The sequence below is a fragment of the Haemaphysalis longicornis genome, unplaced genomic scaffold (genome assembly GCF_048455015.1).
Source record: "Haemaphysalis longicornis isolate Haplotype H1 unplaced genomic scaffold, Haemaphysalis longicornis Haplotype H1 scaffold_1, whole genome shotgun sequence".
Classification (NCBI taxonomy): Eukaryota; Metazoa; Arthropoda; class Arachnida; order Ixodida; family Ixodidae; genus Haemaphysalis; species Haemaphysalis longicornis.
The window spans coordinates 114,583,836-114,655,924 of NW_027526203.1; the positions used below are offsets into that span (position 1 = coordinate 114,583,836).

At 47.5% G+C, this 72,089-nt stretch overlaps 1 protein-coding gene across 1 annotated transcript; it reads left to right on the top strand.

Annotated features, from left to right (window-relative positions):
• Window positions 1–4,978: 4,978 nt before the first annotated feature.
• Window positions 4,979–57,673, top strand: Larp7 (La related protein 7). The gene is made up of 10 exons (XM_077707675.1): window positions 4,979–5,204; window positions 5,303–5,381; window positions 6,685–6,785; window positions 16,417–16,662; window positions 22,791–22,929; window positions 28,701–28,956; window positions 31,791–32,073; window positions 43,558–43,708; window positions 50,843–50,937; window positions 57,191–57,673. Exons 1-10 carry the CDS (start codon window positions 5,082–5,084, stop codon window positions 57,254–57,256), a joined length of 1,539 nt encoding a protein of 512 aa, XP_077563801.1. The 5' UTR covers window positions 4,979–5,081; the 3' UTR covers window positions 57,257–57,673.
• The last annotated feature ends 14,416 nt before the right edge of the window (window positions 57,674–72,089 follow it).

Consider the following 72,089-nt stretch of genomic DNA (forward strand, 5'->3'; position numbering starts at 1 on the left):
GCAGGGTAGTGCTAGTCTCCAAAAACATTTGCCAGGACGACTGGAAACTAGTGCGGCCCACAGGCTCCATAGGTGGAAACCAGTAGCCCACCCACAGTGCCATAAAACAGCTAATGAATGGAGTGAGTCCCTGCTAAATATTAAGCAGGTTCAAAGGGTAGGTTCGCATTGATAGATTTTGTGCCATCGTTCACTGTGCGTAGATTAACTATTTAACGGGCACAATAGTCATTTTTGTTATTTCGGACAGTTGAAGGGTTGCCTAAATGTTCTTTAACAAAACAAAAAGTGAAAGCTCTCAGGGATTTTAAAAACATTGTTTAGTCTCTCCAGCAATTGTCCCAGCCTGAAGGAACTCAGCTGATAGTTTGTGCCGACTGTCGTCCTCGCTTGCTAGCTCCCTGACCAAGCACATGAATGCAGTGACTAAGAAAGATGGTGACCAAAGTGAGAAGAGAAGGTGGATCCCGTACAACAACCCTTGATCATCTAAACACCAGAAAAAAGCGCCGATGACTCACAGGCCACGACTAGGGTGTTAAAATACCTTTTGACATACATTTACAGGGCATTTACAACCTTTTATCAAAAAAATCTTGATTACACACAGTCCCTCCATGGAAGGGGTTTGTTTCTGACAAGGTCGTTGAAATTTGTTATTAGTGACAACATAAACTCATCATTGGTCCCTTTCATTCAGCACACTTACGGGCTTCGTTTTAAAAACCCTGCTGTTTCTATTTCACGTATAAATGAACTGCTTATGCAATATTCTCTTATTTACCTATGTTCAAAGTAAACTGTGTTATACCGTAAAATGTGATGTGCCGAGTGCATGCAGGTGTAACATTCTTCAATGGGACATGCAGAACATGAAGCTCAGTGCTGATACTTAAATCAGGGAAAATAAAGCTTCCCATGTTGCTTCTTTATTTTTGTAACTATTCTCTCTACCAAATACCTTGGTGGTAAACTCAACTAAGCTCACCTTTTCCCTAGGCCTTTATAATTGTTTTGCTCTGCAATTATACATTCTCAGCTGGAGCATGCCTGCTGAATTCAGGCCCCAACCACGCTTTACTATTTCTCAATTGCAGCTGTATGAAATGTTGCTCTTTAGGTTTTGCCAATGATTTCCAACAGGCCATTTAATTGGTGTCAGAACCATTTTATACCTTTAATTGCTATTTATAGCAAACAGTATTATATCATTTTTCATAACACATTTTGTTGTAACCTCATTCAATGATTTTGTTACCCCGCCAGCCTGGTTCATAAATCTTTGCGTGAACATGCCCGTCTTGCAGCTAATCTGCATTAACAGACACCACACATTTTGGCTTTCCAGCGTAGCTTTGGTGTCCACAAAAAGGATTATTTTTCTTGGCTCCTCTGCAGCGCTTTGTAGAAAAAGATCACTTGCTGGTTTCGCTTTCCCGCAGGGCTCTGGTGTAGTGCAAGAAAGTATCGCGTGCTTATTCCTTTTTTGTTGAGGTTTTAATGCTGTGCATCTTCCAGAAGAACCCTGGCATTTTGTTTAGAAATTGAACTTCACAGCACAAACAGTGCAGAGAAAGTAGAGCTACTCACTTTTTGCATAGACACGGAAGTTTGGCAGATCACTTGTCATTGACAAGCAAGTGTTTGATTTCTGGCTTAAGGTGCAACGCTGGGATAGTTTACTAGCTGGGGGGAAAAAACACAGCACTGATAAACGGTACTGAAGTACTAGGAAAGGTGCTGTGATCAACATGGTTTCCATGTGTTGGCAGCTTTTTGGTCCACTGTTTTTCATGAATATTTGCCAGGGGGCCTTAACATGGCCTACTTTTGTGTAACAAAAATGTCAACAGTGAAGCACTTATCAATGCTCACATGCTGCTCATTGATACCAGAGCAAAAGTACGTTCAGCAGTCATTTTATTGTTAAAGCCACCCATGATCCATACACCTTCCAGCTGTACTGCAACTTTCACAAACACCGACAGACATTCACATCTACGCACGTGGCCTTGGCTCCAGTTCTTGCACAAGGAATTAAGAAGTACTCTTGGGAGTGGGCAATGTCCCGCTCGACACCAACCATTACCCCGAAGTTGTACTTGATGAACTATTTTTAACGCCTGTTGGCTTAAAGGATTGTTTAAGTGCCCGTTTTGTGGAAGAAAAAGAAACAGCTAATGGGCACACAACACACAACCTGTGAATGTGTTTTCTAGCAGCTGGCTTCTGACGAGACTTGCATCATTGTTGGGACATTTTATAAAGCCCCTTACCACTAAGTAAATTCACTTGAGCAATTTTCCAAAACAGTTTACACAGTGCGGAGTTAAAAAGCAATAGAATGTGAAACGTCCCCTCACAATTGGAAACTCTTCCTGTTCACTACCCCAAAGGCTTTGACAGTAGACGCTTAAGCACGCTTCACCAGTTGCGAATACAAGCATTAGTGTCAAGTTGAACTCCGCAGAGTGCTTGGGATGGGCATATAGATGTCACAGCCACTTGGAATTTGTGCAAAGACTGCAAGCCTCCGAGATAAGCTCTCATCATCATTAGCCCATCCTGCTGAGAGTGAATGGAAGTATTGTGCCTGGTTATGTTCAATTCCAACCAAGCCAAACACAAGAGTAAAGAAGGAACGAGCCTATCAAAATACATACTCAAAGCAGATGCAGGAGGAAGTTCTGTTGCCTAACCAGGTTAGAGGAGGCGAAAGGTACTGGAGCGAAGGAAAGGGAAATAAGAGCCAAGCAGTAATTTTAAGCCTTGCCTATCATTCCATTAAGACTTCTAAGTTGAAAGCACAATGGTACTAAGCAACAAATCTGAGCATAGATGAACAATAACTGAATTTTCACTTGTTAACCTTATGCACACGACTTTTAAAGGACTATTAGCAGAAGTTCCAAACTTGGCTCACACGGCGATCTTATCGGCTGCACTTCTCCCGTGCTTGCACAGTTCGAGCTTGAGCCTCCTTGCACAAGAAGCCAGCCAGTCAGCGAATGGTTTCAGTGGTATCTTGAATAGATATATCTTTGGACGGGCAGTTGGGCTCCACCCACGGAAGTGCAACTGCGCTCCCTGCACGGATTCTGCAGCGCTACGTGCACAGATCGTTTCTGTGGAATAGTCAGGATACATTTCTCGGCGACAGTACTACTGCCCCGGGGGAAAAATTGCAGAAGCTACATGCGAGATCGGATTGCGTTCGATGATGCCGTGCGCTACCTGACGACACTCGATTCGTGCACACGCTGACACTACGTCGCTCGCTACGGCGCGACGCGATGGAAAATACTGATCCCTACGTTTTATAATTGAGCCACCACTCCAGAATCAGAACACAAGGCTTGGCATGGAAGAAGCGAGGCACAAGTAGACAACAAATGCAGGCGCGTAAAGCAAATAGCACGCGAACTGCAAAACAACGTGAAGCTTACGCGATGGAAAATACTGATCCCTACGTTTTATAATTGAGCCACCACTCCAGAATCAGAACACAAGGCTTGGCATGGAAGAAGCGAGGCACAAGTAGACAACAAATGCAGGCGCGTAAAGCAAATAGCACGCGAACTGCAAAACAACGTGAAGCTTACAAAATATTAAACGACAACAGTACAGTTCTAGGAGCATGTAAAAAGCGGGGCGAAGCAGCGTGCAGAAAACAATGCGTTAGGCTTACCAAGACGTGCAACAGCAAGTTCACAAAAAATACCCAATCTAAATAATTACAAGCACACCTCCCAACAAGAAAAAAGCGCCGCGAGGCAGCCGCTGTACAGGGAGATAAGGAAGTAACGATGCGTCAGGCCTGCCATTCGAACCACGGGCGGAGAACATCGGGACACAAGACGCGAACACCCGGCTGCCGTCGTCAACACAAAAAAAGTATCATGATCAAATGACGTAAATATGACGTTTGTTTTGTGACGTCACAGGAAGTCACGTGATTACTTTAGCTTGACGTCACTTCTGCGTGGCAGCAGCTGTTGCCAGGGGGGCGCAGCTCGTGCCACGCGCGTGGCAGGAGACTTAACCTAAGTTTAAATTTTCCAGCTATGGCGACAACGAGCTTTTTGACGCCGTTTTCTGCCAGCTTCGGTGCGCGTGTTTTTGCAAAAGGGGCCGCGGCTGCTGCACTTGACAAAAAAGCATGCCACTCGTGGTTATGCTACATCAAGTCAAACACGAAATTATGTTGTCAGCTTTGTAACCCGGTAGCGTTGAGAGGTGATAATTACCTGGAAATGACACCAGCTATTCACAAGTGATCTTTGGTTCGGAGAAAGCTAGGTAGCTTTATTCTGCCAAAGCTTACTTCTGAAGGTCCCACACGTGTTATAGTGCCTGGAATATACTGCCAGTATATTCCAGGCACTATACACGTGTCTAACAAATGGACCTGGCATTTTCAACCAATTTCGTGGAGTTTCGGTTTCGTTCTTGCGTTGCAAAATTCATATTTGGCGCTACTACGCAGTTACCAAACGTCGAGCCGATTTGCCATGGTGCCTCCGTTTCCCGCTACTGTTCCTCAAAAAAAAGCCCACCGCTCGTGATTCAACTTCACCCGCGCCTTACGTCTGCCATAACAGCTCCGTATTTTGGGCATCCTCGATTTACAAATTACCAGTCCTGGACGATCCGCGGGCAGTCCGAGGACTGCGTTCGGACCGGAAGCCTATAAACGTTGGGAAGCCCCATCTATGCAAAATCGAACGCCGGCTCGCGTCTCGGGCGGCACGCGGACGAGCCGGGATTAATAATCGAAGAGGCCCTTTATTTGGCCGTTCAACGTCTTTGGAAGGAGCAATTTCGGGCTGCTCGGAGCTGCTCAGAGCTGCTCGGAGCTGCTCAGAGCTGCTCTGAGCAGGCTTAAAAAAAGAAACCCAAGGACACTCCGTGGATAGTTCGAGAGTAATAATCGAAGCGGCCCACTGCCGGCTCTCATCAAGGCGAGCGGCGCGGCGGCGCGGACCAGAAAAACGTTTTCGCGGTGGTTCTGTGCGGTGGTCGCACGTAGTCAAGCGTTCCCGTCTCGTGGTTCCCCAGTTTCTTTTTTTTTTTTGCCAAACATGGGTGAGCCGACACAAGAAAACGTAGTTACTTCGACGCAAAGTCCAGTTGTGTCAGCGAAGAGTGAGAAAAGAAAAGTACGAAGGCGGAAGAAGAAACTGTTCAAGAGCATTCGCTGTCAGGTGCGGTGTGGCTAAATTTTTAGTGCATTGCCTCATTTCCTTGCACTCGGAATGAAATAGAATGCAGTGACTTGTGTGCCGTTGCTCCGCTTTTGTAGATGGAGTTCTACTTCAGCGATGCCAACCTTCGCAAGGACCGGTACATGAGCGAGCTGGTTCACAAAGACGAGGAGGGCTGTAAGTGGCCGCTTCTCTTTGCCCGAACAACTCGCGGCTAACTTGTAATTTTTCGTGCTTTGTGGCCGCCTGTCCTGTCATTACGCGGGTGCACTTCACGGCTACGGGCAACGAATTTCTGAGCGCATTTTTCAGCAACGGAAAAGCCCCACCATTGAAAGGACCCCGTCGTTGCAACTAGTACACTGCAGCAATTTTAGGGCGTCAGTGTGACGCTTGAAAAGCAGGGGTAACCTCAGCGGCAAATAAGTGTAGCTGCAGTATTGCAACAGAGCGCTCACTTAAGGATGCGTGTGACTGTTGTTATACAAGTATAAAAGACAGTAAATGTGCGTGCATATTAAAAAAATCGAACGCGTCAATGTGTTGCAGGACAAAATAGAAAATGGCAGAGCTTTTCACTCCCAGTGTACGAGCTTCTGATATGAGCACGGCCTGCTTGTTCAGAGAACCTCATTAACTAACTCGAGATTGTCCAAAGTAGAGCTGTGCGTTTTATTTATTTTTTTTTAACTATTCGAAAACTTCCAGTGTAACTGCCATACAATCAAATGTGTGCCTTCCATCATTGTACGAAACAAGTATCTGTGTTTTTATCAGCTGTGCCAGCATTGCATCCCGCAAGAGGTACTGATTCTTCACTGTTTCATACTGTGTGATATAATTGTTTGCCTTCGCGTCATTAGAACTAAATACCTTGGCACTAAAGATGTTTTTCCCGGCCATTTCTTTCTGCCTCCTATTGTGAGTGGAGCCACCTTTTTGCTGATATACTGTTAACACAGCAGTCGACTGATGTGGCTGCACATGCACGGATGATGCCCACACTGGTCGTGGGCTTGCGCATGTGCAATAACCGTGTGCTGGTACCTGTTCTGCGCTCTCCTATCCCTCTCCATTGACCATTGATTTCACCTAATACTAGGGCCTGCCACGTATTGGGAGCTTCTTTGAAATCATAACTTTGCTTACTGCTTTTGTGTTGTTCATCCACTGCACCGCCCCTGCTACACACTTGACCCTGTGACTAAATGGAATTAATAAATGTATTCAGAGGCAGCAAAACAGCGCAGAGAACAGGCCAGGGAAGAACAGCAGGTGTTGCTCCTTGTCCCGTCCTTTGCGCTGTTTTGCTGCCTTTGAATAGGTACCAACCAGCCTAAAATTTTTACCTTGTTGGAATAAATGTAGTGGCTGTTCAGCATATGTTAACCCAAAATGCTAAATGCACTCCTGTTTGTGTTTTCCTTAGCCCCGTGCCCAGACGACTCTCGCTTACTGTTTGTTTACGCGGTTCCCTCAGATGTCGACCTCGAGGTTTTTCTGACATTCCACAAGATCCAAGCTCTCACTACTGATGTCAAGGACATTGCAGCTGCCATATCTTCGTCTGAACTGCTCCAGGTGAGAGTGACAGTTGTTGCACTGTCTTAAGAATGTGCCCCTTCCACATTTTTCAGAAAATACTGGCTGTTGAGGGTGCCTGAGCGGGTACGCCCAGGGACCACAAATGCAGAGCCCGTATCCTTGAGAGATGGCGCGCTCACCGCAGTCGTCCACCGGGAAAAAGAAAAACCCCACAGCTCCACTCAGGAGCTTGCTTTATTAGCCCCTTCATTGCTGTGATGATGATGGTTAGACAGAACACGCTACACTGGGAACTCCTGATTACATGGCCCTGATTTGTTTGATCATTTTTCAAGCACAAACCCTTTTTGCAGACAAAACCCAAGTTTGGTTCATTCTAAAGATTGCCTCATTAGAATCCTAGTGAAACCACTTTTAGTGTAAACTTTGCTCAAATAAGCTGTATAATTAGAAAAAAAAGGGAATGGCCGTGCGACTCACTATCTCATTTCCTGCAACAGAACCTATGACATCATATGCACAGCAGTGCGATTGGCTGAGGCTGACAAAAGCAAAGGCAAGTTAGGCAGGGCTTATAAGCTTGCAGAATGAGCTATTTTCGCATAAGTGTAATGCATATTCATTTTATAACAGTCAGTGACAATAGAATTTACGAAACTACACGTAAGCGTAAACTGCACGAAAATAGAGAAGTACCAGTGTGTATTGCTGTTGGTACTGCGTGCACTATGCTTATTATTGCTTCCCAACAGTGCGGTGCTTTCAGGTTGTCTCGGACTACACTGGCCGATTAGCGTAAGTGATATTGTAAGCGAATATTGTAAACAAATACTTGGAAGCGAATAGCGGTGCGGAGCAGTACGGTGGCGCCATCTACGAGGACTGATGGGAAACAAGGCTCCACAGTCTGCTGCAGACTGAATAGCGCACTTGAAGACCCGTGCACATGACGTCATGGCAGACGTCACGAAACACACGATTTGGTGGGAGGATCAAAACTTTTAACTTAAATTAATTAATTTCTCAGTGAATAGGGCATCACTTGCTACTGGGAAGTGCTGGGGGCACTATGAAACACTGAGTCTTTTGAATAAAACAAACTTGTATTTTGTCTGCATGGCCCCTTTAAAAGCTCTTGCAAATACCTGGAGCAGGAATATAAGGTCTTAGAATGGAACCTAAGCGAAAGGCTGACAGCCTTAGTAAAAGGCATGGCCAGTGCACTTTGCCATATGCTATGTTCCACCTGCTCACCTGTTGAAAGAAACAAAGAGTACTAACTACAGGAGGACGTTGTAGACACACACGGCAGGCGCCAACTTCCAAGTAATGTTTGTTCTTCAGACTGAAGTATGCACCTACTAGTCTGACCTGAAGTTCTTCTGAATCCGTTTAAAGTATTGTCGTTTAAAAGTGTGCCCTTGGTTGTCTTTCACGCGCTTATTGATAGTGAAAAACGGAAAGTTTCATTTGCCTCGAAACAACAACTTTGGAAGGAACAACTTTCATTTGCCTTGTATCGGTGGCAGAACTGTATCTGAATACGGAGTAAAGCCGGCATCTCTCTCTCCATCTCTTTTTTGTCAATGTGCCTTAAAATGTGCGATCCAAATATTTTAATGAGCTTGAACAGAACATTTTATTGACTGTGAACAGAACATTTTATTGACTGGGGCTGTTTGGCTGAGCGATGTACCATATTTACTCGCGTGATGATCGCACTTTTTTTTCCAAAAAATTCGATGCGAATTTAGGGCTGCGTTCATTACACGGGGTAAATTTTTCGCGATGCATGTTTGAGCACAGAAAACGCAAGCAAGTTGTGGTTCAAAATTTTTACGATAAGTCTCATGAACATAAAAAAATGATAAACAAAAACATAATAAAAACTCCGCACACTGCCGCCAGTCGCTTTGCAAAGTGACACAAAATGCAGTGTTGTCGTGAATACGGGACGTGCCGGAACGAGTTTGCTGCGAGGTGAGAACAGGTCGACCAATAAGTGGCTGCCACTGCCACATTGCGCAGGACATCAAAACAGACATGTCTGCCAACGCAGCAACGTGAGTGCGTTTGTTTCTGTGTCTTGTGAGTAGATTAAGTGCATTTAGTGAGTTTCTTCCTCATCAATATTGAACCGCGTGCTTGCCAGTATAGCTAATATCGGCGAGACGGCTGCAATAACATAGCCATGTCCTGTTTGAAAGGGAAGGAGAGAGAGGTACGCATGACCATGATCAGCTAGGCTTGGCACAAATACGACATACCTATTGCTGCGGCTAGTTCAGGGTGCGTTCATTGCATGGGAAATAAAAAAATCGAACTTTGACGGCAAACTGCAGGGGTGCGATCATTATATGAGTGAGTATGGTATGTACAGCAAGGCTGAGTGTTCAACTTAGACATTGCCATACAAAGTAACCCTAAATTGTCGAAGTACTGGTAATATCAAGGTTAGGAATTTACAGCATTCAGGAATAGAATAGCATCATGTCCCTTGTTTACTGTACACAATGGGACCAGAACAATGGAATTTAAGCCTTGAATACAAGGTTCAATGCAAGGGTTAAACACAAGGTTGAAGAGTTAAATACAAGGTTGAAATTTCAGGATGAAATTTCAACCTTCAATCCTCTCGCACAAGTTTAACCAGTGTACAATTCTCATTTGGCTCTTCCTTCTACGTTGTGGGCAATTTACGTAGTCAAAGAGAGACGGAATGGGCTAATGAACCGAGGACTGGTTGAAACTAGTGTTGCGCAGTTATTGGCTCGCCTGGCCATCTGTCGGTGCCTTTGCTCCTTGTTTTTACGGGTGAAGCGCGTATTTATGAACAGAGAGCCTCCGAAGATGTGCTCGTTCGCCCGTCTCTAGTTCGTACAACGTCCCCCCGACCTGCTGTCACCGATCGCTGGGGCTGCCTAGGAGCAGAGATGGCCGTGTTAAGGGGGCACACTGGTCTTAAACCACAAAACTTTATTTTTACAGTTATGAAAACTGGGGGGGGGGGGGGCACATGTATGTTTCTCATTTTTAATTGTAGATATAAAATTTGTTTTTATGTAAAACGACTGTATTCAAATTTATTTGGATTTATATAGTTGATTTTTTGACAGCCTTTGTAAAAAAAACTGCTGGAGGGATGCAGCTGAACAAGGTACCAGTGAACTGTGCACAAATCAAGGAGCGCAGTAAGACTAACATTATCATTCTGTCTGGTCTGTAGCAGAAGTTGCGACCGTTTGAAGTTTGGGCTTGAAAGGTAGAAACCAAAATAAAAGAGGTGGTTTTGCCTTCCAGGCCCAAACTTCAGACGGTCGTAACTTCTGCTACAGACCAGGTAGAATGATGTTAGTCTTACTGCACTCCTTGATTTGTGCACAAGTTCACTGGTACCTTGTTCAGCTGCATCCCTCCAGCAGTTTTTTTACAAAGGCTGTGTTTAAAGGTACGTCGGACGTACAGCGCCCAGAGTGGCTCGAAACCAACGTGGTTATCTCCAACCATTGATCGCTAAATGGCCGTGCGTTTACTGCAGGGGTATTATCTTTTTGTTTTCATGTTGGACCAAAAGTGCCAAAAAGTTATTTGAAGGGAAGTGGGTATATTGCCGCCAGCCACCACCGGTTTGCTTTAACTGAGGTCTGTGATCGAATGTGATAATCCCACACTATAATCCACTGTGGCGTACGCCGCCCGTGTCATCGCTGGCTTTACGGGCTTAGGAACGCCGAATGCCAGGAACATTGACTGAGTAATGTCGGGCAGGCACGTATAACCAACACCGGGGAGTGTGTTTGACGAATTACTGGCAGTGCTCTAGGAAAGGTCTGGCGGTCGGTCCGGCGTAGTACCTCCACAGACTTCCTGCACGCCAGCTCTGCGGCGACAGTGGGGCTCTTCGATCATCAGTCACGGACTCGCCGCCGATAGTTTGCTGGTAGTCCCAAAGCTGTCCTCGTCACCGAAATAAGCTTTGCAATAAAGAGAACAAACTTCGAATTGCTTCTTGGAGATACCGCGGTGAGTCCAAAAAGCCCAAGTGCTGCTAGTTTGCTGCAGCAGACACAGCAGGTATTTTTGGCGTGCAATGATTTGCTTTAAAATCTGAATCGTTTAGTCCTCGCGCGAGTATCTAGAACACTGGAATAATGTGGTTTCTTATGATCGAACCACAAAATGAGCGCACAAGACAGTACCCCAAGCAGACACACAGTGAATAGAGTTACACATGAACGGTCTGTCGCGGCATGTATTAATGCTAGAACACCTGTCGCACTTTGGTCACTTTTTTTTTTTTTTTTTTTTTTTTTTGAAGTGTGCAGCGTTCAGTCTAGACGGATCGATAAGGAATGCTAAAGTTCTGTCCAGATGGAACTCAAAGTGAGGTGTCAAGTTCCGTCCAGCTGCAATCAAAACCAGCTGATCAGATGCCATTTGCTGTTGTTTTAGAGGTTACACCTCTGCTTACAAATGTTGTGGTCGCGAATTCAAATCTCACTTTTTTTTTTTTTTTTCGTTGCTAGAGAATTAATAGCTTGTGATGAGGGGAAACTCCCTCGCAGGTTCTCTTCAGGTATTCTGTGGCGAAACACCGAAGAAAAGTCTCTACCAAATGTTCGGGGCAGTGAGGTGTTGTCCGCAGGGTGTCGTGGGTGCTGGTAACGATGCGGGGTGTGGCGGTGCGGGGCTATGACGCCATCATCGCGCTTGCCGGAACGTCGACGAGGAAGACGCACCGTTGTCCACGTATACAATGGTCTGCTTGGCACCCGCTCACAATCGGGCGCCCTGAGGCAGCGGGCAGGAGGCAACTGTGCACCGCCGGTCCAAGGGCGGAGCACGCCAGCGTTGCACGCATCCACGAGTCAAAAGTCGCGCCTCGACCACAGGATGCCAAGGCGCCAGGTAGACCCCTCTCGAGCTCGGGTCCCGAAAACCCGACGAGCCTAGAGTCTTCCACCTGGACGTCGCGCTCCTGCCGGCGTTCTCCACTGTTCCAGCCCCCAGCTCGTCGCTTGTGGCCACTTCCCATTGGGCCACGTCAGCCCCTCGTGTGGCTTGCCACGTCTTCTTCTTCACGCAACCGCACTAAGGGCAATCCCCGCACGAGTACTGCGTGGGTATGTTCCCACAAGGTTGTCGTCGTCACAACGGGAACCTCACCTCACAGAGCTATACTTCACGCTAATTTTACAATACACGCAGTGAGAGCAGTCAGTCTTGATTTTTACTCAAGCGGCTGAACCGCTACCGCTCACTAAAGCTGCAGGCCAACGTAGCCGTCACTAAAATTATGTATGACCATCTGTAATTGTTAATAATGATTAATAACTGACAGTGACCCTCGCCAGTCAGTGGACGGAAGCGGCTTGGCAGGTTGGGTGAAAATAAAGAGACTGCTGTCACCACAAGCCAGTGGCATTTCCTCCGGACGGAACTTTAGTGACAGCTGACATTAAAGCGCCTGGATAAGCTCGCTAGGGTGGCTCGACACATAATTGCAGACGTCCAAGGGCAACCGAATCGTCCTGTGTTCCCTTTGTTCGTGTCACGCCCATGTACTTTTAAAAAATTTTCAAATGTGTCCGTCGTAGCTTTAAGAAATGTTTTGTGTACATCCGACGTAATTTTAAAGAAATTTTACGTGTACGTCCGACGTATCTTTCAGAAATTTTGCGAGTACGTCCGACATGCCTTTAGGCACAGTTTTTTTACACTACTACTACTACTACTACTACTACTACTAGGTGGTTCGGGTGAAAAGGAAAAGGAAGTGCACTGGGGATATTATTGAGCCCAACTGGGGGCTCACCTGCATACAACCCAGTGTAGGGGGGATGAAAGATTAGAGAGGAGAAAGGGGGTGATAAAAGAGATAGGTAGGCTAGAAAAAGAAAAGCGTGGAGCCTGTATGCTACGTAAAGCTAAGCAAAGCAGCAGCAATGGCACGGACAGCGGAATGCCGTCTACAGGCGCTGGGTGAGTGCGGTGGCCTCCAGGTAGAGCAGGAGGTGGCGGAAGTCGTCACGGCGGGCGCCGTCAGAGCCCGTCGCAAAGGCTGTCGAAAAATCAAATATAAAAATCCAAATAAATTTGAATGTAGTCGTTTTACACAAAAACATTTTATATCTCCAATCAGAATGAGAAACTACACGTGCTCCCAGTAACTAAAAATAAAGTTTTTGATCAGAGATCCATGTGCCCCCTTAAAGGGAAGGTGAAGCGGTTTTAGAATTAAAAGAAAAGTTGACTAGCAGCAAGTACACATTGAATAGTACATGTGCACGAAATATTTTCGCAATACATGCAATAGAAGCGGCGCAATGAGCAAACAAAAGTGGTCCGATGCCCCGCCCCCATCTCGCCGCGCAATGCCGGAAGACCGAAGAGCGCGGGCGAAAACCGGCTGAAAAACGTCATACCTGGGCCCGTTTGCCCGAACGCGATAAGTGTGGGAATAAGTTCTCAACTATGACTTTAGCGCTGTCTAGGTAATAAGTCGTTTGCCCGAAACTGATAAAAACGCTCGGTTAAGGTAGCATTTCCGTCGGGTTTTCTGGCAACCGACTTATTTGCCGTGGCTGACTTCAACTTATTGGCGTCTTATTCGTAAGCGGGAACTTAATCGGGAACTTATGCGTACGGGCAAACAGGCCCTGGACTTCCGGTCGGATCGGCCGCCTCGGCCGCCTCGGCCATGCTCTTTTCGCCGTGTTTCCTTGTGAATGATACGGTTGATAGCACTCATTTGTACAATTTTCGTGTTCAAAAAGTATGCACGAACGCCAAACCAGGCATACGTTATCATGCCGTATTCCTAAGCAGACTAATGCCACGCCGGGATGCTTGATAACATACGGAAGCGACAGCCGAGGTGGCTGTGCTTGATGACAGAGAATATACTACACTACGTTAAATACTTTGTAAACCGCTCCAATGCGTTTTTTTTTATTTTATTTTGTTTTTTGTTTTTTTTATGATGCGACGGACGCGAATGTTCACATTAGATGCTAGATTTAGGAAGGATGGGGAATACTGCTGTACTTTGGCCGGGGATGTTTCGTTCCATTCCAGAAACCAAGTCACATTTGTTCAGGAAATACTTGTTTCGTTAAATGCGTGGGTTTTCTTTCCCTATGGGCTCAGGACAGTGTTCAAAAAAACAATTTTTTGGCGAAACTAAAACAAGGGGCCAATCCTGATAGAAGTTCTCTCCCGGCTAAGAGGTAAACAGTATTCCTACAAAGTAAAAGAACCAAGACAACCAGATTACTTATTTTGCAAGTATACATGTCATGATAAGGTGATGTTTGTCTGGAATTAAAAAAAAAAACACCACTCCGAACCACCACCGTGCCATAATTTGTGTTGACTGCGGGGGCCTAATTTTTTGCCCAAGATTCCGTGTGGCTGCATATTATAACCTGGCAAGCACTTGTTGTCACTGAACCTCAAGTGTGCTCCAGTGATAATCGGTGATATATATAATGATGATACTTAAAAATAAAAAATTAGGAGCGAAGAGTAAATATACGGCCTCTGTCCGACTAGCACGGTAAATGCTTAAATCTAGAAATGCTGAAACAGGCCAACGATTCATTATCACAAACGTTTGGTGATTGTTACCTAAAGTAACGTAACTACAACGTAACTGCCTTGTCCGACTGGTCTGTTAATTATAACGAGGTGGCCGTAATATTGTAGCAGAATGCGCAACGCACAAGCGAAAATCAAGCCCTACTACAGCCAATAATGCTGAGCAGGCACTAGTATGCTGCAGTGTTTTCAGAATAAATGCATGTGAAGCAGTAAGACGCCACTCGTCGAAGTGCAGCTAGCAATCGCGGAGGCGCCGTAGCGCCGCTGCCGAAATGGCGCGCGCGTGTGTGGGTCTGTGTACGGGGATGAGTAACGGGGCTGGGGTGGGCGACAACGAACAAAGGAAATGCGGAAGCAGAGTCTGCTTGTTGGTTTATGCGTGTACCGGCAAGATGTGTCTCGCATATACGTTTACAGCGCATGAACGCTATTTTTTTGCGCAGTGCACGTACGTGCTTTTCGCTGGTAGATTGTTTATAAAACGCCCATTAATCTTCGGCATAAATGGTTTTGTGTATAAGAAACAGTTAAGGCAGTACCTAATATTAACATAAGGTATAAAATCCCCCTATGCTGGTTGCCTAATTCAAAAATATTTTGATCAAACCCACTAGTCGACGTCACAGTCACTGCTTTGGGGTTCTCTGTCGTGTAAAGCAAATTTAAGCTCCAAGATAATTGAACCAACAGCACGGGAAATTATAAAACAAACTTCCAGTCATGTATTTAAATTAAACTGCAAGCTAAATTGCCGCAAAGGCAACCGTGCGATCGTTCGCAATGCTTCCGACAACCCGCGCGGCCGAAGGGTGTCCTCCTTTGACGTCATGACGGGCGCAAAAAAGACGAAAAGCGCGCGTCTTTCAAACGGGGCCGCGCTTTTCGCAAGATAAATGCCACTTGGACTCATGTACGATAAATTCCAATGTGATATTCGGAATCAGCGCGCAATAAACTATATAACTGTTAATCTAACTCAACTTTTTTGGAAAGCGCTTCAGCTTCCCTTTAACCCCTTAAGTGCTTTGGACGAGCAGAGCTCGTCCTGCCCAAACTGTCACCAAACTGCTTTGGACGAGCAGAGCTCGTCTTAGCGGAATAGGTACTGCCCTATACTGTTCAGGACGAGAAGCGCTCGTCTGCGGCTTAGATTGCGTGCCATCCACTAGATGGCAGCATTTACTCGACGAATTAGTTTTCTCCTGCGGCAAGGCGCGCTTTTTGTATGAAAATATGGCGTGCGGTGGCGCCGACCCATGCATAGCTGGCCCGTCAACTAGAAAAAGAAGCTGTTCATTTTCGTCATCTTCTTCAAGTGATGCTGATTCGGATACAGATGTTTATCTTGTCTCTGGAAGTGAAGACAGCGATGACGGTGAATTGAGCATCTCCTCCGGTGATGACAAAGACAGCAGGGAAGCGAACATCGCGACTGCTCGCGAGTGGATCCTGCTTTATGTGGACAATCCTCCTGTGAAGGCTCATCGCTTTCCATTCTTGGCCATTCCAGGCAAGACTTTCATATTGTCATCGCCGGGTGACATTACGGAATATATTCAGCAGGTTCTAGACGATGAACTTATATAATAGGTGGTAGACAAAACCAATCGCAAAGCGGCTGAAAAGTTGAAATGCTTTCCTCCCAGTGATCACTCCCGCCTCAAAAAATGGGTACCAGTGACAAAGGAAGAGATGTGGGTATTCCTTGCACTCCTGCTATTGCAAAGGTGCTTAGCCTACACAAGTGAAGAAAGATGTGGCATCTGCAAATGTTCTTTTTATAAAGTTTTTAATTTTGTTAGCAGCAGGTACCTGGTTTCCTATGTATTCTTCAGAAATAAACTTTATTGTGTTGATTTGACTAACTGTGGGGTACAAATATTTTTTCAACATCGACTAGCTACTTTTTAGTACAATCAGATTCGAAATCAGCAATAAAAAAAATAGGCACTTTTGGTCGGGAAATTCTAAAAAAAATAAAGCACTTAAGGGGTTAACTCGTGCCTGCTGCAGTGAACACTGCGGCTGGAGTCCATCACGGAGTGTCCGTTTCCCGCCTGCGCAGATGGACGGGGGGCTTAAGCGGGTGCGGCGGCGCACCGCGCTGGCGACCAAGCCGGACGTGGACGAGTGCACGCTGTACGTAGAGCGGCTGCCCCTGCACGCCGACCATGCCTGGCTGCAGGGCGTGTTCAGCCGACACGGCCAGGTGCTCTACGTGAGCCTGCCGCGGTACCGCCACAACGGCCGCATCAAGGGCTTCGCCTTCGTCGAGTTCGCCTCGTCCGACGACATGCACAGGGCCTGCCAGGTGAGCGGGGCCGGGGAAGCGTTCTCCCGCCTGTGTGATCCCGGAACGGAGGCAGGGCGAGCCTCTGGTGGAGAGTGAGGAGCGGGGTCGTGTAAAACCGCGTAAGCGGCTTTTTTACTTATGGGCCGAATTTAACCAAATTAGGGGCATTTATGTAACTTACCATTCTAACAACAAAGCATAAACAGCTTAAGGATACCTTCTGTACTTTTTAAGTTACAAGAATAATTACCTGAAAGTTGGTTTCATCATAATTAACTAATTAGGCAAAAAGTCGAGAAGATTTTTATGTCAGTGGGATCAGTAATGTTTATTCTGTGCAAGAAAACTATTAAATTCTTGCATTATAATAAAAAAGAACAATAAAAGTTTCACCTTCCTTTTGAAATCAGAAATAGTTTCATGTCAAAAAAAAAGTGAAACTTCTCTTTCTTTATGGATGCCTAAAGGAAATAAAGCAATAATCTAATACCTTCCTTGCACAAAATAGACATTCCTTATCATAGTGGCATAAAAACCTTGTTGAGTTCTTGCCTTTTGTTAATTAATCCTGTGGTAACTTTGATAAGGTAATTAGTCTCGTGACTCACAAGGCATAGGAAATATTTATAAACTGTTGCTGTCGCTGTTGCTTTTAGGATACTTAACTACATAAATGATCCTAATTTGATTAGATTTGGTCTGTAAATAAGAAAAATAGTTTTACTTGCCACGTACCCCCTTTAGTGGGATTCGCACGGCAGAGAAATCCCGTCTTTCTGGCCTGCGGAGCCCGGTCACGTGACCAGTTTTAGGCTCCGGCCCTCAGCTGGGAACGCCCGCGGATGCTCCGGGAAAGAAAATGCCTGCTCATGTTCTCTCTCGACAACGGCGGACCTGAGCGGGGAATGGAACCTGTTTTTAGCACTTCAGTTGCACGGTTCTAGGTTGTGCCAGGTGCGGGAGCGACTTTTCCGACATGCCGTGGTCAACACATGTAGAAGCGACGGTGCGTGCGCCGGAGAAGTGCGCCTTGGCATTTGGGGGCGCTGTGGGTGATTGAGAGCTTGGGTGTCCTGGTGTGTGCCTCTTGAGAGCCGCCTCGATTCCTCCGTGCTGTCATCTGCTAGTCGCTCCGCGCGTGTGGAAGCGCCGCCAAGCCGGCGCTTCCGGTGGTGTTGTGTTGACGTCACATATTCGACCGCCTCCGCGGGCCTCCGCGGCCGTCATGTGAATCCCGCTTTACAGGAACACGACAGACTTGCAGGAATCTGGCTCTGAACTTTTATGTTCAGTACACCAGTGCGGGCAGCTGTGTGTAAATTGTGGGAGTATGCTACAATCGATGTCCTAATTGCTAAGCATCTGTTGTGTATCTCAGTTTTACAGGCGAAATGCCATTTCCTGCTGCAGTCTATTCAGTCGCTCCGCTTATTAAAAGTGAGAGAATGCAGTCGCTAGATAAAATCTTTTGCAGACTTATTATGTGTTGTGATGTTTGTTTTGCCAGTAGATTGCGGGCTGACGGCTTGATTGAGTTCATGTGCTGAGTATCGCGGTGTATCATCTGCTAGTTGAACCTCCTGTTACCCAGTGATAGTCCAGTTCATTGTTCCAAAAACCAGAGAGGGACCGCTTTTTAATACATGGGTTCATGGGGAGGGGGTTTGCAGCTTGTGTGCTATTTGTCGCAAGATCGACATATAGGTGGTGGCAGCGTCGCGCAGCTGGTGTGGACGTTGTGGGAGCGCGTTGTCTATTTTGCGCATGAAGCGCGTATTAAAGAGTGGCATGCTGTAGTTTCAATTCCTCAATGTTCATGGTATTGCACGGAAGCGGCGATGAGCTTGCATTGATGCACTTAAAAAGTGGCAACCCGCCGGGAATCACTTAACGGCCGATGTAATGCCACGGGACGTAATATCACGGGATGTAATGCCATGGGCTGTGCTTGCTGTAGCATGGCGTAGAAAGTGCTGTATCATGCAAGCACTTTTCCGAGGATGCATTCGCCTGGCCAAATAAATAGCACGATGCATAATTGAATTTATGGGATGCTCTGAAAAGCTCACAACACTCCAATGCTCCAACATTTATTACAGGAGCCTGTGATATTTGGTCGCATTCGGAAGCAAACGCAAAATTTCTAAATTTTTACGAGTGTACAGATACAAAGTTTGAAACAGACGCCTCTTACGTGCACCCATATGTCAAATTTTAGCGACATTGAATGCAGGTTTGATGGATAACGCTGCCATGTCAGTTATTTTAGGCTCTCATCGTAATTGAAGTTGCCAAGGAAAGTGTTAATGCTCCTAGTGTAGTCAACATCTGACGTCTAGCTAGATTAGGGCAACATGACTATAGTACGAATACAGTGTTGTAAACCAATCTTCTTGGATACCTTTCAGTGAGAGGAAATTTTCTGTACTGGCTACGCTGTTGATTAGTTTTGTTCATGTTCAAATGCTTGGAACAGCATGATTTGTTTGAAATCCTACAAAATGTCGCTTAGAAGGCCTGCTAAGCAACACTCGGTAACAGAACCATGAAGATAGGAATTGAACTTGCCCATCATCAGAGTGGTAGGTCGTTCCTTCTCGGTTTTACCTTTAGAGAGAACGCAACGGGTTCCCGAATAACTGCGCTGTGTTGTCGCTTGAACCTTGATCGTGTTTCTGACATTCGATCATTGAGGTTGGCTAGAAAAGGCACGTATACATGTAATGCATGTTTTTCTTTTGTTTAAACTCTGTCCGACGTTGATTGTCGATTGTTTTTCCAGGTTCCATGAAGTCGATCAGCAGTATTGCCTTACGATCTTAAAACACACTGTCCATGACTTTGCCAGAAGGAGAGTTTGTTTGAACTTCTTTGGTTCTGGTAACCCTGAGTGATCCCATTGTTTGGACTTCTGTTTCATTTCGGGAGTGAAATGAAACACCCACATTTCGTTTCCCGTAGCAATGGAGTCCAACAATCCTTCCCAATCATCTTGGCACTGAGCACAGGCGAGGCTGTCAACTGACACGGTACCCATCGAGCACAACACTTGTGATACCCCAATTTTTCAGTCCACGCTCTATCCACTGTACCGTAAGGACTCCCAGGAATCCGATCAACAAGTTCACAGACAGTGATGCTCCTGTTTTGAAGAAGCACTTCGCGTTGGACCATCTCGATAATCATCTCTCCGTTCTTCATCGGGGACGTCCTTCTGACTGGCACTAAACTCCCGGCACCACTTTCGGATGTGTTGAACGGACATGCGATTGCCGCCATACACCTCTGTCAGCTGATGATGAATATCCACGGGTGAAGCCCCTTTGGCCGGCAAAAAACGAATTACGGAACGAATCTCACACTTGGTGGGAGCAACAGTCGTCACCTCCATCTCGGCTGGCTGCTGAACCAAGACTGAGAGGTGCAGCAAAGCGCCGCTGGGCGGAATCGAGAGTGCCGGATTTCGCCTCGCACCTTCCTGTGCAGTTGGGGCTCTTTGGGAGCCTTATTTCTTGTTGGCCCTCGTGTTAACACATTTCATGCGCTAAGGGATGGCCACGGGGACAGTGTTTCACGGAACTAAAGGAGCATGTCCGCAATCCCGCAACAGCCACTGATTATCACGTTCCTTGACCAAATTACAGGAAAGTGGCATCTGCACTAGGAGCAGTTCCTCACTCCGCCACCAGGGGCCGACTCTGATCTCGGGGCGAATACCAGTGGTCCTCAAATTGGAGTTCCCGGACCTCAGGGGTTCCTCGAGGGCATTTCAGGGGTCCGTGAAGCCCTCTCCGAATTTGACTCCCCTCTCTCTACGCAGAAAGGTGGCTTCGCTGCATGACTTGTACGTTTAATATTGCCGCGTGGCATTGTTGGCTTTTGGCACAAAACGCCAGCTTAGAGGAAAAGCCAGACACAAAAGGCAGCATGTGCGCGTTTCGGTAACTTTTAGCTGCAGGAGTAAATTGTTTGGCAATATGACGTGCCTCGGCATAAAGGTCAGACGCAAAAAAGTCGAGCATTAAACATGTGGGCGACTTTAGCTGCAAGTGCAAATTGTTTGACGTTATGACATGGATCAGTTTTTTGTGACCCCTGTACCAAAAAACTGGAATAAAGTATGATTGATTGACTAGTTCATTGTGGGGGCCCCCTCGCATTTTCAAGCCCAAAAGGGGACACTCGCGGTTGAGAAGCAGTGGCTAAGCAAGAACTTATGCGGGCCCTCCGCACTGGGGCAAGGGTTGTGTTCGTGCTACCCACAAGGGCCTTTGGGTGCCACCCACGCCTCTTGCCAAGCCGCCGCACTGGCATGCACCGTCGTCTGTTGTGGTCAGGTTGTTGGTTGCTTTGAACCTTGGTTGTTGCTGCTGGTGCTGTCTCTTCTCTAATTTCAAAGTTGCTGGCACGCTACACCATGATGCTCTGTTTATATAACGCTTTCATGGGCGCAGTTTGTTGGGGCAGTAGTGCAGAGCTGTGCAGAGAGGCATTATGGGGGCAATGTTCTGCCTGTAGTTGTTAAAATTGTTCAGCAGGTGAAGTTGATGGCTTGTGAGGCTTAACATTGAGAATTAAAATGGCCGTGAGGCAGCATGTGCACCGGGGAGATGGAGATGAGAATGAGGCTTTGTATGCCTCGTTTCCACACTTTAGTACAGTGGAACCCCAATGCGACGACTTTCAACGGACCGAGCGAAAGTGTCGCATGATCGGGGTACGGGTAAATGCCGCCCTAGTAGACAGTCTCTCACGACAAGCGGGGCTAAGAACCCATTTGGATTACTTTATTTTGCGCTTTCGTGCATAAGTTGCAAATTCCTAACTTAATGCCCAAGTTTGTAAAAAAAACGCCTGATTTGTTGCCCCCCTCCCCCCCTCTCCCTGTGGTGTCTCCACTAGCCCACGAGCCACTCGGCACGCGACCCCCATGCCGTCCGGCGCTAGCCCGGCCAATGTTTATAAACAAGCCCGCCAGCCCTGAGCCTCGCTTCCTCATCTATCTCGCGCGCGAGATAAGACGAGTAGGCCGACGCGGCTCAGTAAATTGAGAGGAAAAAAAGGCGAGGCTGTTAAATTTCCAAGGCCGCAACTTGTGGCGATAGAAGGGGACGTGAAAGGAACAATAGTACAGTGCGCAACACCCTTGCCTATAACACCGAGTTTAACTTCAACTGGGTACCTCTCAAAACTGCAGACTCAAACTTGCCACAAAAAATGTTGAGGTCAAAATATATGGTCAGTACTTCAGAATGACACAATAGTTTTCTTCAAATCTTTTTTGGCCGAGGCAAGATAAGGTTTATGAGTACGACACCTGTGTTATAGACAAGGGTGTTGCCCTCTGTACAAGGCAGCGACAGAAGAAAAGGTGAGAAAAAAAGGAACGAAGATTGCCGTGGGGTATCGTGCATGTGTCTACGTTCGTGTTTGACTTCTCGCGGTTGGTGGGTTGGCGCTCGGCTGCTGCATGGGGCTGTTGAAGGTAAAGCTCCTGCCGGCCACTGCCTGCTGCGGGCATGTATAATCGGGGATTTTAATGCCTTGTTTTTATTGCGAGTTTGCCGAGACCGCGGTGATACGTCATAAGAAGCGGGTCGTTGTGATACCGGGGGTTGTGTAATCGGGGTTCCACTGTATCTGACATGAAGTGTAGACAGGCCTTGATCTAATCAAAGGAATCTTTAGCCCACCGTGCTTTGTTCCATTTATGAGCTGAAGGGGGGCAAGAGTTTCGTGTGCATAGAAAAGGAGCCAAGGTTGTGAAGGCTGGGCAAAAACCCATGCCTAATGCTTTCCTGCCTTTGAAAAGCTTGGCAGTTTTGCCTGCACAGTGCCGACAGATGTAAGATGATGAAAAATGATCCCCATGATCCCCATTTTCCAACTGTTCTTTTTTTGAACAGTTGGAAAATGGGGATGGGGTACGGATCGGAATATACTCTGGGTAACAATCTGTAGTTGTAGTTGTATCTGTTATGAAAGTGGTTGTAGTTTTGGCGTCGTTAAATGTTTCGCTGAACTGAAGACATACATTCGCTGTAAACAAATGGTACCCAGGGGAGGTGGGCAGAACTGGCACGAGTGGTGAAATTAAGTTGCCGAACTCTGTGCATGCCCTCATCTTTTCTCCCCCTCATTCTCAGCACTTCGGATATCAGGATGTAAATAGCAAGAAACCCGAGGGGACTTCAGAACCCGCAGCAGAGTCTACTGCGGAGTCCATTGCAAGTGCTGATGAGGCGCCTGCAGGGAGAACCTCGGAGGTGAAAGTGGAGGATGAAGGTAGGGAGGAAAACTTCTGCGATGTCATTTGTTCTAGCCCAAGTCACCCAGCCTTCATTGCAAACATTGCAAATTCGCTTTCATTATTTAATAATGCCTTTATTTTCATCCATTTGATGAGGGGGGGGGGGGGATAGGGAAAGAAAAAAGCTGGAAAAACCACCTTGACAGGCTCCCTCCACCACGGCAAATACACGGGTGCAGAAAACCAAGGCAGACAGAACGGCCTAGAAGAAACCGGTTTTTGGCACGAAAACTATGAAATTCAAATATGTACTCTTAACACATTTACACATACACAAGCACACATAAAAATATACGCAGTAAACCATAATGAATAGTTGAAAAAAGAGGAAAAAAAACCATCAACATTCAGACAGTACAGTGAAAACAGTGCCAAATTTGTGTGGAGAACTAACCACAATAAAGTTTTCCAACCATATAAACAGTTTTGAAAAGAAGCTCGTTTATTTTTACTCAAGAAAGGGTACTACAGGCCCCTAGGGCTTATCGCAATAAGTTGCCGCATCTTGCAGCTACTTAAAGAGGGAAAAAAAAGAAAAATGCAAGAAAAAGACACTGAGTGTCTTTCGACCGACAGTGATGGTGGAGTGGTAAAACACTCGTCTCATAAGCTATGTGCACTTTAATTTAACATTTTCGTGACCTGGGAAAAATCGGTTGTTTTTGGGTAGTCCAGGAAATATTTTTTTTCTGCCACAGAAAATGATTGATGCTAAAGTGTAAGGCATGAAATGATAGAGGAAGGATAGGTCTTTCTTACAGCGTTAATTTGAAACTACAGATTGATCATGAATATTATCGAAAAAGATCAAAACAAAAAAAGCAGCAAAAAGAAAAAAATTGATGGAAACATCAATGCTACTTTTCACGGGTTAAACAAAAAAAAATTGAAATATACACTTCGAATACAAGGCCCTTATAGAAAAATACTGCAAATATGAGCTCTGTAAGTACAGAAGTTATTTACACAGATTAAAAAATATAAGCACTAGTGCCTATCATGCCACCGCGAAAAGCAGTTGCTTGACGCGGTGAAACAAAGGGTGACTCCACTGTGCAGCCGGTGCCAAGTGGTCCCACCCAAACAAAGTCGACACCCTGCAGATTCTTAGAACAGGCCGGATATGTTTGCATCACCGCACGGCAGCGATAGAGCGGTCCAAGGAGAAAGCGAAACTTACCGGCGGATATCTGGTGACGTTCCGGGGTGGTTTGATGCGCTTTCACCGTCCGTACTGAAGTCTGACGAATCAAAGTCGTCTTCCGTGTCTGCGCTGCTACCGTCATCCAGAGATTACAGCTCAGATTCATCAGAATCCGTCGGAATTCACCGTTCCCGTGGAGCATAGGGGAGCGGCATCGACGCCATAACCGAAAACACGTGTGCTCAGCGGCGAAGGAGCTTTAACCCTTTGAGGGTCACGGCCGTACATGCACGGCATCGGCAAACACTTTCAAAATGGTCAATGACGTTCATGTACGGCATTGCTTGTATCTTTAAAAAGTGCGCCTTCTTCGCCAACTTCTCTTGCTTGGCATGTGCTGCCCAAGGAGGTTGTATAAAACTTCTGGAGTGGAGGCCGCCCATAGCGGGCAACGCGGGGAGGTGAAGCCGGGCGAACCGGTCGGCGGCCACATTGCCGTGGGTAGAAAAGGCGCTGCGCCGGCAGGGACGCTGAAGTGCGGTCGCGTTTTTTTGGCTTTACAAGGGAGAAAACGATGGTAAGCTAGTTTACCGATTACGATATTTGAGGGCAGACTGAATTTTGCCTTACGCGTAAGGTTTTGACGTAAGATATGGTTCAAGCAGCGAGTTCGCTTGTGTATATCTTACGGTGGTCAACAGAGCTGTCGATGCGGGAAAACGAGCAGCGCTATGCTAAAGGCACCACCTCTGGTTTTATTTCAATAAACGTTTATTCGGTATAGCTAAGGCTATAGACCGGCCCCTTAATTACCTCATGTTGCGCGCCATGGCAAGAGATTCCGTGTTATAAGGTTACTATTAGCCGTGATTTCACGCTGGAAGTGCGGGACACGCGAAAGCGCGATTATTTGACGCTTGTTTCTTTTAGCGGCGTTGCTAGGATTAATGAATGCTTATTCATTAATGATTAATAAATAATAACGCAGTAGCGGTTCGAATGGTTTTTAAGCAGTACTGCAAGAATCATATCCATCAGGATATTGCAATCTTTATATGTAGTGCAAATGCACGTTTTCTGGTTTAAACAACATGCCCAGTTTTGCCCTTGCCGAAGAAGACCAAATTAAGCACGAGCTTTTGATTGATTGATTGGTTGATTGATTGATTAATTGTGGGGTTTAACGCGCTGACGCAACGCGAGGCGATGAGGCGCGCCGTAGTGGAGGGCTCCGGATTAATTTTGACCACCTGGGGAATCTTTAACCTGCACCGAAATCTCGTTCACGCAGTAGTTTTCGCTTTTCGCCTTCACCAGAAAAGCGGCTGCCGCGGCAGGGAATCGAACCCGCGTTCTAGGGATAAGCAGCACAGTGCATTAGCCACTGAGCCAACGCGGCGGGTCTATTTCCAGCTTTTCAATCGTATTTTGCGAAATGGATTTGGCACACACTGAAGCACATTAAAGCAGGTTTTTTTTATTCCGCGTGCACTTTACAGAAGGCATGGGACTCACATTGACTTTATTTTTCAAATCCAGATGGTTACTTAATTGGATGCACGACTACATTAACCGCGCACGTTGGCACGATAGTAACGTGCTATTGATAAGAAAACTACTCGCAGGAGGTTACTCAATCACATTCACAACCTCGTTGACCGCGCAAGTTCGGACGCGAGCAGCGTGCTATTGATAAGAAAATCATGTGGACGAAGAACGCGGAAGAGCATTGCGGTGCATTAAAAACTTCTACGAAACAGCGCTAACGAGAAACGTCAGTGTATTCACGTATGGCTGGATGTAAAGGAAATATATTAAACAAGAGTGTCTTGATTTTTGACGGTAACTGCCTTAGCAATACTCTGCATTTAAATTAGTGCGGAAAAACAATTTGCGCCCCACATATTTACAAACATGTGATTTCGCGCAGCCAAGCGACTACAGGACCACCACAACTACGAGCGAAAACATTCGCATATCTGCGTAAACAAGCGCGTACGGTATGCTCAGTAAGCGGACGGCAGGTGCTACGCCAAATTTTCCCTTTACATCACGCACAAACGACGGGCAAATGTGCACTCATAACGTTAACACTAGTAATGCCCTCGAAACCCAAAACAAACAGATACCCTCAGTACTTACAGATGAAAGGTGATCCCCGGCGCCTTCTTCGCGCGATTAGCGCAGCCGAACGCGACGCACGAGCAGACCATTTCTGCTTTCTACACCTTTGGAGCATCCATCCGCGAATGAGGATCGAACGAACACGAGTTCTGCTCTTTGGCAAGAGAGAACTCGGAAGAACGACACATGGGGCAGAAAAAAATGTCATTGTGTCTACTGTTTATTTTAGTTGTTAGCGCCCAAGAATGTAAATAATTACCAGATGTGTGCGCCCCCGGCGCACGCACGGGCGACTTGCGAAGAGCTTAACTAGAAACACGGAGAGGGGAGCATAACCGAAACCAAATGCTGCGAAATGAACGCGCGCAAGAAAAGCTCGGTGCGCTTGAAGGTAGCCGCATGAGAGAATCAACTTGCAAAACAAAACAAAAGAAAACAAAAAAAGAACGGAAGCAAAAATATAACGTAACCCGCCGCAAAAACAAGTACATTATGCGACGAATGCAATGCGTCTGCTACCGCGGAACGAGTTTTCTACCCACGGCAAGATGGCGGCCGTCGGCGTCAGTTTTCGAGCACCATCTCCACTCCAGAAGTTCTATACAACCTCCTTGGTGCTGCCACACTTTGGAAATACGTCAAATTTTTTTCTTGCGCCGATGGCTCTTCTTTTTACTTTTTTATGATTTACTTCAGCGGCGCGCCGGCAATCGCTTGCGCACCGCTAACGAGGGGACACGCTGGGTATCGCCCTCCTGGCGCCCGAGCGCCTCTCGCCTCCTGTGCCTGCCACAGACCAAAGTCACCTGCGAAACTGATGAGGCTCTTTTCTCGTTTTGTTTGTATTTTATGGGCGGTGTGCCGTCTATCGCTCCCACATCCGCCCGCACACGCAGCAGCTGGTTTTGGTGTCGTCCTCCGGGAGCTTCCCGCTTCTTGCGCTCGTGAAACTGATGTCTATCTGATTTTGATTCACTGAAAAGGTTCCGGCTTGTTACTCTGTCATTTTTATTTGGAATTTTTCTTGTGTTACTCATGAATAAAGCACATGTATGTAACAACACAAACGATTTTTTTGTCACTTTATGGTCACCCTAAAAAAATTACGATATTTTTTTCTCGAGATAGATTCATCCGAACAATTTAAATCAGCAGTAAAAAAAATCGACCCTGGGGGGTCGCATTGGAAGAAAAAATTCGACCCTCAAAGGGTTAAAAATCGCCCCCGCTCCCCCGCGGCGGAGAAAAGAAACTCAAAATCGAAACTGATGAAATACTTCCTCTTTTACCCTTTGGATGGCGTTGGCTGTCCAGAAATGCTTGGAGAGCGCCAAAATTTGAATTCGTATTCATTGATAACATACTACCAATGGGAATAGGTGCAGTCACAAAAGTGTTAATGCATATTCTATTTATAGCAGTATGAATGCTGTGGTAAACAATGGAAGTTGCAAACACACAAACATAGGAGCACTAGTGCGTACTGGACACACTATGCCAGTTACAGCAGCACAGCCGTATGGCGCGTTCAGCTTACACTGGCCAACTTGCATAAGCATCATTTTCTGTGACTCTGTTTGTCAAGCATACCCAATGTTTCACGAAATGAGTACTATAAACCGTAACAAAAATTAGCCAGGTACAAGTCTGGTCAAAACCAAAGCGAGTTCGGGCAGCGGTCCTGAGCAGTATTGTGGAGCCGTCTGGCAGGACGAATGATAAACGAGGCAACAAAACATGCTTGGCCGTTCGCTGTAGCCCTAGTCACCGTACTAACAATAGTTTCAAGTACTTGCCCTGGATACGTCAATGCTGACATCATGAAAGTTCTCTGTGAAAAAAGCATCGTTTGCTGCATGACGAGCGCTGGGTGCACTACAAAACACCAAATCTTTCGAGTAAAACAAACTTGTATTTTGTCTTCATGGCCCTTTTAAAGCCTGGAGCACTACGGCTGTGTTTTGAATTGTTGTAAGCAATTTGCAACTGTTTTTAAATGAAGGAGTATACATATATTGGAAATTAGTTTTCTTTGCCATATCCTGCTTACAGACTTGGCGATGTTGGCTATGTCGCTGTTATCTCTAAACTCTGCAAGACAGGGTTATATGGATTTTCGGCGCGTTTAACCTGCATTAATTGGCACAATTTAACAAAATGTCAATATCAACTGTTAAACGGGAGAGAAGCAAAATTGTGAACATTGAGGCAGCGCAGCATCAGGCTGCATTGCAATCCAGTGTTGGGGGATCGCGTGTGGTTGTTGGTGAGATGTCCGCCGCAGGTATTTTCTCTGTCTTGGCATTTCACAAATGAGCCATGGCTCGAGGATCTTCTAAGCAGTGAAATAGGTGATTGTCTGAGCTGTAACTTCCTAAATGCAGTCATGGATTCCAAGTTGACAAATTCAGTGCGGACTGGGGCAGTGTCTTCCTCGGCGGAGGAAATGCGGTGGCATCATGGAATATGTGCTTGCAGGCAGCCCACCGGCGAAACGGTGCAGACGGGGAAGCACCGGGACGGGTGGGGAGGCGGCGCCTGGCGAAGAGGCAGCGGCCGGCAGCAGTGGCGAGTCCGACAGCTCGGATGCTGGGGAAGCCCCAGAGGATGGGGCGGCTGACATGCAGGTGTCCTCGGGGGCGGCCAAGAAGAAGAAGAAGGCGCGCAAGCGCAAGAAGAAGCCCCAGCAGCACTCCGAGGCTAAGGAGCCCCACTCGCTCGTGGTCATGCCCAAGTGAGTGCGTGCGCCCCATAGGGGGAGGTTTAGAAAGAAGGTCAATGCAGAGGGGCCTCAAAAGGCGGTCGGATGGTGGAGCTTCGCTGATTGAAATGAGTGACCACTTCCGGAAAAGCCAGTCTGCAGTGAAAGGTCTAAGGAGTCGCACACGGCTCACAAAGGGACCAATACGGCAGCATATGACTTGTACGTTGAAGGGGGACTCGCCTGTTAATTAACATTCCTAGGGGACGTACTGCTTCATCACCTGTAGGCTTAAAGACCATTGTGCACCAGTACGAAAAGTTTTTCAGATCCATGAAAATGCTCCGTACGGCCTAGTTTGCTTCTTTAAAAAATACTACAGTTGAACCCCTTTATAAGAGACACGTACCGGGGAGCCGTTTCTGTCTCTTATACGAGATGTCTCTCGTATTCATTCTAATTTATCTTTGGCCCCCAGAATTTATAAAACAGTTCTGAATCTTTGTTTGCTTCATGACTGTATTTACACTGTTTTTTACAACCGATTCTACGAGCTTTTTTTCCTTTCACTGTTTGTGGAAGATGAATCGTAGGTGTTGAGTTCACAGGCCTGATAAATAGCCGGAGCGCACAGCTTCTTCCGCTGTGTGCTCAGGCTATTCATTACGCTTGCAGGACTTAACATCTGCGATGCTTCTTGATTGGGAGCTACGCGAGTGGGAGAGCCCGCATGTGCAATCACGCTCCATCCAATGGATGGCAGTAAGCTACAACCACTTCTGTAAGTTGCATTTCCATTGGCAGGGCTTCTCGTCGTCATTTCAATAAATAGCGACTGCAGGTGTCTGTTGTCCACCTGTGTTTCCACAACCGAAGCAACTGCAATTAGTGACTGGTGGCACTGCATCTGAAGTTAAAATGTCTGTTACAAGCGAGATCGTTGATTATATTTCAAGGATGACTTGTCCCTTATAACCAACTGTCTTCTACATCCGATGTCTGTTAAAGAAGAGGTCAATTAATGGGAAAGATAGGCCAGCCAACCATGTGGGTGAATAGTGTCTCTTATACCCATTTGTCTCTTACATCCATGTCTCTTATAACGAGGTTCAACTGTATGTCGCTTCTGTACTGAAACAAAAAAAAATTAAACTCTTGCATGGAAGACCGCTAGCACCATCTAATGGAGACTACATAAGCTAAAATGCATTTCTTGTTGATTTTTTTTATTTCACTGAAGATGTGTAACATTTCTAGGAGAAGAAAACTAGGCCCTTAGGAGAATTTGGATGGATTTGTAAAACTTTTTCTATTGGTGCACGGCGCTTCCAAGCCCGTGGGTCATGAATTCGTAACCCCCCATAGGAATGTGTTGATGTGAGTCCCCCTTAACTTCTCTGCGTAGCACATGCTGTAACGTTGGCTTTTTGCTCAACACACCGGCTGTGCAGAAAAGCCAGACACACGAATATACGTTTGGGTGAATTCTTATGCTGTATTCGGGTGGTCGTTTTAGAGCGCTCTAGAGCACTCCGAAAAGCGACTCCGTGTTCGGGTGGTCGAAATCGAGCGCTCGACGTATGTTCGGTTGGTCGTCTCAGAGCGTCGTACTCCACTCCGAGCACCTCCGACTGCTCTGACTCCGAAGTTGGAGTGCCGCTGAAATCCGGAGGCGATTGGGTCACGTGACCCCAGCCGCCGCGGCTCGCCTCTGGCTCGCCCCGCTCGCCTGCCCAGTCGGTGGCGTTCGCTGAATCCTCCCTTTCTGTGCTGAGGCCTCGACAGCGGTTAGTTGTGGGAGTGTTTCGACGATTTTGCTTCTCGTGCTATTCCCCGCATCATGTCGAAACGGAGAAGCCTGTTGAGTGTAGGGGAGCCGTCTCCGCTACTTCTGCAGCTCGAAATCGACGCCGAGGAGGACAGCAGACGACGACGACTCGCACGTTTACGCTGCGAAGTTCGCCGAACTGTTCGCCGAACCACTTCCAGTGTTCAAAGTGCAGGAATACGTTCGCAAGGTTGTGCACACCTATTCTTACCTTCAATCATTGCGAATAACAGGCGCTCGGCTGATGTCGGAGAACTTTGGCTTGGAGCTAACGCGTCCGATACGGAGGCCGCCATTTGTTGAGACACCTTGGCCGGCCTGGCTGTTTGCAGTTGCCGTTTTGGCCGCGCCGCGTCGCCACGGTCGCGTGCTACTCCAAGGTTGGGTACGCGTTCGGTTGGGGAGCGGGGACTCTTGCTCGGATTGCGGGAAGCGGCGCATCGGCGTACTCCGAGTCGGAGTATCAGAGCGACCACCCGAATACAGCATTAGATGTAAGAACAAATTGTCTAGCAATGTGACATGCATTAGCATAAAATCTCAACAGAAAAGGCAGGCATTGAATAAGTTTGTGGGTGACTCTAGCTGCAAGTGCAAATTGTTTTACATTATAACAAGGATTAGCCCAAAAGAGGTCTCTAGCACTCATGATCGAGAACCGACAGACTATTTGGGAATAGCTAGCAGGGTCACAGTCACGCCATGTTTTAGTTGTGATGCTTCTTTTTTAGTCCTTCGGCATTTATGGACAGAGGCAATGTTGGCTGTGGCATCCCCTTTTAATCGCTAGTATTTTTAGCATTCCCTTGCAAGATCTGACCATATGTCAGAAAAATGTTGAGCAGCAATGCATGCGCGAGCACCTTGAATGGGAATAAGGCTTGGGACTTGAACTCGTGCATACACGCCATTCCTCACTGTCTATACCAATAGGCAATTCACGGATAAACACCAGTGTACATGGAGCTCATAGTGCGGGAGTTGGAAAGCGGGCGAGCTGTCTGAGTTCACCCGCCCCCTGTGGTGGCCACTGGTGCAGGTGCGAGTGGAAGCGGCTGCGCAACAAGTACCTGGCCCTGCAGAAGGCCACCATGGCGCAAATAAAGCGCTCGCTGTTGCTGCCGCCGTCCGGGGGCACGCCCATGCCCTCGCCCAGCCACCCGTCGCTCCTCGCAGCGGAAGACATGGCCGAGGATGTGGGCGGCGGCTGCAGTGCAGAGCCGGATGACCAGGGTGCACCGGTCCCGACGCTGGACTTCCAGCCGGGTGTCATCATCAAGCTGCTCACCGACAAGCCCGTCTCCAACACCACCGAGTTCAAGGTCACCTCTTGTTTCTGTCATCATCTGCCTATCTACACCCACTGCAGGGCGAAGGCCTCTCCCATGGATCTTCATTTATCCCGGTCCAGTGCTAACTGCGACCAATTCTCATCAGCCCATCTAGCTTTCTGCCGTCCCCTGCCACGCTTGCCTTCTCTAGGGATCCACTCTGTTACCTTTAATGACCAACGGTTATCTTGCCTTCACATTACATGCCCTGCCCACACCCATTTCTTCTTCTTAACCCTTTGAGGGTCCAATTTTTTCGCCAAATGTGACCCCCCAGGGTCGATTTTTTTTATTGCTGATTTAAATTCTTTGGATGAATCAATTTCGAGAAAAAATTATAGTAATTTTTTAAGGGTGACCATAAAGTGACAAAAAAATTGTTTCTGTTGTTACATATATGTGGTTTATTCAAGAGTAACACAGGAAAAATTCTAAATAAAAATGAAAGAGTAACAAGCCGGCACCTTTTGAGTGAATCAAGATCAGATAGACGTCAGTTTCGCGGACGCAAAAAGCGGGAAGCGCCCGGAGGACGACACCAAAACCAGCCGCTGCACGTGCAGGCGGATGCGGGAGCGATAGGCGGCGCACCGCTCATAAAATACAAAAAAAGGAGAAAAGAGCCTCATCAGTTTCGCAGGCGACCTTGGTCTGTGGCAGGCACAGGAAGCGAGAGGCGCCCGGGTGCACGGTGGGCGACACCCAGCGCGCCCCCTCGTTAGCGGATGTGCAAACGATAGCCGGCACGCCGCTGTAGTAAATCATAAAAAAAATAAAAAGAAGAGCCATCGGCGCAAGAAAAAAATTTGACGTATTTCCGAAGTGTGGCAGCACATGCCAAGCAAGAGAAGTTGGTGAAAAAGGCGCACTTTTTGAAGATACAAGCAATGCTGTACATGTACGTCATTGACCATTTTGAAAGTGTTTGCCGATGCCGTACATGTATGGCCGTGACCCTCAAAGGGTTAATTTCTACTAGTATGTCCTTAACACGCGTTTGTTCCCTGATAAACTCCGCTTTATTCTTGTCCTTTAATGTTACACCTATCATCTTCTGTTCCATTGCTCGCTGAGTCGTCCTCAATTTAAGTTGAACCCTCTTAGTGAGTCCCGAAGTTTCTGCCCCGTAGGTGAGTACCGGTAAGATGCAGCTGTCACACACTTTCCTCTTCAGGGACAATGGTGGGCTGACATTCATTATCCGAGAATGCCTGCCGAATGCACTCCACCCCATTCTTGTCCTTCCAATCTTTTCTGTGCTGCACAAATTTGGAGTGGTTGAACGGCATAGTTCGGCAGGCGGAACTGGGTCAGTGTCATTATGGTGGAGCTATTGAGGAGAGGATGGAGAGCTTGTGGGCGGTATTTATGAGCGGACAAGTTGAGTGAAAGTGTGACCGTTGAAGGCCGCAAACGCTTCTCTTGAAAACCCTATTTTCCTATAGTCTGCTTGAAAAGAAGGCAACACGCAAAATACAACAGCTGAAATACGCGCGTGGACGCCACAAGCGGCCAGCAAAAAACAGCGATTTTAAAACCGAAATTGAGGAGAGCACGGCCATTGTAGTGACGTTGCAGCCGTCCAGCGAGCGGCCGGACGGTCACCAGCTCGGGGGAATGTCTGCGCGCAAGCTTACGCGCGCACGGGCTGCACATGGGTGAAGCGCGCGCAGCAGAGCTCGACCGGTTCTCCAGCTGCGTGGCTGGCCAGAGGAAGAAGCCCCCGTCGGCTGTAACGTCACAGGCGCGTCATGGCTGTTTACGCGATCCGCCGGTAGGTGCAGCGTGGTCTGCGGCGGAGCTTTTTTAAACGCTTCTGACTGATTAACGAGGCGTGTTACGGGGCTACCACTTGTGTCCCAGCTGATTTGAGGGTACTTACTACGCATTAAAAATAAATTTGGTCCACGTGAAATTTGAGTGCAGTTGGCCTTTAAGGGTGGGCACACTAGTCTTGGAGCTTTTTTTTTTCTTTACGAACCAGTTTTAATGAAACTGCATATCATTAAGGGGTTTTCTATGCTGATTTCAAATCTGCAATTAGATTCTTTGCAAGCTTATCATATCTTGTGGTAATTAATGATTAATTGCCGTTATTTTGGGGTATAATTACAAAATAACCACTCCATGCAGAATGGCGATTACCCCGTGGCTGGGCAGACAAATGACTAAAGAATACAGCGTTGGAAGAACATTTTTCATTAAGCTATTTTTGGTCATTTTACAACACACTGAACTTCACTGCTCCTGCACCCTGCCAGAAATGGCTCACAGGTGGTGTCAGTTGAACAGAATAATAATTTTTCAAAGCCTCCATTTGAAAAATTTGTTTCCAACAGTGTATTCTCCACACATTTAGGTGTCAAAAAAAAAAAAAAAAACAAATTACTGTTGTACCTGCTCTGGGTGCCGAAATATCCGAGGGCGAAATGCTAGCTTAGCGTCGCAAGAAAAGTGCCGTTTTACCATCAAATTGTGCGCAAACCGAGCTGTAGAGTGCACTTTGAAATGCTGTTTGCAATAAAATATGGTGCCTTATGGCGAGCAAATTTGCAGACTGATAGAAAAATGGCCGCGCATGCAGCAAATGCCATTTTCCAAAAAGCGATTTTTTCACCGTTTTTCGGCCCCAAAGACCCATCTGCCCCCTGAAGCAGACAGTACAGAGACGGTCTGAGAGTGCACTTTTTCCAGTTCTTAAAACCCTGAACCGCCCAAGGTGTGTAGTTGTGGTGGTGCTCGAAACAGGACTCCACTGCTATGGACTACAACATTGTGCATAACAGGATGCATTCGTTCCTCTTTTTGCTCCTCATTTCTTTCCACAGGCAAGTGTCCAAACGCAATGCCACGCAGACGATTTGGCAGGAGTCAGCTAGGGTCATAGGATACGCCTGCAGCTTTGCTTTTGTAGCTGGCATGGTTGTAGTTGCATTAGGCTATGACAAACTGTTTCTGCCCGTTGTAACCTAGCATAACTTTTAGGTTATGCTCAGTTACAGTGAGCAGTTATGTTGCAATCAGCAATTACATTAGGCTGTGATTCTCTTTTCCTGGTCATCGTAAACGTAACATTCTCTAAATTATGTTACAGTCGAACCCCGCAATAATGAAACAGCCGGGGAAAGCCAAAAAATTCGCTTTTGCAGGAATTTCATTTCTGGGAGAATGAAACATAAACTACAGGAAAATCGCCTGCAAACCAATTATTTATTTACGAAAGTCGGTTACATTACTTTGCGAACCTTACCTTGCTGCCACTTCACAGCGGAGCTCTTGCACGACAAGAAGTGGTTTATTGCTAGTCGTCATGCCGAATCGTGTTAAATGCATCCAAAACGTCCTGCCGGATCGCCTTCTCTGCACGTTTCTCTTCTTGGTCCTCGGCACCGAGCATGTCCAAGCATGCAAGCAAAGTCGGGCAGTGGCACCGTGTTGTTCCAGTGCTGTTCACAAAACTAAGTGAGCACCACCTTGTTAACGGGCGGAAATGCCACAGCCATCACTGTTTCATTTCGCGCATATGCGCCATTAGAGTGTGGTGTCCTTGCTCTTCAAAATGGCACAGCGAGCTGCAGGCGGTCCCAAACTTGTTGGCGCTATCCTCCTTTCCTCAACTTGGACTTGCACTTTCCTCCACTTGAAGGCACCTTATTGAGAGCAAACGTGCCAATCACTGCTCGCACAACGAATGCATGCGCAAGTCACCATGCATCACCCCCTGGTGGCGTCACTGCGAGGCTGCCTCCACGGCCGCCTGCTGGTTGCTGCACGGTCTTTTTTTGTAAACAAATGTGGCAGCGGCTATGCCAGCGTGCCGTGGCAGAAGTTTACGCAGTTTGAGTCCGAAAAAAAAAATGCGTTTGAGCACTTTTTTGACTCTGTTAGCCTCAAATGAGTAAATAAAATGCAACTGGAATTTCAGCGAATTTTGTTAACACGGGATCGCTGTCCTAAAACGTTTCATTGCCGCGAGATACAAAATACATGGGCTTCTATGGACATTCGCCGGGGATCGGAAAATATTTCGTTGTCGCAGGAATTTCGTACTACAGTCGAACCCCGCAATAATGAAACCACCGGGGAAAGCCAGAAAATTCGCTTTTGCGGGAGTTTCGTTGCCGCGAGAATGAAACATAAACGACCGGAAAATTGGCCACAAACCAAAAATTTATTTACGAAAGACGGTTATATTACTTCGTAAGCCTTACCTTGCAGCCAACGTCACAGTTCAGCTCTCACTGTACACGTGGTTCATTGCTAGTCGTTGTGCACGCCTAAGTACGACGAGATCGTGTCAAACGCATCCAAAGCATTCCGTGTGTTCACCGTCTCGGCACCTTTTTCGCCCTGGCCCTTGGTACCGAGTATGTCCGATCATGCAAGCGAAGCCCAGCTTCTTCTGTTTACGAACTTTGCCAGACAGAATGGCACCTCGTTGCGCCAATACTGTTTACTAAACTAAGTGAGCACCGCTTTGTTGATGTCCAGAAAGGCCACAGCCGTCAGTTTTGTTCTGCACCTTGCTTTTCAGAGCGGTTGAGCGAGCTGCACGCGTTTCCAAACTCGTCGGCGCTATCCTCCCTTTATACTCCCTTCCTCCACTTGGGCCACTGACTTGGGCGATGATGGCTGCCTAATCTCGTAGCAATAAAAACCTCCACTTTTGGGCTGGCGAAGGCATCTTACCGAGAGCAAACATGCCGATCGCCGCACACAAACAACAAACGCACACGCGGTTCAGCGGTAGCAGGCTAGTGTAGCCCAAGCCAAAACCGCGAGTTGAGTCACCATGTGTCGCCCCCTGGTGGTGCGACTGCGAGGCTGCCTCCACGGCCGCCGGCTACGTGGTCTTTTGTAAACAAATATGGCGGCGGCCATTTAGGCGTGCTGTGGCAGAAGTTTACGCACTTCGAGTCCAAAAAAAAATGTATTTGTGCACTTTCTGGACACAGTTAACCTCGAATGGGATGGTAAAATGCAGACCACTTGCAGCGAATTTTGTTAACGCAGGATCAGTTTCCAAAAACGTTTCGTTGCCGCAAGATATAAAATATATGGGCGTCTATGGACGTTCGCCGGGGATGCGAAAATATTTCGTTGCTGTGGGAATTTCGTACTCGCGGGATTTCGTTATCGCGGGGTTCGACTGTAGTGGGACTTCGTTATCGCGTCATGGAGGGTTCTCTGATGCGGAACTCAAAGGCGAATACAGTCAAACCTCGATGAAACAAGGTTGGTAAAATTTGTTATTTACTTCGTTACATTGAAATTTTCCTACATGGAAATTTGCGGTTATAAAGAAGTGTTAGCCACATGAAGCGGGAAGCGGTTCCTGAAAACGAAAACGTGGCACGCATACACGGCTGGCACGCTGTTCCTGTCAGAGCCTAATCATCTATTCGGGCATCAGCGTGAACCACATGGGACGTTTTCTGCATGCAAAAATGCACCTTGCAAAGCCACAGGCGCACTGGTGCAGCCGCGGAGACCACCCGCACGATGCAGGTAGCTCCAGTGACCGCTTCTAACCGCTTGCTGAAACGCGGCACGAGGGGCAGGGGCAAACGAAGTTGTTCATGCAGGAAAAAAAAGTTGATAATGTGACTGAAAGTTGCATTGTGAAACGTCATACGCGCCGCTTAAAAAAGCACCCATCAAATATCCTCTGCGGTGGTGAGCCTAATTGTCTCTGGCAGGGCCAGCCAGCATCCCTGACCGCTTCAAAGCGCCCGCCATAGGGTGCACGCCTCCCCATTGGTGAAAGTCGTCAGGCTCCTCCCACTGCCGCGTGCGACGCAAGTCACTTTTTTGGCTGAGGCAGAAGCCACCGCTGGCGCGCAATTGCGGTCGCGGGGGTCAAAAAAACGCCTGCACAAGTTTCAAAAACTTTATATTAACAGCACTACCGACACAGACAAAAAGAAGAGGTCTGTGTCAGTAGCGCTGTTAATATGAACAAGTACCAACTCGCCCAGTCCTCCGTTTTAGCTCATAAAAACCCCCAAATGCTTTTTCCTGCACTTGCTGGAACGATGAAACCCACCAAGCATGAGCGAACTCGAACGAAGGGCAAAGTGGCCGCATGTGGCAGCGGTAGCGCCATACACAGTTGTAGGCAAGGAGCTTGTAGGCAAGGAGCTCGCTCACGGACTGCGTGGCTCGCTGCATCCGCAGCATTCGGCCGCCCGAGTCGCCGTTTGCGTTTTATCAAGACCCTGTTTCGGCGCTTGTGTCTCCCAAAATCTACTTCTAAACCAAATTTCGTACCTGGTTGTTCCTGAAATTTATTACATTGAAATTTCTGCAGACGGGACTTTGTTATGCAGAGGGTGAAGATACCGTAAAAACCCGCGTATAATACGAGGTTTTTTTTCAAAATTTTACCATGTAAAATTTGTGCCTCGTATTATATGTGGATCCCAAGGTTTTCAGCCGAAAATTTGCACTTTCGGTTTCGGTTTCAGCGGAGGGTGCACCATCTTGGGGTGGCGTTAGCTGGCTGCTGCTTCTCTCAGCCGGCGCCATTTTGATTGTTTTGACGACGCGAAGGATCGGCACGTTCACCGCAAGTCTATCACGATGTCGGGTGCACGAAGGCAGTATTCGGCTGCAATTAAAAGAAAAGTTATTTTATGTGCCGAGACCATCAGGAATTGCGCCTCAGGACGGCAGTTCGGCTTCACCGAAGGCAGCATTCGCGGGTGGAGAAAGCAACTGGTGCTTGACTGGATAAAGTCTGTGTGGTGTTGGCAGCCTGAAGCACTGTTGGGGGTTCGCGTCAGTGCTCGTGTTGGACGCCTTTCGCTGCCACCTGGCCGATTCCGTGAAGAAGTTGTCATTCCAGAAGGAATGACATCCCAGCTGCAACCGCTAGACGTTTGCATCCACAAGCCTTTCAAGACTGCATCAGTTCCTGCTACCAAGAGTGGATGAGGTCAGGAGACCCGTAAGTGACAGCTACCGGATAGCTGACGCGGTCTTCTCCAGCGGTGCTTTGTGGCTGGATCGCGGATGCGTGGGTCAGCAACCCAGAGGAGCTCGTCAGTCGCTCTTTTAAGAAATGCGGCATATCGAACGCCCTTGATGGTACTGGGGACCACTTTCTGTGGGAAGACATTTCCGACAAGGCGACTTCAGGAGACAGCGGCAGCGAACCTGACGATGATTGAACGGACGTCGGGAGACAGTTCTAGCGAAAACTGACAACGACTGAACGGTAACTGCAGTGCAAATAAATGTTTTCTGTGCTCTTTATCCTGCATTATATGCGGATTAAAACTTTTTTTCTGATTTTGCTGTCCCCGAATTACACCTCGTATTATACGCGGGTTCGTATTATACGCGGGTTTTTACGGTACATGGTGTGCATACACTTGAAGTTAAAAAAAATTCAGTGGTTCGTTACATCGGGAGTTTCGTTACATTGAAATTCGTTACATTGAGGTACACGCACTCCATGCGTGCAGACGGGCCCCGCTCAAATCACCCACCAGCTGTTGGATGAGGTTGCGGTGGTACTGCAGGTTTCACTGCTCTTTCTCACCATGATTCTGTAGCTGTGTGCACCTCCTAATAAAGCTGTTCTCTTCCTCATGGAAGTCACCAGTTCTCTTCCTCATGGAAGTCACCATCGCTTTCGCTAAGTGCACCTCCGTAGAATTCACGCGATAAGAAGGCGGCTGTGCTTCTCAGCGAACAGCCCGGACGTGAAAACGCTCCGGAATCAAAAAGCGAGTGCTGAACATTGTGCTGCACCCTAGTGCAGAAGAAGAAAACTTCAACAAGCAAAGTTCGCCCACCCGATACAAAGGGGATAGCCACCGCATCAGCGTCATCATCAAGGATGCGAACGTGTCACAGTGAGAAAAACCGCAAAGTTTAACCTTGAACAACGGACCGCTACAGCTGTTCTGCACTTCCCAACAACGGACCGCAAGGGGCTAACGCAATGTTTTGTCAGTTCTGTAGAGTTCTGTAACTCCGGGAAGTTCCGTCAGTGCTCCAAACTTCAGAATTGTTTGAAATGTCATTGAATCGCAAATTTCTCTAATGTTTTGGCCATTTCTGCTCCTGGGCAATGGTTGTTCTTCAGGTGTCACGTCGGCGGGGTTTGAGATGAGAAAAACAATTGGCAAGCCCTTTGCGAGCTCAAAGCTTTTTTTCTGGAAGCACGGTCTTCCGGAAGCCTAACTTGATGCCTTCTCGGAGGCAGGGACAGAAGTGCGGGGAAAAAATGTCTCCTCAATGTTTGCTGCCTGGTGCAGAGGGCAGTGTAGTGTGTGCACCTAGATGCAAGGTTGCGTACAAAATTAGGCTGCCCTGCAGCCCATGGACATGCATGCGGTTGAGACTAGAGAAGGTAATTGCGGGCCTGGAGAAGTTTCGCTGAAAGTTGCCGCTGCTGGTCTGTAATGTGTTGTTTGAGGATGTGGTGTCCCATCACCTCGAGAAATAGACAAAGAGAAGGCTACAACAGTGGCGCAGTCCTACGGGTTACCACACCCAGGCGTTGAGGGGGTGCTTGGCGTGCAGCGCTGCGTTTAGTCATCATCACACCTGCTTGTTGCCGCAAGGTTGCCATGGTAGCACCGTGTTTTCTTCTAGAACACCGGGAGTGGGGCGAGGAGGGGACGCACAAATGTATTGCTGGGTTTCTTAACTCTTTCGGGACCGCCGGAAAAAGTGATGAAAATGGGAGGTCTCGGCACAAATTTTTTATTACATAAAGCAAAGGCACCATCCTGCCTTAGCATATACCAAAATGCAGCTAATTATATGTTCTTTGACATACAATACCAAGTTTTACTTCAACACTGACGATAGAACCATGAAAAAATCTGAAAGTGAGAACTTCGTAAAAAAACTACAGAAAAAGATAGAAAAAAGCGTAAATATAAAAATATTAAAAAAGAATAAAATTATTTCAGGATATACAAAATCTAACACAATGCTTTGTTTCTTCATCGCAAAAGTTTGATGCGGCTAGGTGTAACTGGTTTTTTGTTTTGTGTGTGATCTCTTTGGCACTAGGGCCATGGCTACGTCGGCGCCCAGGTACACGGCAGACTCTCGTCTCGGCGAAAACTTGATCCGTTTCTGTGCTGGTGGCAGGAGATCACCACCATAGGTAGTTAACACCCTAGCGAACAAATATAAACCAGCCAGAACATATTTCGAGCGCACATACCTACTCCAGAGCCAATTGAAACCGAAACCAACACCCACCTTTGAGCGCGATTTGACGTTCCAGGCTGATCGACACCCGAATCCTCACTCGAGCTGAAATCCGATCTCTAAAGCCGCATTCCGACTCTTCACTGCCACTGTCATCGTTAAAATCCACAGTAGAAGGCGAAGATATGCGAGACGAGACGAGGCGGATTTCTTATCACGCTTGCGCGAGTATGACGCCATGTTTGTTTACATTCGAAACCACTGCCCGTCGGAATAAAATATCTGACGCGCTGCCGCCTGGCGATAAAAAAAGAAACTTCACAAAAGAGAAAACTCCAGGTTTAAACTATCTCCTAGATGTCACTAGGTGCTCCATCGAGTGAAATTTTGTATTCTGCAGGCTCGCGAAACCATCGATCATATGTGATCGATGGCCTATGGAGCGGTCCCGAAAGAGTTAAGAAAGATAGGCTCAAAAGTAAAACTGCAAGCATGTTAGAAGCGTGTAAAAAAAGGCACGTATGGCATGAGATTACTTCAGGCACTGTGACGTGCGAGATTCAGTAGCTGTAGACTGAGTGGCACAGGGGCGTCGGTACCTTTAAACTACTTTCTAATTGATGCATGTTACAAATGCACGAGCTGTTGGGATAAATTAGAACCTGCGCATTTGGGCACGAAACTCTTGACAGAGGTTTGCCTGTGGCGATCGTGGTGAATTTTGTGCTTGTAGACGCAAGGGAATGCCTGAAGGGTGGGCCCCACATTCAAGTATTATTTGGAGGTGGCCTTATTGCTGCTGAGCTTATCAGTAGGGACTGGATTTTTCAGTTTTGATCAATGAATGCCAAAATGTGCCTGCCAGTTGTAGCAGTACAAGTTTGGTTTACACTTTAAAGGGCTTATCCTAGATACGGGTCAGGACTAGGATTAAAGCCCTTCGTGCTTCGTGTGCTTTGGCCCTAACCACATGCAACACGGTTGCCACTGCAGCTGTTAAAATTTGTGGGTCGTGGTTTCGACCATCGTGCTTCTCAATTGAAATCTGGACATCGAGCCCAATGAGCGATGCCTGTACTTTCTGCTCGCTGTTCCTTGTAGTGACGACCGAGAACGGCGGAGTCAAAGTAATTAATTCGCGGGTTACGTGCTCCGAATGGATGATGGATTACTGGATGATGGATGCACATGGTGGAGTAGTTGTATTCCTCATTGCTTGTCGCTCCCTTGTTGTGCTGTCTGTCTTTATCTTGTGCTTCCTGTGCTGCCTGTGAGAAGCTTGCTGTTAGTGGAGCTGCAGGTTGTGGAGGGCCAGATGACCAGTTCCTTTCTTTTTCTTTATCCTCCTTTTCATTTGAAAAGCCCCAATATTTGGAGAAGAAATCGGGACGCTCTCATTCCCCCCCATGAGTTTCACGGCTACACAATGCCAGGTTGTTTTGCGAGAGAGGGGGGGGGGGGGGGGGGGATGTGCTTAATTGAGTGTGATCGTGCGACAGTCAGTCATTCGGCTTCTCACTAAAGTGGAAGATCAGATCAGATAAAACTTTATTGTTGCTACGGGTTTGGCTGTTTTCAGGTCGACTTCAGTGTCCTTACAGTGACGGCAGGATTCATATAGATTAGTGAGGCCTGGGTCAGAGGGTCTGTGCTGAGCAGCGCGGCCTCCCACTGCACCTCGTTTGTGATTTGCAACAAAATGGGGTGCTTTTTAAGAGTTTTTAGAAGGAAAAAAAATCGGGACTCGCATTGCGATGCCACTCCTAATGGTGGCCAGCGACGCACCTGCCGGGGCCGACACTGAAACATCTGCCGAGTAAGTGCCCGGTTACTATGTCTCCCGCATTAAAGGTAGCCGACCCGGGGACAGTCGTGTTTAATTGCAGTCTCCCACTGCGCATTTTTGCCTTCCCTCTGACTTCTCGCTGCTTTCAAGGAGGGAGGTCGTGCCCACTACAAATGCCCGCGCATGCAATTTCTGGACACCGTTGAACTACTTGGGCACAGGAAAGAAATATTAGAACAATCTGAAGTCGTGAACGTGACAGTGCTGCTGTGGACGAGAAGGCAGAGGGAAACTGAGGGAATACCTCGCAATAGTTGCCATCGTACCGCATGAAAACAAGATTGCCTTTGGCAGTGAACGCAAATGCGGGCCATAAAATGGGGGGGGGTAACAGCAATGAGGGCAGTGCAGTGCAGCCTGTTGGTAGCACTCTGTTCATCCATGTTTGAGCCACACCGAGTGCGGGCCCAAATAAGTCATTAATGGGCAAAAAATTGTTTGTGTGTGCGCAGAACAACATTCGGCAGCTGGCCGATGTGGCATACGTGGACGTCATGGAGGGGGACAGCGTGGCGTACGTCCGCTGTGCCAATGCTGAGGCGGCAAGCCAGTTCATCGAGAGGCAGAAGGACTCCTTCTGTGGGTCCCTCTCTCTGCTCACAGGTGCGCTTGCCTCCTTCTTTACTTTGGTCTGTGTGTGCCCGATTCCCTCCCCCCCTCTTTTGAGGACCCCTTTTCCTTCAGCTACTTTTCAGGTTGTAAGTCAGTTCTTTCTGTCGTGTAGAGATAGGCGCAAAAAGAATGATCAAGATTCGTGCAGAAATTAGAGAGTTGCTCCATCCGCGGGAAATCGGCCGATTTTTAGCGGTCTAAGAAAACATTTTTTGTGGGGTAAACACATTGGTTAGGCACACATTCAGTGACATAAAAGGCAGCCACTCGATGCCCTTTCCAACAACACCAGTTTTACTGATTGATTTTAGGGTTTTACGCGCCGACGCAACGCAGGCGATGAGGCGCGCCGTAGTGGAGGGCTCCGGATTAATTTTGACCACCTGGAGATCTTTAACGTGCGCCGAAATCTCGAACACACGGGCGTTTTTGCTTTTCGCCTCCATCAGAAAAACGGCCGCCGCGGCCGGGAATCGAACCCGCGACCTCGTGCTCAGCAGCGCAACGCCTTAGCCACTGAGCCACCGCGGCAGGTTAACACCAGTTTTACTAATGCTTTCCCAAATAATGATTGCGAAAAAAATTGTCAAATTCAAAATTTTTGTCCAGGCGTAGAAAAAGACGAGAAAAAAGGAAGTTGTGTATAACAAACCACCTGTAGTAGAGAAAGTTTAGGGTATACGTTTTGTAGGTAAGCATTTCAAAAACCTGTCCTAGAAAAAATATTGAGTTGCGCAGAGTAATTTGTCAGATACAAGACAAAATGTTAGCACGCGTGGCTCCCACGCCTTGTGGTGAAGGCCAACCACCATTTCAAAATGTGCAATTTCGGATGGTTCTATGGAAGAAATTGTGTGGTTTGACATCACTAGAGGTACCAATTAGTCCCCGTACGATGTAAAAACACCTTGTCAGGGATTATGGCCAGCACAGAATTCAGAACAGAATTCGGGGCAAGCAATCGATGCGAAGAAATCTGCTTGGAGTTGAAAACGTAACTTGGTGGTGGATGCTTGTTGACGTTCAGGTCATCACTTATCTGTCAAAACTTTAATTTGCAATTTATTATCTCACACACACACACACACACACACACACAAAAAGCCTCCCGTCGGGTCGGAACTACTTACTGAAAGGGGCCATAAAGACAAAATGCAAGTTTGGTTCATTCAAAAGATTGCCCTGTTAGAATCATGCTGACACTACTTTTAACGTGAACTTCGCTCAAATAAGCTGTATAATTGGGAAAGAAGGGAATGGACATGCGACCCACTGGCTCGTTTCCCACAGCAGAACCTATGGTGTCATACCAGCCAGCTCTGCGATTGGCAGGGCCGGAAAAGGCAAACGCAAATTAGGCACAACTTATCAGCGTGCCTAACGAGCTATTCGCACTTAAATTTAGGGCACTATTTTTATATCGGTAAGAATGATGGGACAAACAGTGGAAGTTACAAAAGCACATGTAAACATAGAAGTACCGATGTGTACTGCTGTTGGTACTGCGCGCACTATGCTTCGTTTAGATGCACAGCAGTGCACGGTTTTGGGGTTGTCTCAGACGGCACTGGCCGATTGACGCAAGCGACGGTGTCTTACGTGACCATATTTGTTGAGCGAGCACCATGTTTCCATGAAACGATTATTTTTCCATGAACAAAAACAAGCCAGGTCTAAATACAGTCGCAAACAAACCAAAGGCAGAAAACGGCTTGCCGCGGTGTTGTGGCGCCACCTAGGTTGACTAACGGTAAAAGCAAGTCTCCGCTCCACACCAACAGGGGTGAGACAGCTGCGCATATTGCGCAGATGTGATACAAATTTGTTTTCCTGCGCCAGGCTGCTCCAAAAGCTTGAAAATTTGTATAATTGCGCCAAACTGCTCCAAAACAGTCTGAGAGCCAACGATTTTAACGCTCCCATCAGTTTCAGTGGGGGAAAATGCTTACTGACTCAATAATTTTCCAGCACCCCCAAGGTGATGCTGTTTGTAAAAATTAATTGATTGATCATTCAATAAAAAACCCGCATAAAATGGTCCCCGAAGTAGTTTTTTCGGATGTCACAATGTCGGGTCGCACATGTTATATTCTGTACGTTTTTAAAGCTTTCCCATCGAAAATCATTGCAAAGTTCTGTATAAAAATACTAATGTTTACTGAGGCGACAAAACTTGTTCAAGTTAATGACAAAACGACAATTTTCTGAGCGCCGTATCTTCAGAACAACATTACATACGTATGCGGGGCGCCGCCATCTTGGTATGGTGAAGATCGAAAACATGGCCAGCGGGCGAAGCAGTTGCTCGTAGTTCAGGCTAGTTCTCTCTAGTTCAGGCAGACCGCTCTTCACAGATTTCTACTGTGCTTTTGATTATGGGGGTGGCTAGGTTTACATTTAGTTGTTTGTTCTGTTACGGGAAGTTGCGCCACTCGAAAGGTGGAGTTCATAAAAAACAATGCGGTGCCCGCGAATTCGCCGCGTTTCGTGTGAGGCGCGGTGCACTCTTGAAGTGAAATTTCGGACTCATTGCGTTGTTATAAAACGCGGAGTTATTGCTGCCTTTGACAGCGAGCTTGCGAGCGGCGGGAATGGGACGGACACTTCAAAAGGGGCGGCGCTGGCTACATCGCCGCAAAATGTTCAAGCAGTGTCCGATAGCGGGACAGGCTATTATTGCACGCTAGTACTAATAATGGTTCATCTATCTGAAGTGAAATTTAATGCCAAAAGGGAGATTGCTAAACATATCAATGTTACTCAAATTACGATTGATCGTAGTAAACGTGCACCTTAGTGTTTGAAATGGGAAAGTTGGTGGGGTGCAACGACTGTCACCTCGCTTTGCGCAACTTTTGCCGTGGCTCTACACTTGTGCTTAAGGCCGAATCTGGGATTACAAAAATAATAATTTCGGCATTCCCATGATAATAAAAATGCCTTACGATTGCTTAGTTTTTAAATTCGATATTTTCAACGGAACTCCATGCTATCATAGAGCCTGAGATTTTAAAAATGGTTTGTAAAAAGGTAGTGCATTTGGTACCTCGTTATACTCTGGTAGAAAAACTTTATTAAAAGGCTGTTTCAATGTTATATACGTTCAAAACCGATTAAAAAGTGCACTTCCCCCCCCTCCCTGAGTTGCCAAAATTTTGATTTTTTAGTCTCCTAAGGTGACATAATAAATGTTCTTCTGCTCCAAATCAAGGTTCTTCTGCTCCAAAATCGAGATTTCACTGCTCCAAAAATTGCTCCCAAATCTGCTTCAGCTGTCTCACCCCTGGTAATGTGCCAGCCTTTTGATCCGAAAAGTTACTACCGTATTTATTCTCGAAATGATCACACTTTTTTTCCAAAAATATGATGCAAATTTACAGATGTGTTCATTACGCGAAGCAAATTTTTCGCGAAAAACGTTTCAGCCCAGAAAACACAAGCAAGTTGCAGGTCAGAATTTTTATGATAGGTCTGATGAACATAATAAACATAATAAATAAAAACATAATAAACGCTCCATGGACCAGCCGCGTTGCAATGTGACGCAAAGTGCATTGTTTTCATAAGTTACGGAACGTGCCGGAACGAGTTTGCAGCGAGGTGAGAACAGGTCGACCAATAAGTGGCTGCTGCTGTCATAGTGCGGGACATCAAGACAGACATGGCTGCCGACACAGGTAGCTGAGCACCTTTTTTCTTTGTCTTGTGAGTACATTATGTGCATTTAGTGAGAGTTTCTTCCGCACCAATAATGTACTCACGCTAGCTGATATCGCTAATATCCGAAAGTCTGCGGCAATAACGTAGCCATGTCCGCTTCGAAAGAGGAGGAAACATAGGTAAACACGACCATCATCAGCTAGACTTGGCACACATGCCACATATTGCTGTGGCAAGTTCAGGGTGCGATCATTGCGCGGGAAATAAAAAAAGTCGTATTTTGATGACAAACATCAGGCGTGCGATCATTACACGAGTAAATACGGTAAATATGTGTAAACAGCACAAAACTTTGTCATTATTCAGAAGAATCTGTTACTCGCTGGCCAGCTCATGGGACGTTATCCGAGTGCTTTCTGGAGCGCAGTGTCATCAAGTGAATGCTTTTCATAGTGCTTAAAGGCCAACTGCAAAGACAATTTACCTGCCCCAAATTCTGTTTCAACGGTTGGTATATACCACTAAAGTCGCCTGTGAACTAATTTTAAGCTCCACACACGCTAAGTATTTTTATTAAAACCGTTTGAAAACACGCCACTTCAGCCGATGCAGCGCCTAGCAGAGCGTCGCCACAACTGGTCACCACTGCGGCGAACTTCCGGATGTGACGTTCTAGTCAGGACTCCCGTGCAGCCGTCCCTTTTCCTCAGTGGCCCTTTTACGCGCGGCCTTACGCGAGGGAGCAGCGTAATTTGTGCATCTTGCATGAATAATTGCTTTCACACGTTTCCGTAATGCAAGCAGCTGAAGAAGCGCTGGGTTTCAGAGACATCAAGAGCAAATTCGAAAAGTGCCGGGGCCGGTCGACGCGAGGCAATACACCGTCGGCGAGCGAGTACGGCAGTAGCATAACGGCTGATTTCGTGGTCGCGACGGCGGCAGCAGGCTCTCGGTCAACTCGACGGGCACGCGAGACGCATGTACGGCCTACGTGAGGCGATACGCTGTTGGCGCGGCTGGTCGGTGCATCGGCGCACAAACGACTACGACAGCTGTGCGGCACACTGCAAGCTTGCGGCCGGGCATCTCTACGAGTGCGCAATACGCAGAATGGCTGACGCGAGACCATACGCTGTTGTGGCAGCCAGTTGGGGCACGAACGAGTACGGCAGGTAGATATGCGGCCCACTGCACGATCGCGGCTGGTCGACTCTTCGAGAGTGCAAGTGGCTCGAGTACGGCCAATGCGAGGTGATACCCCGTTGTCACTGCTATCGCCGGTGGGAACGCGAACAAGTACAGCATGCGGCGCACTGCTCGAAATCGATATATATATAAAATCGATATATATAAAAAAGTATGTAAAAACTAGCCGCTGTTTGCAACATATCGCTGACCGGTTAGAAAAAAAATATAAAGAGGAGCACATTTGGCAGCATTGAGTCTCGGGAAAAGTTACTGTTTCATGATGCCAGCGAAGACACTGCAGTGCTTTCGTCGCTGCATGGCATCATTATCTAAAGACTTGGCGCGGGCACCCTGCTAACAGGAAAAAAACTGCCCGTGTAAACAAAAATAACAAAATTCTGGATTTGAACTTTGATAACGTATGTGCTGAAACTGAATTTTACACGCTAGCCGGCACGTTTCGATGCTTGCCTCCCGCGGTAGGATGGTTCAATCGGCACAGGGCATATTTGCTGTGCCAGTGCCCATCTGGCGCTAAACGCTGCTGTTTGTGTACCTATTTCCTCGCTCCCAGCTTCACCACGACGCCTTGCGACGCCTGTGTTTGCGTTTTACCGGACGACTATAGGCGCGTCTCAGCAGCTCACAGCCAAGCAATAATGGTTGCACGAAATTCCAAACCCCTTTTCGTGCATGTTTTAAGTGTTCGGAAAAACGGACGATGCAAAACACATGGCATGCGCGCTGTCTTCTCGTAGGCAGCCGTGGGAGAATCCGCCAGCTGCACCTACCCGGTTCCTGCATGTAACGTCACTTCCGGTGGGCCATAATGGCCGCCCTTTTTTTTCCAGTTTCAGTTTGAAAATAGCATTTTTGGTGTTCGTTTATGATGCAGCGACGCATATTTGGGCCTTGAAATTTTACAGGTAGCACTTTTTAAGGTAATACTACCGGAAAATGGTGCATTTAAGGAGCCGAAAATTTCGTTGCAGTTGGCCTTTAATGTTCAAAATGTTGCTTCGCACTTTGCTTCATGCAGTTGCTGTACTTTGCAACGGTGGAAATAAGAATTGAGGCTCATTGCAGTGTGGAGCGGATTTAACAGCAAGGGGGCACTCCCCAGGCGGGAGGTGTCGTCAGTCCAGGATGCTGCCGCCTTGGTGCTTGCTGGAAAATGTACGGGGCGAACCTGTGGCCACAATTAGCTACCGCCGCTGAGCCCAGCGTTAAAGGAGCCATGAAGACAAAACACAAGTTTGGTTTATTAGAAAGACTGCTTAGTCCCGATAACGATGATACCAATATAATCGCAATCTTCGAACAAGTAACGGAGGTATTGAATAAAACGTGTGAAGCAGTCGCGACCCCCTAGCCAATTTCCTGCAACTTTTCTATGACGTCACGGAACCTTGTTTGTGCGATTGGCGGCCGCCTAACTGACCTGTCACAACGACACATGACTGGGCATCTGTAATGGGGCCTCTAGTTCCATTTGACCGCATCACTTGAATGCTAACGTGCAGTTAACGCACTGAAAATTGTTTTATTGTTGGCCCGTATGACGTCATTGTTGCTCATAACACGTCACTGTGGCGCAAAATTTGAAAGTTTTTAAATACTTCTTGCTTTTTTTTCATTAAAAAAACATCTTTTGGGGCTGTAATGGAGCTGAGTGACATACTGGATTCTAGTTCTTTCAAATTACACGAAGTTGTATTTTCTCTTCATGGCTCCTTTAAGCCACCTTGTCCTACCCAGCTCCCCAGCCGACCTCTTCCTTGTTTCTGTGCCTCCCAGGTGGGGCTGTGGCATTCCTGCACTCAGTTGAGCAGAAGTTGCATTGGTTGGATTGCCAGCACGTGTGGAGTGCAGCCGTTGCGGATGTTGTGAGCTCCCACAGGGTCATGTGCAGCCATGCGTTTCCCCCAAGCTGAAGCCTTGAAAAGTATACTGGGCCCGTGAGATTGCTTACACTGCTGAACCAGTGTTGATGTGTAGTTCAAAAATCACCCACCTTTGAAACGATATGAGCAGCTGGCACGGCGTGTAAACAGATAAAGGAAACAAATTTTGCAAATTGATGGCAATGTATGCGGCGTTGCCATCGGCACGCAACAACAGTTGGTGGTCCTCCTTGGTTGTGTGTGAAGGGGTGCTGGTAATGCAAGATGTAAAGGCAGGGCATGACGGGGCATTGTGATGCCGAGTGTATATGTGTGTGCCTGCTTTTCTGGCTGTGTTGCACGGGCTAAGATGTGTGTGCGGGATGCGTGTCAGGGGACGAGGAGAAGGCGTACTGGGACAAGATAACCCTGGACCGAGAGACACGCCGCAGCCACAAGACTCGGCAGAAGAAGCGCGGTGTGGAGAAGGTGAGCGTGGTTGTGGGGACCGTTGAGCGCACACCTTGAACTAGGTTCGGCTAGGAGTCGGAGGGCAGGGAACGTAAACAAATGTTTTAGTAACGTAATTGACTGGCCTAGTTGGCATTCCATTATGTACAGTTCGGTGCGAAAATAGACGGGGACTATAAAAGTGCTATAAGCAGGGAGGGACTAACCGCTCTTGTGTTGTCTTTTCTGGTCCCTGTCTATTTTTGCACCGAACTGTGCAAGTGTTGCTCTTTCGCTGCACAGTGTATTTTGCTATCGGAAGGGAAAATGACTTGGGCCAGTCGCATCACTGCAGTGTTGAAGCCGTGCACAGCTTGAGGACTCAGCACTTAATGTCGTTTAGCCAGCACCAATGAGAGCCAGCTAAGCAAGCAGCAAGCGTTGTGAAAGTGAGGGGCAGCCGAAAGCAGTGAGCAGAAATAACCGTAGATGGGGCCTTTAGTGGATGCTTCGAGTGAGTCTAACTGTTGAGTTTTGAGCGAGCGTTGCAACTCCACGTGTCGTACCTTGTGCATTTCACTCGCACAGATGCGACTGGCTGCATGACCGATTTCACTAAATTTCGGGACGGCCTATTTCCGAGAGAAGCTGGTTACATTCCATTTGGTTGTCCCGAAGGGGTGGAACAGCTGCGCCATTTGCGCCATTGAGCGCCAAACTCATTTACCCTGCACCATCCTGCGCTAAACCGCCCCTCCTGCACCAAACTTGTTTATGAGCGCCGTCCTGCACTGCACAGGCCAAATTGAGCTACGAGGTATGACTGCCATGATGCCCCGCGCCCAGTAGCTTGGCTGAAACATTCAGGGGTGAGACAGCTGCGCATATTGCGCCTTTCTGATACAATTCCATTTTCCTGCGCCAAGCTGCTCCAAAAGCACGAAAATGGCGAAAATTGCGCCAAACTGCTCCAGAAGAGCCTCAACAGCACGGATTTTGATGCTCATGTCAGTTCCGGCAGGAACGGAAGCCTCCCGCATCCCGGTCACCGCTTTTATCGTCGGTCAATCGCAAACACAGAAATGGCACAAACAGAAAAACTGAAACGAAGCAAGCGATAGCTTCTAAAACTCGATTCGCTTTCCGTCCGGGTTCGCTGAAACGGCCTTCTCGATTAGGCATGGCCGCCGCCTGATCTGGCTGGTATACCAACGCGCTCAGTGCGTATTTCCCTGGTTTATTTTACGCTATCAGCTGAGTTCCAGTCTATTCATTCTATCTGTTGTGGCTCTGAACAGTGACGTTAACGCAAGGATATGGTTTGAGATTGGTGCCAGATTACGGGAAGTTGGGCGGCTCGAAAAAAACTTGATTGAAATGTGGGGCCTACGACTTCGGCGTGGTTTGTCCTTGAGTGCGATACGCGGTGCACGCGTCTATAATCGGGTTCGTGAAGTGAATTTTTTGGCTTGTTGTGCTGTTGTAAAATGTTGAGGTGTTGCTGTGCTTCGAAGCGCGATCGCGGGCCTCGGGGATGGAACGGTCGACACGAAAGTTGCGGGCTGTGCTGCGTCGCCGTGACCTGTTCAGGCAGCGCCCAATAGCTGCAGGACTACACGGCTGCCATAGAACGCGACTATAACACTTGATGTATGCAAAGTGAAATTTAATGCCAAAATCTAGGTGGCTAAAAATTAGCGCTACTCAAATGACCATAGGGTGAACCTGCGCCCCGGGGACTGAAACGGGTAGGCTGGTTGGGCTATGCGGCCGTTAGCTCGAAGCTGCTCAACTGTCCGTGACTACAGTCGTTCGTACAACACAGCCTGGGATTACAAAAATAATAATTTTAGCATTAAAACAGCAAAAAAACGCCACAATTGCGGAGCCCTTAAATTTGATAAGAGTTTTAGCAGTCAGTCTGTTCCATCGTGTACGTAGTTACCGAGCTCACCGGGACTCGTCTGGGCACTCGGACATTCGTAGCCGTAGTGGCCGTAGGGGGATTAGTTGCGCGGCTGCCTTCGCCTTGTCCGCGCCTCTTCGCCCTTCCGCGCGTGCAGGCGCAGACCGGTCCGGTAAACCCGGTAACAAAGTAACCAACAGAACAGACGGACTGCTAAAACTCTCTAATGTTAACGGCAGTTTTGCTGTCATTGTTTTACCCGCCGCGGTGGCTCAGTGGTTAAGGCGTTGCGCTGCTGAGCACGAGGTCGCGGGTTCAATTCCCGGCCGCGGCGGCCGCTTTTCTGATGGAGGCGAAAAGCAAAAACGCCCGTGTGTACAAGATTTCGGCGCACGCTAAAGATCCCCAGGTGGTCAAAATTAATCCGGAGCCCTCCACTACGGCGCGCCTCATCGCCTGCGTTGCGTCGGCGCGTTAAACCCCCACAATCAATCAATCAATCAAGCTGTCATTGTTGCGTGCAGGCGCAAGACAATATCACCAGTTAGGAAAAAGGTAGTGCAGTTAGTACTTTGTGATACTCTTAAAAACTCTTTCAGGTAAGGCTGTTTGAGTGTTCTGTGTATTCAAAACTGATTGAAATGTGCACTTGACCCTGCAAATTGCTGAAATAATGATTTTTTTAAGCTCACAAGACGACGTATTAAATGTCCCTAACTGCTCCAAATCAAGATTCTTCTGCTCCAAAATCGAAATTTTGCTGCTCCGAAAACTGCTCCCAAATCTGTTTGAGCTGTCTCACCCCTGAACATTGTGTTTTTTGGTTTCATCGAGTCTTTGAGCGGCTGTGGAAGTTGGCTTTGTCTTAGCAGTAAGGTCGCAGGTGCTGCGCGCCTTCTCCACTGTTCTCCGCCTTCTCTTTGGATTTCTTTGTGTCACATTTGCGCGGTTTTGTTTGCCCGTGCTGGCCACTGTGCCACAATCAATGAAAAATGACGAAATGTAACTAAAATGTTTTTCTCCCTTATTGTAAACAGAGAGAATAATATTTGCATGAATATCTGCATGCAAGGCTGTAATATAATGGAGGTTAACTTCAATTTACTTGACCACGTTCGACGGTCCTAGCTTTGCTACCCAAAATTTCCTGTGCCTGCATGCATTCAACAAACAGGGTCTTGAACACTTTGCCTACGCTTGTTAATTCTGTTCGCCTTCGTTGTGAGCTAATTGCTCATTGTCGCCTGTGAACTGTGGGGTTCGCTTTGCTTATGTGGAGGACGGTCCAACATGAACTGTGCCTTCGATTGCAGTCTACTTACACAGTCTATGGCGTATGTTCATCCACTCTGGCAACCCTGTGACGATGAGGACAAAGGAATGTTGAGATTCGCACACAGTGAAACTGCTGTTCCATAGAAAAAATGAAAACGCCTTGTTTTACGGAATGCCACCGTGAATTTGCTTAAACACTGCCGTTTACCGGACACGAAACGAGGTCTGTTGTCTGATCACCTTAGACTGTGCGCGTGAGTTTAGACCTTTGACAGAGATAACGCGGTGCGCTCAGTAGAGCCGGGCTGAAGGTAGATAAGTTTGCATGTTGCAAACCACCAGGAACTTCGTTCCAGGTTCCGAGTAGGTTCTGGTGCATGGGGAAATACCTGATACAGTAGGTGCATAAATAAAGCCCGATTGGTCAGGGGCTGGGGCATTAGGGAGGTACCATAATGCTGTGAAACGGTGTTACATCTGCTCCGAATGGCCTTTCTGGCTGCTCCAAGCCTGATACAGAAGGCGCTTTTGCCTACTCCCAGGACTGCTCCCAAACCGATGGACCCTGTTCCACCCGTGGTATCGGGATGGGAACGAGTTGACCATTTTCAAAAGGACTACCACGGTCAGACTCAGTTCGACTAAGGTGGTTGCACTGGATTGTTTCATGCTAGACTGGCGTCGGTTCAACCAGCGTTTGAGTGTTTAAAACTCTGCGCTCGCATTATGGCCTCACCGGGAGCGATGACACTTGTAACTGGATCATTCCATGCCAAACGTCCCAGCCGTAAAATCGACCATCACGGATTTGCTGAGTAAAAATTGTGGGTCATCCTCGCATGGCCCACAGTCCTCCCTGAAAGTGTGTTTGCTCCAAAAAACATTGTTCTTTTTCTAGCCACCCTTTTACCTCCAGGGTTTAAAGCAAACTTACGTCTGTGAAAAAAATTCATGAAAACGTAACTTCTCTTACAATGGCCACCATTTTTTGCGAACATCATGTTGAGACCCTGGGCTGCTCTATGCCGCATTTCTAAAATATTTTTTCTCTTTTTTGCTGTGATTACGCCAAAGAGAATACACGATGCCGAGCATTTTCAAACATTTTTAGCAAATACGACCACATTCTCTCAGCCAATGAAGCGTTTGTACCTGTATCTCAGCACTGTGGAAAATTGGTAAAAACTATATTTACACTGAAAAAAGGTGAAATGTGCGAGAAAACGTTTGTCAAACTTGGAAAAATCTCCTTTCTGGCCCATATTCACCTTGAAATTGGGCATTGTTGTGCTGGTAGTAAAAATATCAAATACAAGCCATTCACTAGTACAAATGATCGCAGATTATTTCAGAAAGTTTAATCAGAACAGTTTTTGTTTTAGCAGAGAAAAAAAAATTTTCAATTTGTACAGCAACACTACTTCACCCCGTTGTTCCACAGAGCGGCTTCTCTGCACGGCATGCGCCTGCCTGCATGAAAGGGGCGCGAGCCAGCGGGTTCGCGCTACAAGAATACCTTTCGCCGCAACGGTATTTGTAGCGCCAGTACAGGAAAGAGGAATAATTTGCGTGTTAGTGGGAAAAGTACAACGTGGAGCTAGCGGCGGTGCGCCCATTCCATGAGTATGGATAACTCAACGACAGGCTGGACATGGACGTGCATTTAAAAAGAAGCAGGGTATGTTATTTGTGGTATCTTTTCAGTATGCTGAAAATTACGAAATAAACAGCGGTGGAGTCATTGAGTTAAATGGATTTATTTGTATGCATTAGCAGGAATTGCATAACCCGATGTTTTAAATGCACATCTGATGTCCAGCCATTGAGTTACCCGTTTACCCGTACTCATGGAATGGGCGCACCGCCGCTAGCTCCACGTTGTACTTTTCCCACTAACACGCAAATTATTCCTCTTTCCTGTACTGGCGCTACAAATACCGTTGCGGCGAAAGGTATTCTTGTAGCGCGAACCCGCTGGCTCGCGCCCCTTTCATGCAGGCAGGCGCATGCCGTGCAGAGAAGCCGCTCTGTGGAACAACGGGGTGAAGTAGTGTTGCTGTACAAATTGAAAATTTTTTTTTCTCTGCTAAAACAAAAACTGTTCTGATTAAACTTTATGAAATAATCTGCGATCATTTGTACTAGTGAATGGCTTGTATTTGATATTTTTACTACCAGCACAACAATGCCCAATTTCAAGGTGAATATGGGCCAGAAAGGAGATTTTTCCAAGTTTGACAAACGTTTTCTCGCACATTTCACCTTTTTTCAGTGTAAGTATAGTTTTTAAAAATTTTCCACAATGCTGAGATACAGGTACAAACGCTTCATTGGCTGAGAGAATGTGGTCGTATTTGCTAAAAATGTTTGAAAATGCTCGGCATCGTGTATTCTCTTAATGGCGTAATCACAGCAAAAAAGAGAAAAAATATTTTAGAAATGCGGCATAGAGCAGCCCAGGGTCTCAACATGATGCTCGCAAAAAATGGTGGCCATTGTAAGAGAAGTTACTTTTTCATGAATTTTTTTCACAGACAGAAGTTTTCTCTAAACCCTGGAGGCAAAAGGGCCGCTAGAAAAAGAACAAAATTGTTTTGGACAAAAACACTTTCAGGGAGCATTGTGGGCCATGCGAGGATGACCCACAATTTTCACTGAGCAAATCCGGGATGGTCGATTTTACGGCTGGGACGTTTTGCATGGAATGACCCAACTTCTTTTGGGTCATGTCACTCACAATGTCACTGCCTACCATGACATTTCTAGCCACGCCGGAGTGGTTGGCAGGAAAGTGCATTGGGGTCCATGAAGAAGGCATCGCTTAAACAAAGGGGAGAGAGAGAGAGAACATGCTTACCCTCATTGCTTACCCCCACCTAGCCTCAAACCCAAGTCTCCACTGCTAACGTTTGTGGTGTTCCCTTCTCTTTCCTGCATCATCTGTGCTGTGCATTTTCTAAGAGATTATGTAATGAAGTCCTATTTGGCTTATGCTGGGCTACAGGAAAGGGGCAGTTGGAGAAATCGTTGAGCCACCCAACGTTGCTTCAAATGGCAGCTGGGGCATTCGAAGCCAGGCTGAAATTTCACTGAATCCCTTCTTCTGCGCAGGTGATTGCCAAAGCCCAGAAGATGATGCAGAAGAAGAACCAGCACATTCGATTCGACGACCTCTGAGGCCTGTACAGCATTGTTGAGGCCATTGCCCGAGTTGCAATGCATCTAAAGCCATTTGCCGTGAGCGTTTGTTACTTGAAACGGCGATGCGGTTCTGTTAATCGGCATTTGGTGCCCTTAATTAATAAAAGTATATGTGGTTGACTTGTGCAGTGAAACTGGCTAGCCACTTCTCTTTTTACATTTCTTGTACAAAGTTATTCGCTATTTAAAGTCATTGTTTCCCATGCGCTTTTTTTTTTTTTTTTTTTTTGCCTAGTTTGAACACATCTCTTGCAGTCAAAATTCATGCAAAAAGTTCATGCCATTATTTCCCGACACAATTATCTTAAACCAAGTTAACAGCTTTATGTATAGAGTAATGAAAGAAATACTGTATGCTGTTGATGATGCTCCAATAAATAACGTTCACACAGTTTTACCATCCTTTCTTTGCATATAAAGTGCTGTCGAGGCTGTTTTCACAATTCGTACCCGTGCTGCTGTGGCATTTCGAACCCATCCAAAACAGAATGTCATTTTGCTAAAACAAAGGACTTTGAATGGCGTTTGAGATCCTCCATGTTCCACTGCAATTTCAATTGCAGTTTAAATATTTAACGTTCACTTGCTGTGTTGCACAAGTAAGAGCTAATTTCTCGTAATGAAATTGTTGCCACCTGTGATTAAAACTAGCTTTAATTGTAATCTGGCGGGTTTTTTTTTTTCCCCCTTTTGTTTTCTGACCACTTGCAAATGGCTTTCAAAATGTTTACTCTCTACAGCATTGCTGAGATATAAAGTACAACTTCAATAAGGCTTGCAACAACATTTTAACTTCAAGAGAATGAAAGTGCAAGGTACATGGCAACTGGATTTTCTGTTTTCACTATTCGTTTTCCCAAAATTTGTGTGAAGGTGTTGTGTATGAGGATGCAAATCTTTGCGTCTTGGAAGCAGTCGCAAATCCTCAGATGTCCTCCGTGAAGGCAATTTGGCTCGACCAACATTTGAACCAAATGTCGTTGAAAACTGTAGTGGAGCAACATGACATGAGCAACAATCACTAGCCGAGGCATATGCAGTGGATGAACACCCTCCGCATCACCGCAGATACGATGCACTTCCCCCCCCCCCCCTTTGGGGCTTGCCTGTCTCGTGCCTGTATCATAGACGTGTTCGCACTAGGCCAAGGGTCGGCTTATTTGGGACTGTGCTCGCAAGCAGTCGGTACTTGTGGCAACACCACGCCAACGAGAACTCGCCACGCCGTCAGTTGCTGCCGTCGCGGTTAGCAACTGCAGTTATTTTTCAGTGTAGCACATACAGAGCAATAACCATGCTCTCAATCACTTTCAGTACAAACACTATGTTGATTCCTCTCTCCAAGAAAACGCTACAATAAATGACACTGCATGTCCAAAACATGGCATCTGTTTTTCAACACAAATTAAACATTCTATATCCAACACCCCCCCCCCCCCCCCGCCTTTTAAGGGGAGACGCGGGTCTTGGAATCCCGAAATTTGTCCAAAAAATCGATTTTTAGAAATCGTCATTTTCGGAAAGTAGAGCTATTTTTCTACCTGTTAGCAAAATATCCAGACCCAGGAGTACGTATTTGAGCCATAATATCACGAAAATAGCATTTTTTTCGCGAAAATAGCATTTTTTCGACGACTCGCCCCTCGGGTTCTACATGTGCCACGGCGTCCATCTTGGTCTCATTCGAAAGCGCGTCTTTTCGTTTTCAATTCCCCGCCAGAACCATTCCGTTTCGTCCGTTGGTTGCGAGTGAAACCGGGGTAGAAAAGAGACTGAACACGCCGCCTAATTGGCTACTGACTGCACGTGACCGCAGGGCGCAACCTCATTGGCTGGGCGTCGTGGGTCGTCTGCTCGGCACTCTCATCACAGTGCAACGGCTCGTGTGTTCGTCTATGCGAGGACCGGCAAAAGCCCCCCATGGCGTAAAAATAAAGTGAAGATGGCTATCGATAACCGAAAGGAAGAACAATCATTATTAAAAGCGCCTGAAATACGATTTTCTGTTCGTGTGACGACGACTTATCGCGAGAACGGCGCCGAGGCGGAGGTAGGCTTAGCGCCAGCGCGCGGGCTGCCGAGACGATATCGTAGCGATATGATTACGCCTGCGGGGGCACTAAGGTGCGTCTATCTTTCGATCAGCAGCAAATAGAAAGAAAAGAAATGATAAACTGGAGGATGCTGCATGCAGACGTCGCAAGGGAAGTGTGTTCGTTCTGTTATCAACGATGCCGCGGCGGGTCGGCCCGCACTCCGGCGCGCGCTTCCTCGTCGGCAGGTTACCATTGCTCCATTCGATTCAGACGCGATTCCCTGCAACGCCTGCACCGTTGCACGGTGCGCTGCACCAAAGCGCTCGATTCGCCGCTGCAGGAATGGTGCCGTGCACCGCGTCGCTCGATTGCTTATGGTGCTGCAGCGGTGCCGCCGCGGTGCAGAGAACCACTGCACCTGCTACAGAGGAGGTGCAGCGATTCGCTTGCCGTGAGCGTTCGGGCGTTGCGGTTTGGCAGGCGGCTACCGGCAGTTGCGGCGACCGCGTGAAAATGTCCGTCGAGCTCGAAGATGCGTGGGACAAACTTTGCGTCGCCGCTGATGCGTACGACGCAACCCAGATGGCCGTAAACATCCAGTTGTAGAGGACGACAGGCGAGGATGATTAGCAGACGACTATGCCTGCACCTCGCTCGATTGTAAACACGCAGGGGCGCTACTGACGGTGCAACCGTGATGCACGGCACCGCGGAACCACGCTGCTGCACTGCACCGGCACCACATAACTTTCTCTGCAACGTTGCCGTGCACCCCTTCTGAATCGAATGGAGCTCATATAGATGAGCGATTTGAGAGTTATAAATGTTCGCACTGTGCACAATCTGCGTTGGTGACGTGATATACGAGTAGATTAAACCGAAAACGTGGTTATCCCACCTAGCCAAGCGCATGCACGTTACAGAACAGTGGCGGGCATTCCGTTACCAGCCCCTTCGCTGCAACTCATTTCACGCGATGCCAATCCGATTTGATTGCTGCAAATGAAGCAGTAACATGACAAAATAAACGTTTACAACTGTGGTGCACGATCGGCACCTCAGCCCTAGTCGCCAAAGAGTGACGGCGCGCTGCCAACAGCATAAAAATTGAAGCAGCGTTCTGGCTTTGCTTTTGTTCAGTTTTTCTGCCAAGTGCCATCTGTAGACAGAGGATTTCATAACTTTCCCATCAACTGATTTCAGCAAACTTGGTATGCTCGTGTTGAGCGAAAAGCGAGCTACATTCTAGAACTTTTCTTTTTTTCATATGCTCAATAGCTAAAACTGTCAGTTGTAGTAAAACTTCAACTGCGATTTTCTCGGCTTCCCTTTTTTTGCATATGTGCCTAGCCTTACAGGGGTTTTGAGGTAGTTTTTTTTCAAAGGATTTCTATAAGTGTTATACCGTTAAATTCGGGATAAAATGAACTGCATGCTGATGCTATTTTAATTGGCGCATTTTGCCCCAAATAAATGTTATGAGTAATAATATGAGCTCATTAAGTTTTCTGAAAACTGTACTTGGCATAATTAGACTAATTTTATCCAATCAACCAGCTTTACAGGAATATAAATAGCTTCAGCATGCATGGCAGGTCTTAAGCTACACATCCATACCATTTATTTAAAAAAAAATTGAATAAAAGTTCCTTAAAGGCCCGTAAGAAATTACTTAATTAGGCTCCAGTTTTTTCTTTATAACTCAAAAAATAATTATACCACTTGAAAACTGATTACATATTTGAAATGAAATAGACAAAACACATATGCACAGTGATTTTCATTATCACAGACCAATTAATAAAGTTCATTTCAAGACCCACGTCTCCCCTTAAGGGCTGTTTTTTTCTTTTTTTTTTTCCGCGGAAAGGTGGCAACCCTAGTTTAACTCGCTGGTGAAGCAGTGAACGTTACAGCACAAAAAGGGTGAATTCAGTATAGAAAACATCGCCGAAAAACAAATAAATCAACTTCAAAAGAGGCATGTACTATCAGTGATTCGAACTTGTGAATTGCAAAACAATATAGCTAGTGCTCCAGACCACTCGGCCAGAAGGCAGGGGCGCCTGAATCGTGAAGCATATAATGTATAGCCAGTTTACACTTTTATTTACTTCTAGCATTTCAAGCAGCTTAGGTGACTATTTGTTGTATAGCGTTCGTGCAGTAAGCGTCCCCCAAATTTCAAAATATCCGATGTCTAGCAATTACATTTCTCAGACAGAAAAGTGTTCACAGATGTGTGGTCGTGCTGCTGACCTCTGTGGTAGTTCACCCAGTCCAAAAAAAAGTGCTTACCAAACCTTAGTTTTACCAGAGTCCTTCAATGCTTTACTGGTCACGAAACTTCGGCGCTCGTTTCATATAGGGACCGCGGGCGCCACTACAGGCGCCACCGCCGCACGAAGGGCATCCAGCCGCCACGCGTGCGGCATATTGGCCAGCTGTTGACGTGCAAACGCTCGCTTCTTTTGCTGTCTGCGAGCTGATTAAGTGTGCTTTTTTTCGTAGTAGTTAGCGATGAATAGTCCAGTCGTGTATATCACCTGCCTTCAATGGGGTTTTATTTTTCCCAGTAAATGACCATAGACTTCGGCCGCGAACGGCAACCACTTCTGCACCCTCTGGCACAAGCGCTGCGCCGTCGTGTTTACGGTTTTTTTAAGTCTCTATTGCTTCTTTTCTTAAAGCAAAAATTGTAAATACCGCACATACGGTAGCTCCGTAGTCACGTACTGCTGCGGGCCTATCGATAATACAATATAAAAAAAATTGAAAGAAGCCAAGTACGTGTCGTTCAGACTACGCTTAATGAATCCGTTGATTGCTCTGGAATGCACAGAACGCTAAAAGAGATAGCCCAATAGTATTGTTTCGATGAGTGGGTACATACTTGAGAACATCTAAAAATGCTGCAGAAACGCGAAGGATCAAAACACGAAGGGATATATGTTGCACCGGGTGTCTTTCCACTTCCACGCTTTGCAATCCTTACAAAAAAAGGAAGCCAGAAAAGAACAATCAAAATGATTTTATCACACGCAACAAAAAAATTTCTATATTACAATGGGAGACAAAAGAGCGTGGTCCACCGTACAAAAATTTATTTTTTTGCGTTGCGATGTGCAGCACATGGAGGAAACAGAATATTGCCACGTAGCCAAGAACGACGCGAAGCTTTTCTGAACGAAGTTGCTCCTCGAAACAACTTTTTTTTTAATAATGAAGTTAGGAGGCTGAAATTTTCACATCTTGTAGAGATTGAGCTCCTCTGGTCATATATGCAATCATATTTCGAATAGCTGCTCTGGATAAAATGTTATGCTGCATGACTTGCAGAAAAATGGCTTTTTTGTGCACACTTTCTTTTATAGTAAAAATTTTTCCTGAAACTTTTAAAATAGCCTAGGTGGTTCTTTAGGATCTGCAGAGTGCACAAAACTGCCTGAAAAAGCCTCGTATTCATTTTCCTCACCACGAAAAAAAAAAATGACTGGTAGTGTGCCTTTTCTTGTTCTGTATATTTTTGTTTTATGAACGTCAGAAATACCTAAGGACACAAATTGCATAATGAACAAGATTTGTGCACTCTACGTGTTATAATGAACATCTGTGCAAAATTTCATCGTAACTTGTAAGTGGGAAAATAAGTGTGCACAAACTCAGAAAACGGACAAAAACATCAAACTGAGAAAAACGCAATCGAAAGTTTATTTCTTTGGCAGATACAGAAATTCTTGCTCAAACAACATGAAACTTGGTGGGGATATAGTCTGAAATGTCCACATTGAGGTACTAAAACTAGAACGCTCCTGCTGCATAAGTTGCACCCTCACGGTTCTTGCGGGTGGAGTCCTCGGTACAGGCCCGTTCCACCAGGCTGTGGCGATGGGACCTAGCCGCAGCAGTCAGCCTGGCAGACACCTGCCTGATCCTCCGCCGGTCACTTGCACTGCTTAGTCTAACCAGTTCTTCTGAAGGGAAGATTCCCAGTTCTTGGAGAACTTGCTCACAGCTAGTGTGGCCCCTGTTGAACCACAACACCATGAGAGCAGTGGCAGTCTCCACTACAGTGAACTGCAAGTTCACTACAGTGCTGCTTCTGTCTTGTACAATACCGTCCTGTGCCAGATGCGCAGTGCTGCTTCTGTCTCCATGGATGAGTAGTCGACATTTTTTTCACACACAGGGGCATGAAAGGCTTGCCACACTTCCTCTTCTTGCTAATCAAGCTTTTGGGGGTGGCTGCAATCTTGACAGTAGTTTGACAGAACGTCAAAATCCAGGCAGAGACCAGTGTTGAGAGAAATGGCAGTGCCAACACAGTTCTGGCTTTTGTGTCCTCGTTTCTGCCAAGTACAATCAAACATCACACTGACGTCAGTCTGACCAGTTTGCAACACAGTTACTTGCCTTGCTTCAGCATGGTTGTCAGAGACGACTTCTGTGGACGCGGCATGAACTTTCTTGGCAATGTTGTGGAACGTCTTTTGGTGCAGTGGTTTCGGTAGACCAAGAATAGCACAAAACCAGCGCAGCTGATCGTGTCCGATGCCAACCGCGCGTGCAGCGAGTACCGCGTTCACATTGATAGCGAAACTATCACAGGGACTTCCCCTACAGAGTTCCGGGTTGCGGCCTCCGCGGCCGATGGCGGCAGCGCGCTGCGACGAGTAGATAGAAGAAACCACTCCTGCAGGGCACTCCACGTTTTCAGTGATGCTACCGGCTTAGGCCGCTTTGGAGCAGCTTTTGGAGCAGGCAAAAATGCGTCTCGGAGCAGCAAAACCAGCTTTCGGAGCAGGTGTTGATAGAAGCAGTTTTAAGACACGTATTGCATTCATGATAGATAATCGCTAAAAGCATGCCCTTCAACGATAATAAAAAATTTTAAAAACCCAGATGGATATTTTGTCCACATTTTGATTAGTCTCCTGAAGAATGTCTGCATTGAACTTTGTGCAGCGGCCCGCACAACAAAAATTAAAGAAAAAACAAGCCCTCATTTTTACACAATAGAAGATTTACTATGAACAAACTAAAAATAGCTCGTCACAACGAACATGCTATGTAAAATCGAGCACTATTGGAAGGCTATCGTGGGAGCATTGACCAATAACATCAGTAGCGCCACGGCTTTGACTGCATACTTGAACATCACGCTCCTCCCCGTGTTGCACATGAATCACTATTTAGCAGCTTCAGCGCTTCCACCGCAAGGGTATAAAATGACAAGCCACCGATAGCAGCGCTATTGTTTACAAAGGCAGCGAGCAGCCATTTCTGGTAACCAACATGCAGCACCAGGCTGAATCTTGCCCCTTCACAACACGTTTGCTGCAACTAACCAAAACGCCTACGTTAATGACAAGGTAGACCATTAGTCCCCCCCCTCCCCTACCCCGACTATGTTAATTCCCTGCGAGGTCACATGTGCTCATTTCACCTTCAATTTCCACGTATGTGAGTTCTATGCCTCTGTAAACTCTACGTGAAATCTAAGATGGGCATCATCATACGCGTGCTGTACTCGTTAAGCTCGGAAACAACGTCAGGCATCGTGAAATTGCTGTACTTGTTCGCCAGCGCGCGGCCCGAACTATGTCACCGTTTCCTGCCCTTGCATACTATTTTCTTCCCCCTGCACTTTGTAAATTCCCATCTGTCTACAGTAAAATCTCGATGCTATGAATTTCACGGCACCGCGAAAAATATTCGTATCATCCGAAATTCATGTGAACAACACAGACCGAAAAATTAAGCACTAAAACAAGTTTTCGGTTATTTCTTCTCTTACTTTCGCGTTACGAAATCCGTGACGTTTTTCTGCTTTTTTTAACCTCCATGTCGCCAAGCAGTCCTTTCTGAACTTTCATCTCCTCACTCGCGGTGCCCAAGCTTACTCACTACAGGAGCGTGTTTGCACGCGATTCGTGCGCGTCGGCGTTTTGCGCGCGATACTTTCACGCCCGCGTCGGCGATTCGGCGCCCGCAATCAGAAAATTACGCGCGACGGCCGTGGCAGTGGGAGGAGCCTGACGACTTGCGCCAATGGGAAGGCATGTTTAGGCTTAGCACCCCGACAGATATTTCATGGGCGCTTCCACTAGCGGTGCGGATGTTTTATAGCACTGTTTTCGCTCACATTATTAGCTCATTTACCGCACAAGAAACTTCGTGTGTGCTTTGAGCGGCATTTTGAAGAGCGGTTAGAAGCGGTCTCTTGAGCGTCCGCACCATTTCGCAACCGAAACCGCCGCCATGCTGCCGCGGCCGGCCGCGCAGCGTGCGGGTGGTTTCGCGGCGGCGTCAGCGTGCCTGTGGAGTGCGCGGGGCGTTTTCGCGAGAAGAAAACAGCTTGGCCATTCCTAGAGAAAGAACGACAAAGAGGCAGAGAGCCCGTACGTCGCCGTAGCTTGCTCGATCGGCAGTCGGGCGCCTCGCCGACTCGTTCTAATCATCCGCCGGGCACCGCAGCTCCGTTCGTAAGAGCCGAAAATTTTCCCATTTCAAACAGTGCAATTTCGCCGGGACTAATCAGAAATTCGCATCATCCCGAAATTCGTATCACCCAGAATAGTATCATCCAGATTCCACTGTAACTACAGCTCCTGCGTGCTCATATCTCTTGCCTACTTTTCTTCCAGCACAACTCCACAGGCACCCGGTCGAAGCGTACGCTGTCGGGGCGCGTTGGCGAGCGAGTACGGCAATTTCACAACGTCTGACGTTGTTGCCCAGCTTCACGAGTACGGCAGGCATATCACGACGCATATCGCGGCCCGAAGACCGCAAGGCGGACGGTCGCGACGGCGGCCGCCGGTCTCGCGAGCCCAATAGGTGCGAAGCGCACTGCACGGAATTAAGGGTAGAGGGGGAGATTTCACAACGCCTACGAGGCGCCAGCCGCAAAACGCATCATCGCCGTTATCGCAACAAGGACCGTTTGCCTTGGCTTGGCTTGGATTGCGTCCTGAAAACAGGTGCACCGCGATGTCGCTTTCAATGGGGAACCTCAAAGTTTCGCTGGTCGGCGTACACCCTTGGGCGCAGGTTAGGCGCAGAATCGCCAAATTTAGAGGAAATGTAGCAGCCAGAGCACTTGGGCACAGTTTGGCGCAATTGGCGCAGCGGTAGCATCACTGCGTTTTTGCAATTGAGTTCCAGTACCAATGCGAGGCCCTTCCGCTTGTTTGCGACCTCAACTACGACCAGTTCGTACTTCGCGCACACGGCGCCGCTCACAAGGTCACTCAGACCGTCGACTTCGGAGATAACTGCGCTCGCACCACTCCCGTTGCCGACTGTCTCCCCGCCTTGGAAGGTTGAAACTTCTTTTCCGATGCGCTTACAAAGCTCATAGTGTCACTGATAAAACCAGCCTCGCTTGGTTGAGCCGCGCTCGCAACGCTTGAAGGCGAGTCGCCGTTGGGCCTCGCCGTGCCGGTCGTGCCGGCGTTGGCCGTAATCGTCGCAAGGCCGCGCCGCTTCCGCTTTCCCTTGTACGGGCGTGAAGTCCGGGACTTGCGGCGATGAAAGTCATGCTTCTTCTCACCGTTCATGATTAGCAACACACGATAAAAAAGATAGCACGAAGTAGCGAACGGAACGACACGGGCGATGGCGGCTCACAAGCGGCGAGAGCCAATGGCGGTGATGGCGGTCCCGATTTCGCGTCACGTGATTTAAATACCCAGTGGGAGCTCCCAAAACAAGCGGGAAGAAATATTATTTTTTTATTTTTTACGCGGAGATCCGTTTGATTGATTGAAGAAGGCTTTGTCTACCTCTCTCAAGTGACTGAAATGGCGGCCAGCCGCGCTGCCGTGCAGCAAAAACTCTCCAAGACGGCCGAAATTCGGCTTGATTGCGTGATTTCTAGGCTCACCGCGAGTCATTCGGACACGATTTTCACTAAGTTCTCGTTCGTATTTCGTTTTCATTTTTTTGTACCATGAAAGAGGGATACTCAAAGATGATAATGCAAGTGAAAACAAAAAAACAACATATTTCGAAAAAATGGCGATTTTTCGACCCGCGTGACCCCTTAAAGCGACCTCCTGCTCTACGAAAGACTAGAATGAAACGTCAAGGAAGCAGTCCGCAGCGTGACGTGCACAGATAAACGTCGATAACGCGAGTTGCGCGGCGTTTGCTATGCATGCATTACTCTCAGAACGTTATTAATTTCAGATTCATGGAAATAGGCTTGGGAACATTGTCGGAGAAACAAAAAATCAAGTTAGCGATAAGGTGACACCCTTTCCATATCAAACAATATTGCCCGACGGGACGCACGACAAAAAGAGCAAACGGGCGCTCCGTTTGAAACGCTAGATAAGAAAACCGGAAGCGGCCACGCGCGGTTACAAAACAAACAAAACGAACCCGAAGGGATAATTCGCGGAAATATGAAAAGTAAAAGCACAAGGACGTCCCAAACCTTTTTTTACATGCGAACCTGAGCGCAAGGTAATACAGGTTTGCAAACAGGTAATGCAGCACTGCTACTACCTGACTGATCTCACAAAAATCCGGCTTTAAGTTAGCCTTGTACAATTCTAGGTCCAGGATGCTCTCAAAAGGGTACATTGCTTTTTTTCATTGTCACACACAGTGCATTCCCACACACTGTCACAGACTTATAATCGAAGCTGAAATATCCCGTTTCTTGCCTTGGAATCGCGCCTCGATTTCTCACGCAGCTCCCCGTCGCTCGGTAAACAGATCAAGGAAACATTTTCTATTGTATCGTTGTACAAGGAACGACACCCCGGGACACAACACGTGTTCGGCATCGTCGTTGCATTAATTAAGTCGCATCACAGCAGCGCGAGGTGCAGGTTACATTTTTTTCCCGCACAAAACAAACACAACCGGCCGCGTATCCGCCGTTCGAGCCAGCGCAACGCCGCCCGAGGAGTGACCTCAGTGAGATGGTGGCGCCGCCGCGTGGCAGCCAAACGCAGCATATGAAGCATTCCTATTGACTTACGGAGCAGTTTCGTGACCAGTAAAGCATTGAAGACTCTGGTTTTACGCTGTACGATAAAAGTTTCGGTTGATTTTAATTCTTTCGTACCTATATTACCTTTGCTGACTCTTCTCCGGCCTTCAATTGGCCGTAGATTTTTCTACTAGCGTACCAGTCAAGCAAAGTGTCACATGTGCACTTGTGTGGAGCGACTGGGACTTAGAGCTTGATAGAGCCTACAAACTAACAGACTAAAGGCACATTCCTCCAGGCGTAGCCTCTTCAATAGCAGTGAATTTCACTTCTTGCTTAAATAATTCCCACCGTGCGAGCATTGGGAGATCATAGTGATTTATTGCATTTTGCATAATTTCTGGCACACGATTTAAAAGGGACTGATGGGGTAGTAAAGAATTATTAAATTTCCACAATTCCCAGTGCAGGCGACGACTCCAACACTGTTGGCTACCATGCGCAGCAGATACAAGGCAATGGTCGCTAAAAAATTTCGGATGAACAGAGTAGCTATGGACACACGGGAGGGAATCTAAAGAAACATAAATACGGTCTAGCCTAGCGTGAGAGGCTCTTTGAAAAAATGTGTAAAACGATTTTGCAGTCGAACATTTTCTCCAATGTCACAAAGGTGGAAGTCATGAGCAATGTTCTCCAATGTTATCCGATCGTTGGTGCTCACATGACCTGTCACTCGGGTTACACACACAGTTGAAGTCCCCTAAGACTGTTAAGTGGCGCTCAGTACCCAGGTCAGTCTGTAATGACAGGAAATATTCTTCCCGTTGTTGCGACCGGGCGGGGGCACCCGATCCGAGCTCCGTGGCCTCCGACATACGAGTGGTAGCGTGTATGATGCGAGAGGCCAGCCGCTGTTGCAGCCGTGAAGAAGTCCAGAAGCCGTAGGCTAATGTAACTGCACTTCGTAGCGAGAGGTGAGCCGAAGCCAAAGAACAATGCCCCGACGGGCGAGGTTACAATACAGGACTCGAACAGATCGACAACATCGATTCGCTGCTCTAACAGGAATTGAGTTACAACGCTTGGGCAGCTCTATTTATACCCAAAAGCGGTAACGGTCAAAACGCCAACAGGCTGGAACACGCACAAACGTCACAGACACACGCAACGCTCTTTCCAGTGTTCGTTAGTCGTCGGTAGCCTCCGCGCACGTTGAGTCCCAGAGAGGGGAGAGAGGAGGACTCCGTTGCGATCGACGGGGCCTCTGTGTCCTTGAAGAGCGTGGAGACGAGCCACGCAGGCAGCCGCCGAAGTTCAGCCACCGCAGGCAGCCGCCCGCGGCTTGTCGCTACTTGTCACCGACATGATTGCGCCTGTTTTCGAAGGAGCACGAGTGGCTTCGCCGCACAGCCGAGGAGTGATGCGGGGAAGTACTGCGGCGCTGGCCCATTCGTAACAGCTTCTCCGCCGGGGGTCCGAGATCCCGATGGATAAGGGTCTGCAACCGTTGTCCGGAGGGATGCTGTCGAAGTGAAGTGTTCGGCAGACGCTCGTCTCCAGGCCTTGTCTGTACGACACCGTGCTGGAGCTTCACCGGGCGGGTCACTGGGCGAGTAGTGGCACCCCAAAAACGTCTCTGACTTGGTCAGGCAAGCAACAGAACAACACAGGAAGACACAACCGCATCGCCAGCAAGTGCGAAGACAAATCAACACTGAAGATCTACCAGGCTTTTAGTTGCGAAAAAGTACGCGAATAACTAACTACTCTAGTTATATTTTTGCCCAGCAGTACTTTAGACAAGTGAACAAACTTGAAAGGTGACATTTCGCGTGATTGGAAATGTCCCACACAAAAACAAATGTGATCGTAAAGGGCGAAACCTGCTCCAGGAAAAACAATGAAATAGAGAAAGTCCGGCGTCTACAAGCCACTTCTCGCGCTGAGAGCTGCGATTCGAGCTGTCATCATCGCCCCGAGCTTTTCCCTTTTTGTACCGCACTTTAGGTGCACCCGTTCTCTGAACGCTGCTGCGACCGCGTGAGAGGACACCGGCCGTTTGCTTCGACAAAGGTCGAGCGCGCGGAGGAGCGAACGAGATTTTCCAACGCTCAAACGAGAGGCGCGCACGCCTTTTTGGAGGCGGCGTCCCCCTGGCGCGATGCGAGCTCACGGCTTTGCCCCTTCGCGTGCCTGCACTGAAACACGCGCCGCAAGTACCCGCGGAAGTTTTCGCTATCTCCTCGTTGCTCGCCTTCTTACGAACGCGTTCGGCAAGCAAACGCCGGAACGCATTTACGTTCTCTTCTCTAGGCTAGTCGGTTCCCGACTTCGGCTCAGCCGCAGTCGACACCGCAACCTTAACTAGCTCAGCCGATGTTGGCCTATCATCGGGAGCATCAGCTGGGAGTAACAAGGGCACGACGTGCTCATTAGACACCTGGTAGCTCCGAACAGTGACTACCTCGTCGTCCCTACCGCTTTCGGCGACAGCCTCAACACGCGAACACCGAAGGGTGTTTTCGTTCTGTTTTGCGGCTGTCAAGGCCACACTAGATCCAAGCTGCCCTGTCTCAAAAGACGGCTCAGCCGCCCCAGACACCTGAATCTCTACGAGTTCGGCTGGCTGTTGCTCGAGGTCAGGTACCTGAGCTGGTGGCAGAACGGAATTGGCTTGCTCAGTGGCGAGATCGTCATGACTCCCAACTGACTGTGCAAACCGCTCGCTGCCTCGGCAGCAGGCTTTGCAACAACGTCGCTCGTTTATGCACTACCGTCCGAAGAAACAACCTCCGTTTCAGCGGAGTCGTGTTGCCTTTCGGTAGCCTCATGGTTTCCGCACTCCCGCGAAACCTCGATATCTCGCGAATTGTTCATGTTGAGACCGGTAGCCGCTCCCAAGGCCTCCCATGAATTTGAACCGTCCGAACACTCCGCCGAGATCTCCGAAACAAACGCCGACACATTATCGCACTCAGTGGACACGCACTGCCCCGACTGCCCTCTGCCGCCTCTGCCGACAGTCTGAGCTAATGCGCCGTCGTTATCTCTCTCAGCAACCTTGACGCACTGCGGGGCAGCAACCGTCGCCTCCGACTCGCGCTCCCGAGCGTCTGATACTGGCAGCGCTGGCACGGTGCTTTCCTCGCAACCGAGTCTTTTTCAAGCAATAATTCTAACTCAGGCTTCACGTCTTCCTGCTCGAGTTGAATTTCATGCTCTAGCTGCTTGTTCTCCCGTTGGAGTCTCTCTTTTTCGAGCCTCTTTGCTTCCTGTTCAAGGCGCTTGAACTCGAGGTCATACCATCGCATCTTTTCCTCGTGCTTGAGCTTGCGTTCCTGATCTTGTCTCTGCCACTCGAGCTCCTGTACTCGCTTTCTTTCCTCACGTTCCTGCCTTTCGAGCTCCTCACGCTGACGCTCAGCCTCAGCCTCTGCCTCGGCGGCCTGACGTTTAGCCTCTGCCTCGGCGGCCTGACGTTTCGCGGTCTCCCTGCCATTGATCAGCTCAATGCATTCCGACAGCTCCTCATCGTCAGCAGCCTGTATCAGCTCTGGCTTTCTCAGTGCGTCCAGTGCGTCCCAGTGCGACTGTTTACTTCATAGCGAGAGGTGAGCCGAAGCCAAAGAACAATGCCCCGACGGGCGAGGTTACAATACAGGACTCGAACAGAGCGACAACATCGATTCGCTGCTCTAACAGGAATTGAGTTACAACGCTTGGGCAGCTCTATTTATACCCAAAAGCGGTAACGGTCAAAACGCCAACAGGCTGGAACACGCACAAACGTCACAGACACACGCAACGCTCTTTCCAGTGTTCG

Coding starts and splice junctions, on each gene's coding strand:
- Larp7 (XM_077707675.1), top strand. CDS start 5,082: ATGGGTGAGCCGACACAAGAAAACGTAGTTACTTCGACGCAAAGTCCA. Junction 5,205..5,302: donor TCAAGAGCATTCGCTGTCAG/GTGCGGTGTGGC, acceptor CCGCTTTTGTAG/ATGGAGTTCTACTTCAGCGA. Junction 5,382..6,684: donor TCACAAAGACGAGGAGGGCT/GTAAGTGGCCGC, acceptor CGGTTCCCTCAG/ATGTCGACCTCGAGGTTTTT.